This window comes from Cyclopterus lumpus, chromosome 20, assembly GCF_009769545.1.
Source record: "Cyclopterus lumpus isolate fCycLum1 chromosome 20, fCycLum1.pri, whole genome shotgun sequence".
NCBI classification, from domain to species: domain Eukaryota; kingdom Metazoa; phylum Chordata; class Actinopteri; order Perciformes; family Cyclopteridae; genus Cyclopterus; species Cyclopterus lumpus.
Genome location: NC_046985.1, coordinates 4,155,394 through 4,226,896, shown reverse-complemented (window position 1 = coordinate 4,226,896; position 71,503 = coordinate 4,155,394). Strand labels below are relative to the sequence as shown.

The window sequence follows — 71,503 nt, the reverse complement described above, 5'->3', positions numbered from 1 at the left end:
GGACCAGGTGGAGCTGCAGGACCAGCACTTCAGAGGCCGGACGTCGCTGTTCAAGGACCAGATCTCCAGGGGGAACGCCTCGCTCCGGCTGACGGGGGTGCAGATTCAGGACCAAGGCCGATACCGATGCTACACCAGCAACAAGCCCGGCACCAAGGAGTCCTTTTCCAACTTGAACGTATACGGTATGAGAAATACACAGAATAAGAAAAAACTAACTACATATATATATAATATGAAGAACTCATCACATTTAATTTTTTTATTTCACAACTTAATAGAATTTGCATAATTGCATTCTCATATATTTTCGTGCATTTTTAAGCATTTTTCATAAATGTTCATGCATTTTTGTGAATTTTTGTGCATTTTCGTGCATTTACATGCATTTACATGCAGCTCTCAGCTGTTGTGAAGCTTCAGTCAGTAGAGAAACTGTGTTATATTAATATATAACTAATTATATGACATAATGATATAAATATGCAACCGCTCTACACACCCCTTCACTTTGATAAGTGTGCTTTAAGTGTGCTTACTGACACAGGAGCAACATACGGCGTGTTTCACCTGTTTGAAAGAATAAATGCACGCCGTGTCGTCAAAAGATATAATAACTTTTCTGTGGATCGCTCAGCCTCGGAGGGGGGGGGGGGGGGGGTCTGGACTCCTTTCAAGGCTGTGAGAACAAGGTCACAACAAGGTCACAGGACATACATACCCCTAAATTCCTTCATGTGCAAATAAACGTAACTATACAGACTTTCTAGAATTTATATATTTCATCCTTCTTGGTAATCAGACCTTTCTGAACGTAAAAAAATAAATGTTGCATTTCTGCTTTGTTTGTTAGAACAGACGCGATGACCATGGCCATTAGCATGAGCATTTTTTTTCTTTCTTTTCTTCGCAGCTCCGGTGCGTAAAGTCGACATTCGGCAGCTGGAGAACAGGATCACCTGCAGCTCAGAGGGGATCTACCCTAAACCTACGCTCACCTGGACCACCAAGCCTCCGTTTAACGAGACCCTCCAGAACCAAACCACAGTCCAGCAGACTGAGCAGCAGCTCTACAGCATCAGCAGCTTTCTGGTGGCTTCGGCTCCCGGTCTGGACTACAGCTGCACCGTCAGCACTCGAGTGAGCCAGAGGAGAGCCACGTGGTCTCTACCCAGTAGGTGTTTCTGAGAAGAAGCAGGTTCTGATGAGAAAGACCAGATATCTGATCACCTCTCTTCATCTGTGTGTTTTCAGCCAACATCAGTGGCTCACGCACTGAAACAACGATCCGCTGCAGGTCCTCAGAAGGTCCTCCAACAGGCCTCATCTGGAGGTTCAACCACAGTCAGATCATCCTGAACCAGACCGGGACCGACTACACGACCTCAGAGGACTGGAAGAAGCATGTGAAGAGCAGTTCTGAGTCAGGGAACCTCACGCTGAAGGACTTATCTTCAAGTCAGGAGGGCATTTACAGCTGTGAGCTCAGTGACGCTGAGGAGACCTACAGCAGCTTCTTTCTGAGGCTGGAGGGAAGTCCAGGTCAGAAGACACCAGCTGATAGATAATAATTTAGTATCACGCAGCAACTTGATGCTCAGTAGTTGTTGTTGGTGCACTCGGGAAAGTTTGGTTTAATTAGTTAATTAAACTTATTAAACTGACTCTTCTTCTGTTTCAGACAGTCACAATAATGTTGCAGAAATTGAAGGCTTGATTGGAGTCTTTGTGGATTGTGGATTAATCGCAGCAGCAATCTTTATGTTTGTGAAATATAAAAAGAGAAAGAAGAATTCACAACCCAACGGTCAAACCTCTGAGTAAGTACGTCCTCTGTGTTGAATACAGGAACTCTTCAAGAATTATGATCTTTTAATTACTGCAGCTAGTTTATATTCCCCAAATCATTTAGTAGGACACGACATGCTGTTATTAATTTATTTAATCAGTAATATTTACACATGTACAACTGTATTAATGATGTATTGGGACAGGAGTTGATTACTATATATATATATATATATATATATATATATATATATATATATATATATATATATATTTCCATGCGTTTATTGGCATTAACATGTATTGAAGTGATGAGACAAAGACAAGTTTCATGTATTTATCAAATGAATCAGTTAAAATCTACTTTCACATGATCTCTGTTACGAAGACGAGCTGTGATGATGATATGAGAGATTATTCACAGAGTTTCAGTGTTGAATTTCATCTAATTTGTGTCTGCAGAGATGAGATGAATCCACTAAATGGACAAAAGACGGAGGAAGATAAATAATGTGACACCCGGCGGTATGAAGAGAATGTAAACAAGAGGTCTGGAGCCAAATGAAGAGACAAACATCTCCACTTGGGGATCGAAGCATGAAGTTACACTTGAAGCTCTGATTTACTGCACTGAGAGCATGAACTTGAAGGCAGCATTCAGACACCAGCGAGGCCTTCTGTTGGTGCTCTTTAAACGTCCTCATCACTAAGTGTTATGAAGGACACTTGAAGGACAAAGACCTGCTCACTGCTCCCTGAACTCAATGTGCAGCTCGTTGATGAGCAGCTGCTCACAAACAGAAATCAGTTTTACATGAAATGATTTTCTGTTGATTCGAACACGTTTTGGTGTTTTTATTATTCGAATTATTGAACGCTTCATAAATATATATTTTTCCATTTCATGTTTTCCGGGCCTTTGAAGGAAAACACCTGTGGAAGGAGGAGGGAGCGAGAGGGGGGGGGGGTCAAACATTTCATCAATAGCACGACTGTATAAAGACGATGTCGCACGATCTATCTCAGACCTTCTAACCATTTGTGGGACGGAGCTGCAAGTTTCTGTTTAATAAATGCGTAAAGACATTTTAAGTGTTTCGACGTCACACTTGTTTTTCTCTAAAAGGAGATTTGAAAAGGTTCCTTTCCGTCACACTCGACACCTTCTAGACCAGAGGACCCCGAAAGGCTGCGTCTTAAAGCTCGTGACTGAAAGAAGAGCTTCTCAAACTGGAGGGTTCGGCTTCCTGCTCTGAGGCACCGGCTGGATCTACAAAATAAAAGACTTCTTTTAAACCTCCACGGACCTTAAAGGATTCTCAGAGAGTTGAAGCGCCTTCAGCTTCCGGCCCGGATTATGAACACGAGTGTGACGACGTTTCACTTCATCAATATTTAATCTGCCGTTTCTCTTTCTCTCTGCACGGCCACCGGCTCTTGACCTCTTGACCTCTTGACCTCTTGACCTCTTGACCTCTTGACCTCTTTGCCAAATGTGTCATATTCCATGTAATGTTATTAAATAAGAGACTAATCCCTGAAAGGGTGTGTCTGGGTTTCTATCTGACATGTGACAACATCTCATGATCCAGGCAGACGGACCAGAACATAATTACATGTTAGTAACGGTGGACTGGTCTCTGCTGGACCTGGGTCTGTCCACGGTGGACTGGTCTCTGCTGGACCTGGGTCTGTCCACGGTGGACTGGTCTCTGCTGGACCTGGGTCTGTCCACGGTGGACTGGTCTCTGCTGGACCTCGGTCTGTCCACGGTGGACTGGTCTTTGCTGGACCTGGGTCTGTCCACGGTGGACTGGTCTCTGCTGGACCTGGGTCTGTCCACGGTGGACTGGTCTCTGCTGGACCTCGGTCTGTCCACGGTGGACTGGTCTCTGCTGGAGTCTGAGTTGAAGGAGGTTCTGGTGAACCTGCATGATGTCATCCGGTTTCACCAGAATCCGCCTCCGGTGGCTCCGATGAGGAGCTTTGAGAAGAACTCTATAGAACCAGACCCTCTTCTCTCTGGTGGTCTGTTTACTGATGGAGGTCTAGAGAGGACCAGGACTACACTGAGACTGGTTCACCAGTAAAAGCTCCTCACAGTAACTTTAAATATTTTATTTGTGTATTCTAATAATGCATGTAGCCATAAAAACAGCGTTCTCTTAATATTCTATTAATATTCTCTTAATACAAACTCGTGATGTTGCATCACCCTCTCGGTCCGACGGGTCCAAGTGGACCCAGAACAAGAGAACCGGGCTGGTTTCTGTAGCTCCGGCTGACTGCAGGAAGGTTAAAGGGATCAGGGCGAGTCACTAAATATAAAGTGAAAGGAAAACTAAACGTCTGCAAGAGGTTCAGAAGCCGAAGAGACATAATAACACTGAGGAGTGATTAGTGAGTAATTGACAGCTGACTATGAAGCAAGACTGGACCTCCCAGTTTGGATGAATTCTGGGTAATGAAGTTTTTACTAAATCCTCAGTCGTTCGGAAAACTTCAATTAGAAATGATTTTTCTATAAATATCCACTGACGTTCACTAGTTTAGAGAGAGAGAGAGAGAGAGAGGAGGCCTTAACATCAGTTAATGTTTAAATATATTTTGTAATCTTAAAACATTCTGACCTTTATCCTTCACACACTCTCACACACACACGCACGCACGCACACACACACACACTCACACACTTACACACACACACACACACACACACACCTTGAAAGGCGTGCCCTAAAATAGCCTCGGCTGTCATCAGATACACATGACTTGCCAACACTCAGCTGACGGATGGCTTTGTGGATCCGTGCCGTGTTTTTGGGGTTCTTGACCTTCGTGAGGACGGTCAACGGAGAAGGTGAGTCTAAACCTGAACCTGAACCTGAACCTGAACCTGAGTCTAAACCTGAACCTGAACCTAATCCTAAAGTTTTAAACGGTAAAGTTTTGAAGCTTTCCATTTGCTCGTGTCTCAGCCCTTTAATCCCGTGACGAGGACTGAAGAGCAAAGTCCAGGGACTTTGACTGATTATGACGAGTCAGCATGTTTGAGCCTTTAAATTGATTAAAAAGCTAAAGAAATATGAGAAAATGTAGAGAAGAGAAACACTCGAACATTAAATCCATTGTGAAGCAGAACGACGAGAAGTCTCCTCCAGAAATGTTGAAGAACCAGATTCCTGAACACACACCTGCTGCTTTCAGTATTAATAACATTCATAGGAACAATTCTCACATCCACATTAACCTCACCCGGTGCTTTGCTTATGCTGCCCTTTAAATGTTGTTGTTGTTTTCTTTTTTCTCCTTTTAAATTCTTCACGGATAACCAGCTGGAGCCTTCAGCAGCCGAAGGGTTAAATATTAAGAGGAAATTATACGATCGCTGGAATTGTTCCATGAATTACGTAAAACATATGTTTGTCAATCTAACAAATCATTGTGCAAATCAAGAAAGTATAATTTTGTCATAAAACTATTTTTACGTATGAAAACAAAACTAAAATATGGCAGGTGGGAGTTTATTTTGAAGTGTTATTTTGAAGTGATGTTTAAAACCAACCACCCCCCCATTTCTATCGTTATTATTATTACTATTGCTATTATTACCACTGTTGTCATTCATATTATTTTATTATTATCACTACTGTTACGATCATTATCATTATTATTATTTTCTTTTATTATTATTTTTTTTCTCCCACCAGTTCCCATTATTCATTCATTCATTCATGAACATGATGTATTGCTCTCTCTCTCATTACGCCGACGACACACAGTTATACATATCAACACAAATGAAACCTTAATCCTCGGGCTTTGTTCCCTGATGTGGTTCCAGATGCTGTGGACTGTGTTCTGGGGGGCAGCTGCATCTTACCGTGCAGCTTCCCCCCCGGAGGGGAAGTGGTCCTCTACTGGATTCAGGTGGCAACGGGAAACACGATCCACTACTTCTACAACAACCAGGACCAGGTGGAGCAGCAGGACCAGCACTTCAGAGGCCGGACGTCGCTGTTCAAGGACCAGATCTCCAGGGGGAACGCCTCGCTCCGGCTGACGGGGGTGCAGATTCAGGACCAAGGCCGATACCGATGCTACACCAGCAACAAGCCCGGCACCAAGGAGTCCTTTTCCAACTTGAACGTATACCGTATGTACAAATACACAGAATAAGAAAAAACTAACTACATATATATATATAATATGAAGAACTCATCACATTTAATTTTTTTATTTCACAACTTAATAGAATTTGCATAATTGCATTCTCATATATTTTCGTGCATTTTTAAGCATTTTTCATAAATGTTCATGCATTTTTGTGAATTTTTGTGCATTTTCGTGCATTTACATGCATTTACATGCATTTACATGCAGCTCTCAGCTGTTGTGAAGCTTCAGTCAGTAGAGAAACTGTGTTATATTAATATATAACTAATTATATGACATAATGATATAAATATGCAACCGCTCTACACACCCCTTCACTTTGATAAGTGTGCTTTAAGTGTGCTTACTGACACAGGAGCAACATACGGCGTGTTTCACCTGTTTGAAAGAATAAATGCACGCCGGGTCGTCAAAAGATATAATAACTTTTCTGTGGATCGCTCAGCCTCGGAGGGGGGGGGGGGGTGACGCTGAGGAGACCTACAGCAGCTTCTTTCTGAGGCTGGAGGGAAGTCCAGGTCAGAAGACACCAGCTGATAGATAATAATTTAGTATCACGCAGCAACTTGATGCTCAGTAGTTGTTGTTGGTGCACTCGGGAAAGTTTGGTTTAATTAGTTAATTAAACTAATTAAACTGACTCTTCTTCTGTTTCAGACAGTCACAATAATGGCGCAGCAATTGCAGGCTGGGTGATTGGCTCGATTGGATTGGTTTGTGGATTAATCGCAGCAGCAATCTTTATGTTGAAATATAAAAAGAGAAAGAAGAATTCACAACCCAACGGTCAAACCTCTGAGTAAGTACGTCCTCTGTGTTGAATACAGGAACTCTTCAAGAATTATGATCTTTTAATTACTGCAGCTAGTTTATATTCCCCAAATCATTTAGTAGGACACGACATGCTGTTATTAATTTATTTAATCAGTAATATTTACACATGTACAACTGTATTAATGATGTATTGGGACAGGAGTTGATTACTATATATATATATATTTCCATGCGTTTATTGGCATTAACATGTATTGAAGTGATGAGACAAAGACAAGTTTCATGTATTTATCAAATGAATCAGTTAAAATCTACTTTCACATGATCTCTGTTACGAAGACGAGCTGTGATGATGATATGAGAGATTATTCACAGAGTTTCAGTGTTGAATTTCATCTAATTTGTGTCTGCAGAGAACATGAGATGAATCCACTAAATGGACAAAAGACGGAGGAAGATAAATAATGTGACACCCGGCGGTATGAAGAGAATGTAAACAAGAGGTCTGGAGCCAAATGAAGAGACAAACATCTCCACTTGGGGATCGAAGCATGAAGTTACACTTGAAGCTCTGATTTACTGCACTGAGAGCATGAACTTGAAGGCAGCATTCAGACACCAGCGAGGCCTTCTGTTGGTGCTCTTTAAACGTCCTCATCACTAAGTGTTATGAAGGACACTTGAAGGACAAAGACCTGCTCACTGCTCCCTGAACTCAATGTGCAGCTCGTTGATGAGCAGCTGCTCACAAACAGAAATCAGTTTTACATGAAATGATTTTCTGTTGATTCGAACACGTTTTGGTGTTTTTATTATTCGAATTATTGAACGCTTCATTCCGGGCCTTTGAAGGATCAGTGACATCCAGGAACAAACACTTGTTTTTATTGTCTACGAATAAACTGAAATAGCAGCCGTTAAAAAAGCTGAAATTGAAGATGTTGGTAAATTGCTTAAAGATTAAACACTGATGTTTAAGAAAAATAAGTTGCGTGAGGTAAAAAGTATCAATGAGTTAGCGAACAGTTTGTGCCATTGTTTATTTATTTATTTGATTGTTTTACCGGGACAGAACTCAAAGCTAATCCTCTATAATGATGATTTGGAGACTCTTCTCCTGGTTTAGGGAACATATTATTTATATTTTATTCTTTAATTTGTTTTACTTTGCTGAACAATAACACATGTATTATTAAAGGGAATTAACAGATGTTGGTGTAACTATAGAACCAAGATGTATCATTCATTTTGTTCAATTTATATCAAATATCCTTAATTTCCTCTCTAAGATCCTTGGGAAAGTCTTAGCAAATGAGTTGTGTGACTTTCATAATACTTTATTTGAGGAATTCCAGGGATCTGCTGGGACCTGCGGTTCTTTCTGCAAGAAAGGGGAAGAGTTCCTGCAACAGGGCGGTCAGGGCGTGTGCCGGGGGGAGGAAGGTGGTGTAACCGTGAGGAAGTCATCCAAGAGGTGGACGACGTACGGGAGTTTACGGACGTTTGCTAAGATCCTGCAGAGTGCTTCGGATAGGCAGTCGAAGGTCTTTGAGCTGCTCCTGCACCCGACGGGTCAGGCGTACGGCCAAGTAGTGTGCGCCCTTCCAGGAAACACCGGAAAGGTGCCAGTAGTCGGGGTGGGTGGGCATCATTTTCTCTGTAACGCTGTCCATCTGAACACATGACATCTATTGCTTCTGTCCACCCGGGGAGAGGGATCCTCCTCCTGTTGCTCTCCTGAAGGTTACTTCCCCTTTTTTTCCCCGTGAAAGGTTTTTTTAGTTTTTTCCTGATCCGAAGTGAGGTCAAAGGTCAGGGATGTCGTATGTGTACAGATTGTAAAGTCCTCTAAGGGAAATTTGTAATTTTATCTAATGAGGACCAAATAAAAGTATTTATCAAAATTAACTATACAAATACAGATGAAATAAAAGCAAACTAAAGCAGAAGAGAAATTATAAAAAGTTGATAGACGAAGACAAATGGTATGTGAAGAAGAATTAAGAGCCGCATTGACCGGAACAAACTAACTAGTAACTGAATATCAATAAATGAATCACAAAATAAAACCATCATGACGTTATGATGAAACTTTTTAACTCATTTAATTCATGCCACATTGAAAATAGCTGGAATTATACCTTTTAAAATGTGAAAAAAATGAATCTACACTTCACTCTTCAATTCTGTGAATTATCTTCGATCTCCACTGAATCTATTGACAAATATTGAAAAATATTTAAGGTTTATGAATAAAGTTTATGATTATGAACCACCCTGAGCCACGTTTATTTAATATTACCAGGACCGGATGGCAGATGGACCACGTGTTGTTGTTGTTGTCGTTGTGATAAATAAACCTCCTCTGGATGTTTACAGGTGTGTTTATGTTTCATTAAAACCATATGAAGACAAAATACAGATTTGACTCTGATGAAGGCTGGTACCACTGACACAACCTGTATTATGAGAAGAAATAGAACAACAACAATATAAAGAACAACTAGACCAAGAAGAACAACAACAACAACAATGACACAAAGATCAAGAACAAGATCAAGAACAAAAGCAAGAATAGAAACAATAAGGCCTGTCACGTGTCACTTATCTGGGCGTTTGACTCTCAGCTGAATAAAGAGGCTCAGATCCGTTTGGACGACGTTGTTTTGATATCACCAGCTGATAAACATGTCAAAGTCTGTCATGCACAGAAAACACGACTGAGGTTTTGTTTTTGAGAGGTGAGAAACACATTTTAATCATAATTAATTAGATAATAAGGAATGCAAAAGGCTGGTGAATGAATTGTTGCCACACCCTTCCGGAAGCACAGCTGACACTTCACGAGAGGACTCATCAGACCAGCCGGGCGTGTCGTCACATCAGCTGTGCACCTGCAGAACGCAGAACGCAGAACGCAGAACGCAGAACGCAGAAAGCAGAAAGCAGAAGCCAGAACGCCATCGACGGAGCGAGTGCAACCCGAGGAGGATGCAGCGCGTCGTGCTCCTGGTGGTCCTCGCTCTCCTGCAGAGTCGTGCAAGAGCAGGTGAGTCAGCCTCTGGTTTCTGGAATAAGATCAGACATGTTTGGTCTCTAGCCCAGAGAGGAAGGAGGCAGACGAGGACACTTAATGAGCAGAGGGAAGGAAGCTTCAGTGTCCTAAAGGAGACGGTTGTCTTCATAAAAAACATTGTGAAAGGATCTTAAAACAAAAGAGGCGCGAGACCCTGAAATGTTTTAATCTAGATTAATACATCAAGCTCAGACTGGAATCTTTTTCATTGGGCTTCATTAAAAACAATATCTTTAATATCTGCAAAAGTGACATAAAAACCTTTCAGTTAGGTCAAATATCAAAGATACAAAAGAAGATGATGCGTCATTAACTTTGAGAATCAGATATAAAGAACTAGTTGTGGGTAACAAGATGCCTTTAGTCAAATAAATCAGCTGTAAATGAGAATGAGTGCACAGATTATCGTGTCATCGTTAACTGGAATGCTGCAGAACCCGTCTGGACTCATTCCTCCACACTGAGGTGAAACCAGAGTCACACATTTGTTTATCCACCAGAGTTCATCGGAAGTGAATCGATACCTGTATTACAACTGGCAGCTGGTTTGTAAATTCCTGATGACATAATTTCCTGGTTACTGAAAAATGCTGCTGACCGAAAAAGAACACACACCCTTTAAAGTTTAAACTATACCTTTAGAACCATAACTGACCAACAGACCCTTTAAACTATACTTTTAGAACTATAACTGACCAACAGACCCTTTAAACTATACTTTTAGAACTATAACTGACCAACAGACCCTTTAAACTATACTTTTAGAACCATAACTGACCAACAGACCCTTTTTTAAACTATACCTTTAGAAACATAACTGACCAACAGACCCTTTAAACTATACTTTTAGAACCATAACTGACCAACAGACCCTTTAAACTATACTTTTAGAACCATAACTGACCAACAGACCCTTTAAACTATACTAGACCCTTTAAACTATACTTTTAGAACCATAACTGACCAACAGACCCTTTTTTAAACTATACCTTTAGAACCATAACTGACCAACAGACCCTATAAACTATACTTTTAGAACCATAACTGACCAACAGACCCTTAAAACTATACCTTTAGAACCATAACTGACCAACAGACCCTTTAAACTATACTTTTAGAACCATAAATGACCAACAGACCCTTTTTTAAACTATACTTTTAGAACCATAACTGACCAACAGACCCTTTAAACTATACTTTTAGAACCATAACTGACCAACAGACCCTTTAAACTATACCTTTAGAACCATAACTGACCAACAGACCCCTTTAAACTATACTTTTAGAACCATAAATGACCAACAGACCCTTTTTTAAACTATACTTTTAGAACCATAACTGACCAACAGACCCTTTAAACTATACTTTTAGAACCATAACTGACCAACAGACCCTTTAAACTATACTTTTAGAACCATAACTGACCAACAGACCCTTTAAACTATACCTTTAGAACAGACCCTTTAAACTATACTTTTAGAACCATAACTGACCAACAGACCCTTTTTTAAACTATACTTTTAGAACCATAACTGACCAACAGACCCTTTAAACTATACTTTTAGAACCATAACTGACCAACAGACCCTTTTTTAAACTATACCTTTAGAACCATAACTGACCAACAGACCCTTTAAACTATACTTTTAGAACCATAACTGACCAACAGACCCTTTAAACTATACCTTTAGAACAGACCCTTTAAACTATACTTTTAGAACCATAACTGACCAACAGACCCTTTTTTAAACTATACTTTTAGAACCATAACTGACCAACAGACCCTTTAAACTATACCTTTAGAACAGACCCTTTAAACTATACTTTTAGAACCATAACTGACCAACAGACCCTTTTTTAAACTATACTTTTAGAACCATAACTGACCAACAGACCCTTTAAACTATACTTTTAGAACCATAAATGACCAACAGACCCTTTTTTAAACTATAATTTTAGAACCATAACTGACCAACATACCCTTTAAACTATACTTTTAGAACCATAACTGACCAACAGACCCTTTAAACTATACTTTTAGAACCATAAATGACCAACAGACCCTTTTTTAAACTATACTTTTAGAACCATAACTGACCAACATACCCTTTAAACTATACTTTTAGAACCATAACTGACCAACAGACCCTTTAAACTATACTTTTAGAACCATAAATGACCAACAGACCCTTTTTTAAACTATACTTTTAGAACCATAACTGACCAACAGACCCTTTAAACTATACTTTTAGAACCATAACTGACCAACAGACCCTTTAAACTATACTTTTAGAACCATAAATGACCAACAGACCCTTTTTTAAACTATACTTTTAGAACCATAACTGACCAACATACCCTTTAAACTATACTTTTAGAACCATAACTGACCAACAGACCCTTTAAACTATACTTTTAGAACCATAAATGACCAACAGACCCTTTTTTAAACTATACTTTTAGAACCATAAATGACCAACAGACCCTTTTTTAAACTATACTTTTAGAACCATAACTGACCAACAGTGGCACTCTGAGATTCTTGAACGAAGAGTGCCTTACAAATAGAATGCATTATTATTATTATTATTATTATTAACAGACCCTTTAAACTATACTTTTAGAACCATAACTGACCAACAGTCTCGTTACCTGATGTGTTGCAGATGACGAGGTGTCCTGCGTTTTCATGGGGAGCTGCATTTTACCGTGCAGATTCACGACTGATGAGGGTTTACTCTTACATTGGCATCTGGATACACAAAAAAAACTCGTCCACTCCTTCTACAACAACGAAGACAACCTCACCAAACAGAACAAGAGCTTCAGAAGCAGGACGTCTCTGTTCAATGATGAGATCTCCAGAGGAAACGCCTCTCTCCTGCTGAAGGGGGTGAAGGTTCAGGATGAGGGCAAATACGAGTGCTACATCAGCCAAGACAAGACTGGCGTCAAATCGTCATTCATCAACCTAAAAGTGGACGGTATGAGAATGAGACACTCAGCAGAGGTTCATTTCACCACAAAGTCCACTTTCAAAGCTATTTAAACTTTTTTGAATTTCTTTTCTTCGCAGCTCCGGTGCGTAAAGTCGACATTCGGCAGCTGGAGAACAGGATCACCTGCAGCTCAGAGGGGATCTACCCTGAACCTACGCTCACCTGGACCACCAAGCCTCCGTTTAACGAGACCCTCCAGAACCAAACCACAGTCCCTCAGACTGAGCAGCAGCTCTACAGCATCAGCAGCTTTCTGGTGGCTTCGGCTCCCGGTCTGGACTACAGCTGCACCGTCAGCACTCGAGTGAGCCAGAGGAGAGCCACGTGGTCTCTACCCAGTAGGTCTTTCTGAGAAGAAGCAGGTTCTGATGAGAAAGACCAGATATCTGATCACCTCTCTTCATCTGTGTGTTTTCAGCCAACATCAGTGGCTCAGGCACTGAAACAACGATCCGCTGCAGGTCCTCAGAAGGTCCTCCAACAGGCCTCATCTGGAGGTTCAACCACAGTCAGATCATCCTGAACCAGACCGGGACCGACTACACGACCTCAGAGGACTGGAAGAAGCATGTGAAGAGCAGTTCTGAGTCAGGGAACCTCACGCTAAAGGACTTATCTTCAAGTCAGGAGGGCATTTACAGCTGTGAGCTCAGTGACGCTGAGGAGACCTACAGCAGCTTCTTTCTGAGGCTGGAGGGAAGTCCAGGTCAGAAGACACCAGCTGATAGATAATAATTTAGTATCACGCAGCAACTTGATGCTCAGTAGTTGTTGTTGGTGCACTCGGGAAAGTTTGGTTTAATTAGTTAATTAAACTAATTAAACTGACTCTTCTTCTGTTTCAGACAGTCACAATAAAGGCTGGGTGATTGGAGGCTTTGTGGTTTGTGGATTAATCGCAGCAGCAATCTTTATGTTTGTGAAATATAAAAAGAGAAAGAAGAATTCACAACCCAACGGTCAAACCTCTGAGTAAGTACGTCCTCTGTGTTGAAAACAGGAACTCTTCATGAATTATGATCTTTTAATTACTGCAGCTAGTTTATATTCCCCAAATCATTTAGTAGGACACGACATGCTGTTATTAATTTATTTAATCAGTAATATTTACACATGTACGGCTGTATTATTGATGTATTGGGACAGGAGTTGATTACTATATATATATATATATATATATATATATATATATATATATATATATATCAATGCGTTTATTGGCATTAACATGTATTGAAGTGATGAGACAAAGACAAGTTTCATGTATTTATCAAATGAATCAGTTAAAATCTACTTTCACATGATCTCTGTTACGAAGACGAGCTGTGATGATGATATGAGAGATTATTCACAGAGTTTCAGTGTTGAATTTCATCTAATTTGTGTCTGCAGAGAACATGAGATGAATCCACTAAATGGACAAAAGACGGAGGAAGATAAATAATGTGACACCCGGCGGTATGAAGAGAATGTAAACAAGAGGTCTGGAGCCAAATGAAGAGACAAACATCTCCACTTGGGGATCGAAGCATGAAGTTACACTTGAAGCTCTGATTTACTGCACTGAGAGCATGAACTTGAAGGCAGCATTCAGACACCAGCGAGGCCTTCTGTTGGTGCTCTTTAAACGTCCTCATCACTAAGTGTTATGAAGGACACTTGAAGGACAAAGACCTGCTCACTGCTCCCTGAACTCAATGTGCAGCTCGTTGATGAGCAGCTGCTCACAAACAGAAATCAGTTTTACATGAAATGATTTTCTGTTGATTCGAACACGTTTTGGTGTTTTTATTATTCGAATTATTGAACGCTTCATAAATATATATTTTTCCATTTCATGTTTTCCGGGCCTTTGAAGGAAAACACCTGTGGAAGGAGGAGGGAGCGAGAGGGGGGGAGGTCAAACATTTCATCAATAGCACGACTGTATAAAGACGATGTCGCACGATCTATCTCAGACCTTCTAACCATTTGTGGGACGGAGCTGCAAGTTTCTGTTTAATAAATGCGTAAAGACATTTTAAGTGTTTCGACGTCACACTTGTTTTTCTCTAAAAGGAGATTTGAAAAGGTTCCTTTCCGTCACACTCGACACCTTCTAGACCAGAGGACCCCGAAAGGCTGCGTCTTAAAGCTCGTGACTGAAAGAAGAGCTTCTCAAACTGGAGGGTTCGGCTTCCTGCTCTGAGGCACCGGCTGGATCTACAAAATAAAAGACTTCTTTTAAACCTCCACGGACCTTAAAGGATTCTCAGAGAGTTGAAGCGCCTTCAGCTTCCGGCCCGGATTATGAACACGAGTGTGACGACGTTTCACTTCATCAATATTTAATCTGCCGTTTCTCTTTCTCTCTGCACGGCCACCGGCTCTTGACCTCTTGACCTCTTGACCTCTTGACCTCTTTGCCAAATGTGTCATATTCCATGTAATGTTATTAAATAAGAGACTACTCCCTGAAAGGGTGTGTCTGGGTTTCTATCTGACATGTGACAACATCTCATGATCCAGGCAGACGGACCAGAACATAATTACATGTTAGTAACGGTGGACTGGTCTCTGCTGGACCTGGGTCTGTCCACGGTGGACTGGTCTCTGCTGGACCTGGGTCTGTCCACGGTGGACTGGTCTCTGCTGGACCTGGGTCTGTCCACGGTGGACTGGTCTCTGCTGGACCTCGGTCTGTCCACGGTGGACTGGTCTTTGCTGGACCTGGGTCTGTCCACGGTGGACTGGTCTCTGCTGGACCTGGGTCTGTCCACGGTGGACTGGTCTCTGCTGGACCTCGGTCTGTCCACGGTGGACTGGTCTCTGCTGGAGTCTGAGTTGAAGGAGGTTCTGGTGAACCTGCATGATGTCATCCGGTTTCACCAGAATCCGCCTCCGGTGGCTCCGATGAGGAGCTTTGAGAAGAACTCTATAGAACCAGACCCTCTTCTCTCTGGTGGTCTGTTTACTGATGGAGGTCTAGAGAGGACCAGGACTACACTGAGACTGGTTCACCAGTAAAAGCTCCTCACAGTAACTTTAAATATTTTATTTGTGTATTCTAATAATGCATGTAGCCATAAAAACAGCGTTCTCTTAATATTCTATTAATATTCTCTTAATACAAACTCGTGATGTTGCATCACCCTCTCGGTCCGACGGGTCCAAGTGGACCAGAACAAGAGAACCGGGCTGGTTTCTGTAGCTCCGGCTGACTGCAGGAAGGTTAAAGGGATCAGGGCGAGTCACTAAATATAAAGTGAAAGGAAAACTAAACGTCTGCAAGAGGTTCAGAAGCCGAAGAGACATAATAACACTGAGGAGTGATTAGTGAGTAATTGACAGCTGACTATGAAGCAAGACTGGACCTCCCAGTTTGGATGAATTCTGGGTAATGAAGTTTTTACTAAATCCTCAGTCGTTCGGAAAACTTCAATTAGAAATGATTTTTCTATAAATATCCACTGACGTTCACTAGTTTAGAGAGAGAGAGAGAGAGAGAGGAGGCCTTAACATCAGTTAATGTTTAAATATATTTTGTAATCTTAAAACATTCTGACCTTTATCCTTCACACACTCTCACACACACACGCACGCACGCACACACACACACACTCACACACTTACACACACACACACACACACACACACCTTGAAAGGCGTGCCCTAAAATAGCCTCGGCTGTCATCAGATACACATGACTTGCCAACACTCAGCTGACGGATGGCTTTGTGGATCCGTGCCGTGTTTTTGGGGTTCTTGACCTTCGTGAGGACGGTCAACGGAGAAGGTGAGTCTAAACCTGAACCTGAACCTGAACCTGAGTCTAAACCTGAACCTGAACCTAATCCTAAAGTTTTAAACGGTAAAGTTTTGAAGCTTTCCATTTGCTCGTGTCTCAGCCCTTTAATCCCGTGACGAGGACTGAAGAGCAAAGTCCAGGGACTTTGACTGATTATGACGAGTCAGCATGTTTGAGCCTTTAAATTGATTAAAAAGCTAAAGAAATATGAGAAAATGTAGAGAAGAGAAACACTCGAACATTAAATCCATTGTGAAGCAGAACGACGAGAAGTCTCCTCCAGAAATGTTGAAGAACCAGATTCCTGAACACACACCTGCTGCTTTCAGTATTAATAACATTCATAGGAACAATTCTCACATCCACATTAACCTCACCCGGTGCTTTGCTTATGCTGCCCTTTAAATGTTGTTGTTGTTTTCTTTTTTCTCCTTTTAAATTCTTCACGGATAACCAGCTGGAGCCTTCAGCAGCCGAAGGGTTAAATATTAAGAGGAAATTATACGATCGCTGGAATTGTTCCATGAATTACGTAAAACATATGTTTGTCAATCTAACAAATCATTGTGCAAATCAAGAAAGTATAATTTTGTCATAAAACTGTTTTTACGTATGAAAACTAAAATATGGCAGGTGGGAGTTTATTTTGAAGTGTTATTTTGAAGTGATGTTTAAAACCAACCCCCCCCCCCCCATTTCTATCGTTATTATTATTACTATTGCTATTATTACCACTGTTGTCATTCATATTATTTTATTATTATCACTACTGTTACGATCATTATCATTATTATTATTTTCTTTTATTATTATTTTTTTTCTCCCACCAGTTCCCATTATTCATTCATTCATTCATGAACATGATGTATTGCTCTCTCTCTCTCATTACGCCGACGACACACAGTTATACATATCAACACAAATGAAACCTTAATCCTCGGGCTTTGTTCCCTGATGTGGTTCCAGATGCTGTGGACTGTGTTCTGGGGGGCAGCTGCATCTTACCGTGCAGCTTCCCCCCCGGAGGGGAAGTGGTCCTCTACTGGATTCAGGTGGCAACGGGAAACACGATCCACTACTTCTACAACAACCAGGACCAGGTGGAGCTGCAGGACCAGCACTTCAGAGGCCGGACGTCGCTGTTCAAGGACCAGATCTCCAGGGGGAACGCCTCGCTCCGGCTGACGGGGGTGCAGATTCAGGACCAAGGCCGATACCGATGCTACACCAGCAACAAGCCCGGCACCAAGGAGTCCTTTTCCAACTTGAACGTATACGGTATGAGAAATACACAGAATAAGAAAAAACTAACTACATATATATATAATATGAAGAACTCATCACATTTAATTTTTTTATTTCACAACTTAATAGAATTTGCATAATTGCATTCTCATATATTTTCGTGCATTTTTAAGCATTTTTCATAAATGTTCATGCATTTTTGTGAATTTTTGTGCATTTTCGTGCATTTACATGCATTTACATGCAGCTCTCAGCTGTTGTGAAGCTTCAGTCAGTAGAGAAACTGTGTTATATTAATATATAACTAATTATATGACATAATGATATAAATATGCAACCGCTCTACACACCCCTTCACTTTGATAAGTGTGCTTTAAGTGTGCTTACTGACACAGGAGCAACATACGGCGTGTTTCACCTGTTTGAAAGAATAAATGCACGCCGTGTCGTCAAAAGATATAATAACTTTTCTGTGGATCGCTCAGCCTCGGAGGGGGGGGGGGGGGGGGGGGGTCTGGACTCCTTTCAAGGCTGTGAGAACAAGGTCACAACAAGGTCACAGGACATACATACCCCCAAATTCCTTCATGTGCAAATAAACGTAACTATACAGACTTTCTAGAATTTATATATTTCATCCTTCTTGGTAATCAGACCTTTCTGAACGTAAAAAAATAAATGTTGCATTTCTGCTTTGTTTGTTAGAACAGACGCGATGACCATGGCCATTAGCATGAGCATTTTTTTTCTTTCTTTTCTTCGCAGCTCCGGTGCGTAAAGTCGACATTCGGCAGCTGGAGAACAGGATCACCTGCAGCTCAGAGGGGATCTACCCTGAACCTACGCTCACCTGGACCACCAAGCCTCCGTTTAACGAGACCCTCCAGAACCAAACCACAGTCCAGCAGACTGAGCAGCAGCTCTACAGCATCAGCAGCTTTCTGGTGGCTTCGGCTCCCGGTCTGGACTACAGCTGCACCGTCAGCACTCGAGTGAGCCAGAGGAGAGCCACGTGGTCTCTACCCAGTAGGTGTTTCTGAGAAGAAGCAGGTTCTGATGAGAAAGACCAGATATCTGATCACCTCTCTTCATCTGTGTGTTTTCAGCCAACATCAGTGGCTCACGCACTGAAACAACGATCCGCTGCAGGTCCTCAGAAGGTCCTCCAACAGGCCTCATCTGGAGGTTCAACCACAGTCAGATCATCCTGAACCAGACCGGGACCGACTACACGACCTCAGAGGACTGGAAGAAGCATGTGAAGAGCAGTTCTGAGTCAGGGATCCTCACGCTAAAGGACTTATCTTCAAGTCAGGAGGGCATTTACAGCTGTGAGCTCAGTGACGCTGAGGAGACCTACAGCAGCTTCTTTCTGAGGCTGGAGGGAAGTCCAGGTCAGAAGACACCAGCTGATAGATAATAATTTAGTATCACGCAGCAACTTGATGCTCAGTAGTTGTTGTTGGTGCACTCGGGAAAGTTTGGTTTAATTAGTTAATTAAACTTATTAAACTGACTCTTCTTCTGTTTCAGACAGTCACAATAATGTTGCAGAAATTGCAGGCTGGGTGATTGTAGTCTTTGTGGTTTGTGGATTAATCGCAGCAGCAATCTTTAAGTTGAAATATAAAAAGAGAAAGAAGAATTCACAACCCAACGGTCAAACCTCTGAGTAAGTACGTCCTCTGTGTTGAATACAGGAACTCTTCAAGAATTATGATCTTTTAATTACTGCAGCTAGTTTATATTCCCCAAATCATTTAGTAGGACACGACATGCTGTTATTAATTTATTTAATCAGTAATATTTACACATGTACGGCTGTATTAATGATGTATTGGGACAGGAGTTGATTACTATATATATATATATTTCCATGCGTTTATTGGCATTAACATGTATTGAAGTGATGAGACAAAGACAAGTTTCATGTATTTATCAAATGAATCAGTTAAAATCTACTTTCACATGATCTCTGTTACGAAGACGAGCTGTGATGATGATATGAGAGATTATTCACAGAGTTTCAGTGTTGAATTTCATCTAATTTGTGTCTGCAGAGATGAGATGAATCCACTAAATGGACAAAAGACGGAGGAAGATAAATAATGTGACACCCGGCGGTATGAAGAGAATGTAAACAAGAGGTCTGGAGCCAAATGAAGAGACAAACATCTCCACTTGGGGATCGAAGCATGAAGTTACACTTGAAGCTCTGATTTACTGCACTGAGAGCATGAACTTGAAGGCAGCATTCAGACACCAGCGAGGCCTTCTGTTGGTGCTCTTTAAACGTCCTCATCACTAAGTGTTATGAAGGACACTTGAAGGACAAAGACCTGCTCACTGCTCCCTGAACTCAATGTGCAGCTCGTTGATGAGCAGCTGCTCACAAACAGAAATCAGTTTTACATTAAATGATTTTCTGTTGATTCGAACACGTTTTGGTGTTTTTATTATTCGAATTATTGAACGCTTCATTCCGGGCCTTTGAAGGATCAGTGACATCCAGGAACAAACACTTGTTTTTATTGTCTACGAATAAACTGAAATAGCAGCCGTTAAAAAAGCTGAAATTGAAGATGTTGGTAAATTGCTTAAAGATTAAACACTGATGTTTAAGAAAAATAAGTTGCGTGAGGTAAAAAGTATCAATGAGTTAGCGAACAGTTTGTGCCATTGTTTATTTATTTATTTGATTGTTTTACCGGGACAGAACTCAAAGCTAATCCTCTATAATGATGATTTGGAGACTCTTCTCCTGGTTTAGGGAACATATTATTTATATTTTATTCTTTAATTTGTTTTACTTTGCTGAACAATAACACATGTATTATTAAAGGGAATTAACAGATGTTGGTGTAACTATAGAACCAAGATGTATCATTCATTTTGTTCAATTTATATCAAATATCCTTAATTTCCTCTCTAAGATCCTTGGGAAAGTCTTAGCAAATGAGTTGTGTGACTTTCATAATACTTTATTTGAGGAATTCCAGGGATCTGCTGGGACCTGCGGTTCTTTCTGCAAGAAAGGGGAAGAGTTCCTGCAACAGGGCGGTCAGGGCGTGTGCCGGGGGGAGGAAGGTGGTGTAACCGTGAGGAAGTCATCCAAGAGGTGGACGACGTACGGGAGTTTACGGACGTTTGCTAAGATCCTGCAGAGTGCTTCGGATAGGCAGTCGAAGGTCTTTGAGCTGCTCCTGCACCCGACGGGTCAGGCGTACGGCCAAGTAGTGTGCGCCCTTCCAGGAAACACCGGAAAGGTGCCAGTAGTCGGGGTGGGTGGGCATCATTTTCTCTGTAACGCTGTCCATCTGAACACATGACATCTATTGCTTCTGTCCACCCGGGGAGAGGGATCCTCCTCCTGTTGCTCTCCTGAAGGTTACTTCCCCTTTTTTTCCCCGTGAAAGGTTTTTTTAGTTTTTTCCTGATCCGAAGTGAGGTCAAAGGTCAGGGATGTCGTATGTGTACAGATTGTAAAGTCCTCTAAGGGAAATTTGTAATTTTATCTAATGAGGACCAAATAAAAGTATTTATCAAAATTAACTATACAAATACAGATGAAATAAAAGCAAACTAAAGCAGAAGAGAAATTATAAAAAGTTGATAGACGAAGACAAATGGTATGTGAAGAAGAATTAAGAGCCGCATTGACCGGAACAAACTAACTAGTAACTGAATATCAATAAATGAATCACAAAATAAAACCATCATGACGTTATGATGAAACTTTTTAACTCATTTAATTCATGCCACATTGAAAATAGCTGGAATTATACCTTTTAAAATGTGAAAAAAATGAATCTACACTTCACTCTTCAATTCTGTGAATTATCTTCGATCTCCACTGAATCTATTGACAAATATTGAAAAATATTTAAGGTTTATGAATAAAGTTTATGATTATGAACCACCCTGAGCCACGTTTATTTAATATTACCAGGACCGGATGGCAGATGGACCACGTGTTGTTGTTGTTGTCGTTGTGATAAATAAACCTCCTCTGGATGTTTACAGGTGTGTTTATGTTTCATTAAAACCATATGAAGACAAAATACAGATTTGACTCTGATGAAGGCTGGTACCACTGACACAACCTGTATTATGAGAAGAAATAGAACAACAACAATATAAAGAACAACTAGACCAAGAAGAACAACAACAACAACAATGACACAAAGATCAAGAACAAGATCAAGAACAAAAGCAAGAATAGAAACAATAAGGCCTGTCACGTGTCACTTATCTGGGCGTTTGACTCTCAGCTGAATAAAGAGGCTCAGATCCGTTTGGACGACGTTGTTTTGATATCACCAGCTGATAAACATGTCAAAGTCTGTCATGCACAGAAAACACGACTGAGGTTTTGTTTTTGAGAGGTGAGAAACACATTTTAATCATAATTAATTAGATAATAAGGAATGCAAAAGGCTGGTGAATGAATTGTTGCCACACCCTTCCGGAAGCACAGCTGACACTTCACGAGAGGACTCATCAGACCAGCCGGGCGTGTCGTCACATCAGCTGTGCACCTGCAGAACGCAGAACGCAGAACGCAGAACGCAGAACGCAGAACGCAGAAAGCAGAAAGCAGAAGCCAGAACGCCATCGACGGAGCGAGTGCAACCCGAGGAGGATGCAGCGCGTCGTGCTCCTGGTGGTCCTCGCTCTCCTGCAGAGTCGTGCAAGAGCAGGTGAGTCAGCCTCTGGTTTCTGGAATAAGATCAGACATGTTTGGTCTCTAGCCCAGAGAGGAAGGAGGCAGACGAGGACACTTAATGAGCAGAGGGAAGGAAGCTTCAGTGTCCTAAAGGAGACGGTTGTCTTCATGAAAAACATTGTGAAAGGATCTTAAAACAAAAGAGGCGCGAGACCCTGAAATGTTTTAATCTAGATTAATACATCAAGCTCAGACTGGAATCTTTTTCATTGGGCTTCATTAAAAACAATATCTTTAATATCTGCAAAAGTGACATAAAAACCTTTCAGTTAGGTCAAATATCAAAGATACAAAAGAAGATGATGCGTCATTAACTTTGAGAATCAGATATAAAGAACTAGTTGTGGGTAACAAGATGCCTTTAGTCAAATAAATCAGCTGTAAATGAGAATGAGTGCACAGATTATCGTGTCATCGTTAACTGGAATGCTGCAGAACCCGTCTGGACTCATTCCTCCACACTGAGGTGAAACCAGAGTCACACATTTGTTTATCCACCAGAGTTCATCGGAAGTGAATCGATACCTGTATTACAACTGGCAGCTGGTTTGTAAATTCCTGATGACATAATTTCCTGGTTACTGAAAAATGCTGCTGACCGAAAAAGAACACACACCCTTTAAAGTTTAAACTATACCTTTAGAACCATAACTGACCAACAGACCCTTTAAACTATACTTTTAGAACTATAACTGACCAACAGACCCTTTAAACTATACTTTTAGAACTATAACTGACCAACAGACCCTTTAAACTATACTTTTAGAACCATAACTGACCAACAGACCCTTTTTTAAACTATACCTTTAGAACCATAACTGACCAACAGACCCTTTAAACTATACTTTTAGAACCATAACTGACCAACAGACCCTTTAAACTATACTTTTAGAACCATAACTGACCAACAGACCCTTTAAACTATACTAGACCCTTTAAACTATACTTTTAGAACCATAACTGACCAACAGACCCTTTTTTAAACTATACCTTTAGAACCATAACTGACCAACAGACCCTTTAAACTATACTTTTAGAACCATAACTGACCAACAGACCCTTTTTTAAACTATACCTTTAGAACCATAACTGACCAACAGACCCTTTAAACTATACTTTTAGAACCATAACTGACCAACAGACCCTTTAAACTATACCTTTAGAACCATAACTGACCAACAGACCCTTTAAACTATACTTTTAGAACCATAAATGACCAACAGACCCTTTTTTAAACTATACTTTTAGAACCATAACTGACCAACAGACCCTTTAAACTATACTTTTAGAACCATAACTGACCAACAGACCCTTTAAACTATACCTTTAGAACCATAACTGACCAACAGACCCCTTTAAACTATACTTTTAGAACCATAAATGACCAACAGACCCTTTTTTAAACTATACTTTTAGAACCATAACTGACCAACAGACCCTTTAAACTATACTTTTAGAACCATAACTGACCAACAGACCCTTTAAACTATACTTTTAGAACCATAACTGACCAACAGACCCTTTAAACTATACCTTTAGAACAGACCCTTTAAACTATACTTTTAGAACCATAACTGACCAACAGACCCTTTTTTAAACTATACTTTTAGAACCATAACTGACCAACAGACCCTTTAAACTATACTTTTAGAACCATAACTGACCAACAGACCCTTTTTTAAACTATACCTTTAGAACCATAACTGACCAACAGACCCTTTAAACTATACTTTTAGAACCATAACTGACCAACAGACCCTTTAAACTATACCTTTAGAACAGACCCTTTAAACTATACTTTTAGAACCATAACTGACCAACAGACCCTTTTTTAAACTATACTTTTAGAACCATAACTGACCAACAGACCCTTTAAACTATACCTTTAGAACAGACCCTTTAAACTATACTTTTAGAACCATAACTGACCAACAGACCCTTTTTTAAACTATACTTTTAGAACCATAACTGACCAACAGACCCTTTAAACTATACTTTTAGAACCATAAATGACCAACAGACCCTTTTTTAAACTATACTTTTAGAACCATAACTGACCAACATACCCTTTAAACTATACTTTTAGAACCATAACTGACCAACAGACCCTTTAAACTATACTTTTAGAACCATAAATGACCAACAGACCCTTTTTTAAACTATACTTTTAGAACCATAACTGACCAACATACCCTTTAAACTATACTTTTAGAACCATAAATGACCAACAGACCCTTTAAACTATACTTTTAGAACCATAAATGACCAACAGACCCTTTTTTAAACTATACTTTTAGAACCATAACTGACCAACATACCCTTTAAACTATACTTTTAGAACCATAACTGACCAACAGACCCTTTAAACTATACTTTTAGAACCATAAATGACCAACAGACCCTTTTTTAAACTATACTTTTAGAACCATAACTGACCAACAGACCCTTTAAACTATACCTTTAGAACCATAACTGACCAACAGACCCCTTTAAACTATACTTTTAGAACCATAAATGACCAACAGACCCTTTTTTAAACTATACTTTTAGAACCATAACTGACCAACAGACCCTTTAAACTATACTTTTAGAACCATAACTGACCAACAGACCCTTTAAACTATACTTTTAGAACCATAACTGACCAACAGACCCTTTAAACTATACCTTTAGAACAGACCCTTTAAACTATACTTTTAGAACCATAACTGACCAACAGACCCTTTTTTAAACTATACTTTTAGAACCATAACTGACCAACAGACCCTTTAAACTATACTTTTAGAACCATAACTGACCAACAGACCCTTTTTTAAACTATACCTTTAGAACCATAACTGACCAACAGACCCTTTAAACTATACTTTTAGAACCATAACTGACCAACAGACCCTTTAAACTATACCTTTAGAACAGACCCTTTAAACTATACTTTTAGAACCATAACTGACCAACAGACCCTTTTTTAAACTATACTTTTAGAACCATAACTGACCAACAGACCCTTTAAACTATACCTTTAGAACAGACCCTTTAAACTATACTTTTAGAACCATAACTGACCAACAGACCCTTTTTTAAACTATACTTTTAGAACCATAACTGACCAACAGACCCTTTAAACTATACTTTTAGAACCATAAATGACCAACAGACCCTTTTTTAAACTATACTTTTAGAACCATAACTGACCAACATACCCTTTAAACTATACTTTTAGAACCATAACTGACCAACAGACCCTTTAAACTATACTTTTAGAACCATAAATGACCAACAGACCCTTTAAACTATACTTTTAGAACCATAACTGACCAACAGACCCTTTAAACTATACTTTTAGAACCATAACTGACCAACAGACCCTTTAAACTATACTTTTAGAACCATAAATGACCAACAGACCCTTTTTTAAACTATACTTTTAGAACCATAACTGACCAACATACCCTTTAAACTATACTTTTAGAACCATAACTGACCAACAGACCCTTTAAACTATACTTTTAGAACCATAAATGACCAACAGACCCTTTTTTAAACTATACTTTTAGAACCATAACTGACCAACAGTGGCACTCTGAGATTCTTGAACGAAGAGTGCCTTACAAATAGAATGCATTATTATTATTATTATTATTATTATTATTAACAGACCCTTTAAACTATACTTTTAGAACCATAACTGACCAACAGTCTCGTTACCTGATGTGTTGCAGATGACGAGGTGTCCTGCGTTTTCATGGGGAGCTGCATTTTACCGTGCAGATTCACGACTGATGAGGGTTTACTCTTACATTGGCATCTGGATACACAAAAAAAACTCGTCCACTCCTTCTACAACAACGAAGACAACCTCACCAAACAGAACAAGAGCTTCAGAAGCAGGACGTCTCTGTTCAATGATGAGATCTCCAGAGGAAACGCCTCTCTCCTGCTGAAGGGGGTGAAGGTTCAGGATGAGGGCAAATACGAGTGCTACATCAGCCAAGACAAGACTGGCGTCAAATCGTCATTCATCAACCTAAAAGTGGACGGTATGAGAATGAGACACTCAGCAGAGGTTCATTTCACCACAAAGTCCACTTTCAAAGCTATTTAAACTTTTTTGAATTTCTTTTCTTCGCAGCTCCGGTGCGTAAAGTCGACATTCGGCAGCTGGAGAACAGGATCACCTGCAGCTCAGAGGGGATCTACCCTGAACCTGCGCTCACCTGGACCACCAAGCCTCCGTTTAACGAGACCCTCCAGAACCAAACCACAGTCCCTCAGACTGAGCAGCAGCTCTACAGCATCAGCAGCTTTCTGGTGGCTTCGGCTCCCGGTCTGGACTACAGCTGCACCGTCAGCACTCGAGTGAGCCAGAGGAGAGCCACGTGGTCTCTACCCAGTAGGTCTTTCTGAGAAGAAGCAGGTTCTGATGAGAAAGACCAGATATCTGATCACCTCTCTTCATCTGTGTGTTTTCAGCCAACATCAGTGGCTCACGCACTGAAACAACGATCCGCTGCAGGTCCTCAGAAGGTCCTCCAACAGGCCTCATCTGGAGGTTCAACCACAGTCAGATCATCCTGAACCAGACCGGGACCGACTACACGACCTCAGAGGACTGGAAGAAGCATGTGAAGAGCAGTTCTGAGTCAGGGATCCTCACGCTAAAGGACTTATCTTCAAGTCAGGAGGGCATTTACAGCTGTGAGCTCAGTGACGCTGAGGAGACCTACAGCAGCTTCTTTCTGAGGCTGGAGGGAAGTCCAGGTCAGAAGACACCAGGTGATAGATAATAATTTAGTATCACGCAGCAACTTGATGCTCAGTAGTTGTTGTTGGTGCACTCGGGAAAGTTTGGTTTAATTAGTTAATTAAACTAATTAAACTGACTCTTCTTCTGTTTCAGACAGTCACAATATTGGCGCAGCAATTGCAATTGCGGGAGTCATTGTGGTTTGTGGATTAATCGCAGCAGCAATCTTTATGTTTGTGAAATATAAAAAGAGAAAGAAGAATTCACAACCCAACGGTCAAACCTCTGAGTAAGTACGTCCTCTGTGTTGAATACAGGAACTCTTCATGAATTATGATCTTTTAATTACTGCAGCTAGTTTATATTCCCCAAATCATTTAGTAGGACACGACATGCTGTTATTAATTTATTTAATCAGTAATATTTACACATGTACGGCTGTATTATTGATGTATTGGGACAGGAGTTGATTACTATATATATATATATATATATATATATATATATATATATATATATATATATATATATATATATATATATATATCCATGCGTTTATTGCCATTAACATGTATTGAAGTGATGAGACAAAGACAAGTTTCATGTATTTATCAAATGAATCAGTTAAAATCTACTTTCACATGATCTCTGTTACGAAGACGAGCTGTGATGATGATATGAGAGATTATTCACAGAGTTTCAGTGTTGAATTTCATCTAATTTGTGTCTGCAGAGAACATGAGATGAATCCACTAAATGGACAAAAGACGGAGGAAGATAAATAATGTGACACCCGGCGGTATGAAGAGAATGTAAACAAGAGGTCTGGAGCCAAATGAAGAGACAAACATCTCCACTTGGGGATCGAAGCATGAAGTTACACTTGAAGCTCTGATTTACTGCACTGAGAGCATGAACTTGAAGGCAGCATTCAGACACCAGCGAGGCCTTCTGTTGGTGCTCTTTAAACGTCCTCATCACTAAGTGTTATGAAGGACACTTGAAGGACAAAGACCTGCTCACTGCTCCCTGAACGCTTCATAAATATATATTTTTTTCCATTTCATGATTTCAGGGCCTTTGAAGGATCAGTGACTTCCATACTTCTGTATAACTTTGCAGCTAAACGACGCATTTCCTCATTTCTGCTGTTGGAGATACGGTTTTTACACGAAAACACACTTTTCTCTTTTTATTATTGTATTTGTGTTTTTATTATTGTTTGTTTTTGGTTTTTTTGTGTCTGTTTTTGTTTGTGTCATCAATTGTGATTCTTCCACACTTTGTTACTTATTTAGTCTTCATAAATTATAATGAGCCTACAAGAAAACCTGAAGCAGTATTTTCTCGTATTCTCACCAGCTAAAAAAATAAAATAAAATCGTATTAATTTGTCTTTAAATTCATCAAGATTCTCCTCCTCCTTTTCATCATCGAATCGTTATTCCGTCTATTTTAAAACTGTATTTCAAACTGATTGTAACAAAAATAAAACTGGATTGTTTTAACAGACAATGGAAACAAAACAAATCAAAGATGTCTGCTGAGTGTAAATGTTTAATCAAACCACACAAATAAAAATACAAATAGTGATACACTGATGTAGTTATTCCCTACAAAGTTAAGATGAAAACACACAGCTATGTAACTGGAAACCAACGTGTGTGTGTGTGTGTGTGTGTGTGTGTATCACAGCAGCCGGGGGTTCTCCTCTCTGTAGTCGTGCGAGTCTCCTTGGAAGGGCAGGTGTGGAGGATGGTTACAGATCCCCATCAGGAAGATGATGATGGTGCCCACGGTCATCACCGGGGTCACCACGAAGAGGCAGAGGCGGTCCACCGTGCGGGCGATGCCGCTCCAGTTGTCTTTTTCCTGTGAAGAGAACAAGCGTATTTTTACATTTTCCACATCTAACTCGGTGAATTAAGAGTTTATTTTGACCAAACCGGAGTTGTTGGACAAGGAAAGACAAATAATGAAAGAAGTGTGTAAAGTTACTGTTTCTGGTGATGGAGTCTGGTGGCGTTGAGGAGAACATATTCATTGTATGGTTTAATTTATTATATATTTAAATAGGGGTGAAGATTAGAGGTTTTTTTTAGTCCAGGGATACGTTATACGAGACTTAAACCATTTATAAACGATTAACTACAGTTTGTGAAATGGAAATGATCTTATTCTCTCTCCTTCTTTTTGCACATTAATAACGTACAAGCACTTTTTACATATAAACTTAGAAAATAAAAAATAGCAGACAAAAACTTTTAAAAAAACAATACGGAAATCATAAAAAGTACGATACAATCAAATACAGTAAAAAAAAAACTAAATAAAAAGTTGTTTTAAGGTGACCCACCTCGTTGTAGGCGTTCTTGTTGCGCATGTGCTTGATGATGTAATTCGCTCCGTCCACAGCCGGCTTCATCTCCGCATACAGCTGATCTGTGACTCCGCCTTCATCCTTCGGCTTCACGACTACACACAAACACACACACACGGAGAGACAAAAAACGTTATTTGGTACGTAGTTAGAAACTTTATTGTCCAGGAAATTATGAGAATAAACAGCATCAAGTTAAAAATAAACATTCTGAGTAATAGGTTTATTAAAGATGAATTTGTATTTATTGCATTTGGAAGGAAGGAAACTTTTCTGTCTTTAAAGTCAGTTTCAGCTCGTTGTTTATCAGCTGTTCTGGTTGACTCTCACGGCTCTCATGTAAAAAGCCTCCGTTACAGAGCAGCTGGTTAACATTCAGCAGATAAAGAGACAGGTATTCACATCAGGAGGTGGAGACCAAAAACGGAGATAAAAGAGAGAGAATAACGGACACAAAGACTCTGAAGGAATCACCCTGTTGCTCTCCAACTACTGGATGTGGAAATAAAGTGGAATATATCCAGTTAAAAAGGTGAAAATATGTAAAGCTTGTTTCTGCTGCTAACAAGTAGCCCAAGTTGTTTGCAGTAATGTCATTTTCTGCCACCAGGGGTCTCTCAATCGAAAAAGGCGTAGTTTGGCGAAGCAGCGCGGGATCATGGGAGTTGTTGTCCTCGTTGAACGCTAACGTTAGCTCAGCCAGTTCATCATCTGGTTCATTCATCAGGTTAAAATAGAGTTAAAAACCACCAAAACCTAAAAGTGTATCGTACTAATGTGACTTAAACTTAAAGAGTCAGTTTACGATCGCCAGGCGACCGAATGAAACGCACCCTTATCTTGATTTTTGGGGAAAAAGTACACAACTAAACAACATAAACAACAGAGTTGTCTAGTTGCTTGAAGACGCTGTGGCGTCGTGGACCTACTGGCAGCGTGCGTGGCCCGCGCCGCCAGGCCGTGGCGCTCCGACTGCTTCTCGAACATCAGCTCGCTGCGACTCTTCACGCTGTAGTATTCCTCCGCCGAGGCGATGTAGCCCACCGAGCTGGAGCGCCGCGGCAACGCTCCGTCCCAGCGAGGCTCCTCCTCCGAGGGGCGGGACATGCGCAGGATGCGGGGCAGCCGCTCGAGGAAGAACTGGACGGGCAAATAAACAAATAAGCAAACAAACGGCCGCACGATCAAAGTCAAGTTCTTTTTTTCTTTTCTTTTTTTTTACACGACAGTCCACATACACACATGTATGTGTGCGAGTGTGTGTGTGTGTGTGTGTGTGTGTGTGTGTGTGTTACCTTCATGGTCCAGTCAGACATGACGTGTGTGCTCGGTGTCCTGAAGTGCAGGTTGAGGACGACCACACAGTTCAACACCACCACCGTCACCAACACCATGATGAACATCAGATATCTGAGAGACACACAAACACACACACCTCTAATAAAGTTGAGAATTACTGTGTGTATTGTGTGTGAGAGTGTGTGTGCGTTTCTTACTTGACAATAAGTGGAACAGACATGGAAGTCTCCGGCAGCCTTTGAGAGATCAGCAGCAGGAAGACGGACTGAGCCAGCAGCACCGAGATGGACAAGGTCATCTTCTCCCCACCTGCACACACACACACACACACACACACAAACACACACCAGTTTACGAACCCAGCGTTTAAGTGCGTGCAGGTGAGTAAATGGAGCGCTTCCCGGCGGGGCACTGACTGTCGGCGGGGAGGTAGTAGACGAGCGAGGCCAGGAAGGAGATGAGCACGCAGGGGATGATGATGTTGACGATGTAGAAGAGCGGCTTGCGCTTGATGACCAGGTAGAAGGTGATGTCCTGGTGCTTGTTGCTCTCCATGGGGATGTGCTTGTAGGTGTTTCTCTTGGCCGGCCGGTGGTTGATCTCCCACTCGCCGTTCTCTGGGCGGAGGAAATGAAACACCGAAGTCACACAAGCTAACTAACCGACCGATGGTGGGAATCTCTGTTTTTATGAATGGAGTCTGAGGGGAGATAACGGCTCCAGTTCCACTAGGAACTAAAATGCTGCAGGAATGAAAACTAGAAACAACTTTATTGATTGATTCTTTGCACTAGTGAGGCAAAATATTTTTGAGAAAAGGGCCACAATGTTTTTTAAATCAAAGGGGTTCATACTTTGTAAAGTGAACATTTTAGGACATTCCCAGAGCTTTTTATTATATAAATGTGTAATTTTTACCATCATTATTTACAGTAAACAAAACCGTTATAAAACGATCCAATTCATTGCTTTTCTTGTTCCTATATTATACTGATATCAGAAAATGAGTTCTAGCATTTTAATTGTGAAAGAAACCTCCAAAATAAATTTGTTTAGATCAACACATGCTGCAAACAGTAGCAGCAATAATAATAATAATAATAATAATAAAGTAAAATATGAAAAGACAATGCTAGAACGTTTTGTTTATATTACGCTGGAACCTGATATTTATTAATATATACAAGCGGTTGGGAGGACGCTCGTATATATTAATAAATATAAATATGTATTAATATATATCTTAATAAATATCAATATGTATTCATATATATAAATATGAATATGTATTAACGCGTACCGGTGAAGCTCGCCGGGTCGATGATGATCCACTCCACCGTCCATGTGTTGACTCCGTCCCCGTCCTGCTTCAGCAGCATCTGGATCTCTCTGGCGTTGTAGGTTAGAGAGCTGCAAAGCAACATGGGAAATGTAGTTTTTTAATCAAATTTCAGAATTGATAACCAGAAGAAAACTTCTACTACATATATTCTCTAGAAAGTGTTTTTTTTTGCTGCTCAAAAGTCTGCAGCTGGTCTGAACTGTCGTGTGATCTTTTGTGATTTATTGGTTAAATAGTATTTGTTTAAATCTCCTTTTGAGTCCTTGATTTGTTGTTTTGTAAGCTCAGTTTTCTGATGTTTTTTGTGGATTTCTGCACCTTTATGATAAAACAATCAACATTTAAATCATGATACATTTGTTTGCAGTTTGTATGTTCATTATTCTGATCTGTAAAATATGAAAAATCTGGTCAAAATGAGAGAAAGAACATTTCTCCCAATTAAACCCAATTAAAGTTGCGTATGTAAAGCACATTTCTCCAGATTGTTGACCTTCTGCCACAAAGTAAACATGTAAACACACTGGACAAGTGTCCTATTTCCGACAACTTCTCCTGTGCCTTAAATGCACCACGTGACACCGTCTGGTTCAAGCGCCTCACGTGAATTTGAGCGTGCAGTTCTGCCAGTCGAAGGGGAAGTAGTTGACGTTGATGGAGCAGGAGGAGCGGAAGATGGCGGGAGGTAACCAGTAGCAGAGACCAGTATTATCTACCAGTACGTTGCTGTAGTAGGCCACCTGGAACTGGGCGTCGTTACTGGCAGAGAGAGAAGGCAGGAAGGATTACAGCACACACACGTATACACATAAATGCACCTAGACAAGTGATTTTACCCAACTTTAAAATCTTTTGAATACGTGTTGATGTCTTTGCTGTCTTTGACATTCAAGTGCATCCAAAATGTGGCGGTAAAGACAATCAGCGCTTCTTCAAGACAAGACGTGTGAACATGGCATAACAGCACATAATGACGGTCTCTCGTTTAAAATGAACACTTTTGAGATGTGTAGTTGAACTTCATCTGTGTATTATCTTATTACACGAGGCAAACACACGAGGATCGAACCCTGAGGAACACCACGAAGCAGTTTCAGATGAAGAAGCACGTGTTCGCCCCAATTTATACATTTATATTTAAATTAATTAACAAATGTATTTATTCTGATCTTTTCTGTCAGCCAAAATCACTCAATTATTCTACATATAGAATATATTCTGTATAAAGAGTTACTTCTCAATGAAGCTTAGGGCTGCCAGTGTTATAGAATAATAAAAGTGAGAGCTGTTGAATGTATTGGAGGCTTGGAAGATGTTTCTGTGTCCACACATGTAAATAAACCAGAAGGAAAGTGGATCTCACTTGTTTTCCAGCACGATCTCCGGCAGCCACACCATGTTGGTGGGCAGGCGGAGCATGTCGATGCCATCGAACTCCGTCACGTTCCATGACAGACGGTAGTCCGTCCACGTCTGTGAAGGAACGAACACACGCAGTAAACGTGGAGCACTCGGTTACTTCCACGTAACGTAAACGTGGAGCACTCGGTTACTTCCACGTAACGTAAACGTGGAGCACTCGGTTACTTCCACGTAACGTAAACGTGGAGCACTCGGTTACTTCCACGTAACGTAAACGTGGAGCACTCGGTTACTTTAATATAATGTAAACGTGGAGCACTCGGTTACTTTAATATAATGTGAACGTGGAGCACTCGGTTACTTTAATATAATGTGAACGTGGAGCACTCGGTTACTTCCACGTAACGTAAACGTGGAGCACTCGGTTACTTTAATATAATGTGAACGTGGAGCACTCGGTTACTTCCACGTAACGTAAACGTGGAGCACTCGGTTACTTCAATATAATGTAAACGTGGCGCACTCGGTTACTTCAATATAATGTAAACGTGGAGCACTCGGTTACTTCCACGTAACGTAAACGTGGAGCACTCGGTTACTTCAATATAATGTAAACGTGGAGCACTCGGTTACTTCCACGTAACGTAAACGTGGAGCACTCGGTTACTTCAACGTAGCGTAAACGTGGAGCACTCGGTTACTTTAATATAATGTAAACGTGGAGCACTCGGTTACTTTAATATAATGTAAACGTGGAGCACTCGGTTACTTCCACGTAACGTAAACGTGGAGCACTCGGTTACTTCAATATAATGTAAACGTGGAGCACTCGGTTACTTTAATATAATGTAAACGTGGAGCACTCGGTTACTTCCACGTAACGTAAACGTGGAGTACTCGGTTACTTCAACGTAACGTAAACGTGGAGCACTCGGTTACTTCAATATAATGTAAACGTGGCGCACTCGGTTACTTCAATATAATGTAAACGTGGAGCACTCGGTTACTTCCACGTAACGTAAACGTGGAGCACTCGGTTACTTCAATATAATGTAAACGTGGAGCACTCGGTTACTTCCACGTAACGTAAACGTGGAGCACTCGGTTACTTCAACGTAGCGTAAACGTGGAGCACTCGGTTACTTTAATATAATGTAAACGTGGAGCACTCGGTTACTTTAATATAATGTAAACGTGGAGCACTCGGTTACTTCCACGTAACGTAAACGTGGAGCACTCGGTTACTTCAATATAATGTAAACGTGGAGCACTCGGTTACTTTAATATAATGTAAACGTGGAGCACTCGGTTACTTCCACGTAACGTAAACGTGGAGTACTCGGTTACTTCAACGTAACGTAAACGCGGAGCACTCGGTTACTTCAACGTAGCGTAAACGCGGAGCACTCGGTTACTTCAACGTAGCGCGACAGCGTGGCGTTCACTCACGTGATCGATCCAGACATTTGTGAGCAGAGTCTCGTCCACTTCTTTCTGCAGAGGAAAACAAAATAACAAATCAGAAGATCACTTACACGTTTTACTTTTAAAACCCTCTTTTTTAAACTTTTTAAAATTAAAGACCCACTGGAGTATCAAAACTATTTTTACTTAATTATTAAGTATACATTTATTGTATTTCTTTAACTGTATTTTATTTCTGCAGCGGTAACGTGAGCAACATTCGGTTTGGAAACTTAAAATCTAATATCTGAATTAAAATGTAAACATAATCACATATGTTGTAATAACACTGTATTCAGCAACTAACAATTATATATTCTTTATTCAGGATGGAGGATATTTCAGTGATTTTTTTTTTTTAAACTTAAAGCATCTTTTTTTGTTTGTTTGTGCTGCAACAATTATTTTCCAAATAAATCAATTAATCGTTTGGTCAACGAAAAAATATCAGAACGGTGAAAATCTTTATGTTCAAAATCCAAAGATATTCAGTTCAATATGAAATGTCATTTTCTGCCATTTCTGCATGAAAAATTACTCTAACTTCAGATTAATTGGCGATATTTTTCCCGTCAATCGACAATTTGTTGCAGCTTCTAGTTCCAAACGCTTCCGTTGGATCAGACTCAGTAACCCTTTAATAACCCTTTAATACCCCTTTGACTCCAGAGTCTTCCTCACCAGAGAGATGAGGTTGGACAGTGTGAGCGCGAGGTAGACGTCCACGGCGTCCTGCTGCTGCTCCACGGGACGAAGCTCCTTGATGTAGCCTCGCTCCTTAATCAGGTAGTTGATGAGCCGCTCCTCCTCGTTCCTGCTCCAGCAGCCTGAAACCAGAGACCCATGAATATATACATGTACCTCTGAGATGTAGTACAGTATCAAGTACATGTACCACTGAGATGTAGTACAGTAACAAGTAGCATATGTACCTCTGAGATGAAGTACAATAACAAGTACTATATGTATCTCTGAGATGTAGTACAGTAACAAGTACATGCACTTCTGAGATGTAGTTCAGTAACAAGTAGCATATGTACCTCTGAGATGAAGTACAATAACAAGTACTATATGTATCTCTGAGATGTAGTTCAGTAACAAGTAGCATATGTACCTCTGAGATGAAGTACAATAACAAGTACTATATGTATCTCTGAGATGTAGTACAGTAACAAGTAGCATATGTACCTCTGAGATGAAGTACAATAACAAGTACTATATGTATCTCTGAGATGTAGTTCAGTAACAAGTACCATATGTACCTCTGAGATGAAGTACAATAACAAGTACTATATGTATCTCTGAGATGTAGTACAGTATCAAGTACATGTACCACTGAGATGTAGTACAGTAACAAGTACATGCAGCTCTGAGATGTAGTACAGTAACAAGTACCATATGTACCTCTGAGATGAAGTACAATAACAAGTACCATATGTACCTCTGAGATGAAGTACAATAACAAGTACTATATGTACCACTGAGATGTAGTACAGTAACAAGTACAATATGTATCTCTGAGATGTAGTACAGTAACAAGTACCATATGTATCTCTGAGATGAAGTACAGTAACAAGTACCATATGTACCTCTGAGATGAAGTACAATAACAAGTACTATATGTATCTCTGAGATGAAGTACAGTAACAAGTACCATATGTACCTCTGAGATGAAGTACAATAACAAGTACTATATGTATCTCTGAGATGTAGTTCAGTAACAAGTACCATATGTACCACAGATGTAGTGCAGAAGTAGAAAGAGAAAATGGAAATACTCAAGAAAGAAAACTAATTGTACATTCCACCACTAACAGATATCAAACACAAGTAAAATACAACACACACACACACACACACACACACACACACACAGGTCATATTTCAGGGTCACACAGCAGCTGTGAGACCAGCTGCCCTGTACACACTACCCTGTAAACACGGCCATCTTTGTTTGTACTGTCATGTATTGACTTATAACTTCCTCACAGCTAAAATACAACTTATTGTTTACAATTCGTCTTGCAATTCTTTAATTCTTTTTACTTATTTCTGACATTTAATTCTTAATTCAAAAGGACTAAAGTAGCGCTGCAACCTCCAACTATGTGAACTATCGATGACTCTGACAATCAATTAGTCTATAGGATGTCATATTGCAGTAAAAAGTCCCCAAGCTTCACGACAACAAAAGGTAAACAACTAATTGTGTGAGATTGAAAGGAACTCACCGGGTGAGAGCAGCAAGAGCAGGAAGGCGGCGCTCAGAGCTGCAGGCCGGAGCTTCATGGCGGACTGGAGGCGAGAAGAAGAGCCGGCTGGCTTCTAGAGTCGGAGTGAGTGACGGGCAGCAGCTGCAGGAGTATGGAGCCAAATCCAGGCCAATAGTTTTGCTCGTTTGAAAAAAAGATTTGGACCTGAAAATTCAAGTTTTGGTCTTGAGCATTGAAAAATTCAACAATGTATTCGAAATAAAAATAACTGTATGAAAATTGTTGTTGGTTTAAATATAATTTAGATTCAGTTGTGTTTTTTTTCCTTGGAATAAAATATATTTTTTCATTTTTCAAACTTTCAATCTTATTTTTTCGGGTTCAGACTTTTGGCAGGGATCTGGCGTGGGGGGCCCAGTGCATGATGGGAAACGCCTGGCTGTCGCCACATCAGAGAGCTGATTGGCTCTTAGATCTGACAGCAAACACCACGTGTTGTAGTAAATCCAGGGCAAATTGTAAGTCTCTCTGTGTGCATTTGCAATTATTGAGACTGATCTGATCCTATATGTTACAGTATGTTGTTCTATTGAGTGTGTTATTGTTTTAAACATGCAGATGTAGTATTCTCTATAGTATACATGTTTACTCTGTTACACAATTGTTATTATAAAATGAATAATATGTTAAACAAAGGTAACATAATAATATATATAATAATATACATATATGTATGCATACATACATATCTACAAGTTGTTCCGGAGGTGGGAGTTGAAGACCTCCCGGACAGGATCCTCCGCCAGACGTTCCCAGTTCATTCTCACTACACGTTTCTAGCCGGCTCCGCCGTCATCTGATCCGACTCACCACCAGGTGGTGATCCGTTGACAGCTCACCTTCACCTGAGTGTCCAAGACATACAGCTGCAGATCAGATGTCATGGACAACCCGTGGCGAGCACAGAAGTCCAATAGCGAGACACCATGTATGAATATATGATTGATATATATATATATATATATATATATATATATATATATATATATATATATATATACACAGCATGTATGGATGGGGGCCAGGAGGGTGGAGGGATACATATATAGATATATATGTACATATATAGATATATATGTATAGATATACGTGTATGATGTATGTATACATAAATATATATTATTATATATATTATTATTATATATATTAGTGCTGGGCGTTTGTCCATATATACACACACTTATACATATACACTTATATATACAATATATATACACTTATATATATATATATATAGTTATAAGTATATTTAGATATGTATATAGTTAACTACACATATATACAGTATATACACACATATATATACACTATACACACATATATATATATATATATATACGTAAATATACATATATATATATATATATATATATATAAAAATTCCTGTTGCACAGAGCAATACCTCTCTTAACCTCCAGGCATGTGTAACCTCTGTGGGCAGGCTTGTGCTAACAGTTTATTCCACATCTCCATTCATGACAAAGGACAACATAGTACGGTCATCGTGTGGGCAACAGCGCATACACTAGTACAGTGGTACAATGAAACAGTGATTGTATAGTGGATTTAAATACATGTGAATAAAATAAATGAAATAGAACAGAAACTGTCTCCCTCTTAAATGTATGAGGAGAAATACTAAATAAATATATAATCCAAAATATATTTTTTACAGAGTTCTCACACTGGACTGTTACCTTTGTTTAACATATTGTTCATTTTATAATAACAATTGTGTAACAGAGTAAACATGTATACTATAGAGAATACTCCATCTATATATGTGTCTGTGTTAGTGTTGTGTGTCTGTCTGTCTGTGTGTGTAGTTGCAGCAGCTCAGCCCGACACAGAGCAGTGTAATAATAATAATAATAATAATAAACACCAGTAACCTTGTTGCTCATCAATACTCTTTAATTATTCACCGTTTAATTATAACTTTCAGTCGCCATCCGACTTCTTAATTTAATGTAAAAAACAGGAAAGTCTCTCTGGAGCCGCAGTTTGGTTTGTCCCTTCTGGGCTTCGGTAGAAACACCTGAGCTAATCATAAAACATAAAGATTCTCAGTTTCAGCTGATTTAAAAAACACATTTCTACCAATCGATGCTCCTAAATGTGACTCACTGTTCCTTTAATATTAACTCACTCACTCTCTCTCTCTCTCTCTCTCTCACTCACACACACACACACACACATTTATTCTTAAAACTTAAAAAAATAATAATACAGTTTAGTTTAAGAGTAAAAAAAAGTTTTAAAGTTTTTCTTTTGCTTTCTAAAAATAGCGTCGCCGTCCCCCTCTCCCCCCGTCAGAGCGACAGGCCCCCTCTCCCCCCCCCCCCGTCAGAGCGACAGGTCGCCGCCCCCTATACCCCCGTCAGAGCGACAGGTTGACGTCCCCTATCCCCCTGTCAGAGCGACAGGTTGACGTCCCCTATCCCCCCGTCAGAGCGACAGGTTGACGTCCCCTATCCCCCCGTCAGAGCGACAGGTTGACGTCCCCTATCCCCCTGTCAGAGCGACAGGTCGCCGTCCCCTATCCCCCCATCAGAGCGACAGGTTGACGTCCCCTATCCCCCCATCAGAGCGACAGGTTGACGTCCCCTATCCCCCCGTCAGAGCGACAGGTCGCCGTCCCCCTCTCCCCCCGTCAGAGCGACAGGTTGACGTCGTTCTTCGCGCGGCCGCTGCTGAGGCTGTGGATCATGGCGATCATGGACGAGTGTTTGCTCAGCTCGTCCTCCTTCTGCTTCAGCTTCGCTTCCAGCTGGCTCTTCTGCAGCTCCAGAGACGACGCCTGGGCAACAGGAAACGCATCATCATCGTCATCATCATCATCATCATCAGAGGGTTAACAGAGGAACCTTTTATTGCTCATTTATAAAACGTGTTTCTTTTGCATCATTTCCTCTCCTGCTGTAAATCCTTTAAATGTCCACATTTTCTAATAAAGGCTTATCTTATTTTCTCTCATCTTCAGGGCTGCGAATCTCTAAAGCGTTGTTTCATATAATAAACACAACTTTGGGTCCTTTAAGTCCCAAAAACTGAGGTTTTGACAAAACCGTGCACATCTTTTCTTTATTAAAATGCACGTGCCACTTTTATTTTATAATATTTTGTTTCAAATGTGGAGATTTCATGCTTTTGCAGTTTTATTAATAATCGGCAACTATTTTGAAAACATTTTAAAAGTCTTCTATAAACGCCACTTAAAAAAAGAAAGTCTCCTCCTCCTCCTCCTCCTCCTCACCTTGATGCTGGCGTCCTTCCTGGCCTGCTCCGTCTTGTTCAGCTCCTTCCTCAAAACGTCCACCGTCTCCTCCAGATCTCTCCTCTCTCGATCCTTCTCCTGCAGCTTCTCCTCCTCGGCTCTCAGGTCAGCGTGCAGACCTGCCGGGGGACGAGGCAGAGGCACTACCACTTTAGTCCACAGGGGGCGCCAGAACCAACACTACATGAAAGTTCCTCACAGTAACTCGCTGATGTCAGACTAACCCGCGATGTCGCTGTCCTTCTGCAGCAGCTCTGAACTAAGGGATCTGACCTCCTCCTCTCTCTCCTCCAACCCCGACGCCGTCCTGAGAAAGACACAGAATTTTTAAAAAAGGGAAACCGTTTGCTTCCTGCAGTATTTATGTAAAGAAAACAGAAACGTGCGTGTGCACTACTTCTCGTGCTGCAGCTGCAGCGCCTCGTGGTTCTTCCTCAGAGCGTCGCTCTGTTTGGTGAGTGAGATGTGAGACGCCTGCAGCTCCTTCAGCAGCCGCTCGCTCCCGTTGAACCTGCCGAGGAAATCCACCCGTTAAGACACTTTATACACACACACACACACACACACACACACACACACACACACACACACACACACACACACACACACACACACACACACACACACACACACACACACACACACACACACACACACACACACACACACACACACACACACACACACACACACACACACACACACACTTTCGCCTGAACCTTGCATTAATATATTATAAATGTGTATATTATTGTATTTTTTTTAATTCCGATTCAAATAATGTGAAAACATTCATGAATTAAAGTTTTCCTCATGTTCATATTTTACTGTCAAGATGTCGGCCAGTTTATCTGAACAGATAATTGTTTTTGTTGTCGTTTACATTCATTCATTTTGATGCAAATGGAAACAAAATGCACTTCAGGACTGTTTTAGTTTTGTTCTGAATCCTCCTTGCCGGCGTCCTGCCTCTGACCTGTTGAGCAGCGCGTTGTACACTCCTTTGAGGCTCTGGTGCTTCTCCGAGTCCTGCTGCAGCCGGGCGTTGTGCTGCAGCAGGGCCTCGATGTCGGCCTTGGCGAGCTCCGCCTCCAGCACCTGGCTGCTCAGCTGGCCCTGCAGATCCTCGCGGCGCCGCTCCGCCTCCTTCAGCAGGCTGCCCAGCTGACAGGCCTGAAAGAATAATGAGGACTCATTATTAATAAACATTCTATATTAAAATGTGAGAATGTGTGTGTGTGTGTGTGTGTGTGTGTGTGTGTGTGTGTGTGTGTGTGACCTCAGCTTCAGCTTGAGCTCGTTCAAAGAGGTACTGAGCGATGAGCCGGTCGGCCTGAGACAGAGCCAGAGCTTTCGCCTCCAACAAGTCCTGCAGTCGACTCTCCTTCGACTGGCGAGACACAAACAACCCAAAGTAAATACAACTGAATGTCACTCAGATCAATAAAGAGAACTGTCAATCACAGGAAGCCTTTGGATAGTCTGATCAATACGTAATGTGACTCATGACTCCCGTGATGCATGAGATTTATTTACTTTTATTTGAAGTTTTTTATTTTTGTATTAAACCAATTGGGCAAAGACAAAGAAAAAGAAACACAGAACAATAAAATAAAACAATAAATCTACGACTGCAAAACAATAAACTGATGATCAGCTTCAGAAAGACAAAGAGAGTTATTTCTCCTTCAATCAGTCGGAACTCACAAAATAAAACACACACACTTTGTTTCAGTGAATTGTTTAGTTGAACAAACTCACCGCAAATGCCGAGAGCTTCTGTTCGTAAACGTCGATGATCTGCGACATGTGTGTGTCCTTCACGTGTTCCTGCAGCTGCAAACCAACGAGTGACAAACAGTCAACGCACAAACGTCGACGCACAAACACAGATGTACAGACACACACACAGATGTACACACACACACAGACAGAGACAGACAGACGGACAGAACCTCAAAGCCGTTCTGCATCTTATCCACCAGCCCGTGGACGCTCCTGCTGGAACCACTGGAGCAGTCCAGGATGCTGGAAGGCGGGACTTCCTGCACGGCAATGCGTTTGACGGACAGCTCGGCCTCCCTCTGGCGATAGGCGTTGTTGGCGGCCAAACTTTCTCCCAGACTTGAGAAGACATTGATCGATCGATTAATGATTGACAGGAGAGACTAACGGTTTCACATTTCACAAGGTCCGTTCATCCAGACATTAGTTTTATTTATTTAACTTCTAAAATCAGTCAGTCGAATGTCGAAAACAGAATTTTTTTTGTTTACTTTGCTCGGACAGCATTGTGCGGCCATGTTTGTTTAAACCGTGTGATCGAACTTATTGGGAGGCGACAGACAGCGACTGTGGACACTAGTATTGAAGTATCAAAATATTGACTCAAATGCAGATTTTTAAGGTCTCCTTAAGTTTCTAAAGCATCTGTATGACCCTTAAAGCGACCGTGAACTAGGATTCACTCACACCAGGGAGGGGAAGTCTGGGAGGGGCGTGGCCTCCATCAACAGAGACAGACCGGTCTGCACGCGCTCTCTGTGGTGGGATGTCAGCGCCAAAGAGAGGGGGGTCACTATCCTCTGGTCCTGGGACGGGAAGACAGAGAGACCATCAGAGAAAACCAGAGGGGGAGGGGGAGGGGGAGAGAGAGAGAGAGAGAGAGAGAGAGAGAGAGAGAGAGAGATTAACTGTAGCACCCTGTAGAAGCTGGTCTCCATGTCCTTCACCTGTTGTCTCAGTTTACTCATCAGCTCCAGAGTCTTCAGCAGAGCGTCCGCACACAGCTGACTGAAACACACAACGTCCGTGTTAGTTTATTAGTTTTCTGTCGATAGATTAATTGATTAATAATTTCAGCCATATTATCACCAGTTTACCTCCTACAATAAATAACCCTGATTAATTTACTGGCAGTAAATGCCACATTTTAAGCTTTTTTCTCGGCTTTCAAGATATTTATTTAAAAATAAGACTAAACATATTTTGATCCGGGAATATTTGAGATTAATAATTCTATAAATAAATAATAAGAAAGTTGACTTTACAATGGCAATCTACAGTCTCATGTGTATATACCATCAATACAATAGTATATAAAACACATAACTTCCTCCGGTTAGCGCTCACTCACCCGAGGTCGTTGTCCGAGCCAGACGGGTGGCAACAGGAGAGGAGGGCCTCGACCTGCGAGAGGCCGAGCTGAGCGCTCACCTGACGGGACACCAGGGTCCTGGTGGAGTCCTCAGTGCACAGGAGTGCAGGAGTTAAGGCAAACACACATAAACAACAACAACAACGCATAAAACACATGGGTCAGCTGACGGTCCGGCGGAGGATATCGAGCAGCAGGCTGGTGACGTGTGCGACGCGGTGGCAGTGTTTCCTCAGGTGAGCGTCTCCCTGTGCAGGATCGAGGCCACTCAGCAGCCCCAGCAGGACGGGGAGCGACATCTCCACGAAGCTCAGCACGCACTCGGACACGGCCTCGCCTCCCAGCGCCTCCTGGACCGAGACAGAGGGGACAGGACAGAAGTCAGGAGCCTCAAAACACGGACGAAGGAGGCCGACAGCCGCGGGTGCACACGCGAGAGCTCAGAGGGTGCCGTCGCATCGAGTTGGATGCGTTATGGTTTTTATGATTTCTCTCATGTTCACGTCGTACCTCCAGCAGCTCGTTCAGCAGCTGCAGCGCCTGGAGCGAGCAGGACTCAGCGCCCTCCACGGGCGAGCTCAGCCACTGCACCAGGGCGAGCCCGGACTCGGCCTTGCGTCCGTCGTCCGCTCCGCCCCCCCGCCTGCTGCGGCCCGCCCCTCCGAGTTTGTGTCCCGCCGCCGGTCTGAAGACGACCTCGCAGAGCAGCGGACGCAGACCAGAGACGCTGCACATGGCCAGCAGGAGCTCCAACACCTGCAGACGACAACATCAATCAATCAATCAATCAATCAATCAATCAAATATGTGTTGGCTGCAGTTATTTTTAAAACCTCTTAATAAATAAATGACGATAAATTCTTTGGGGTTCTATGGAAACACGTCTGTCTTTTACATGCGTATATTTTTTTTACATCATCATGTTTTCATAAGAGCAACATCAGGAATGTCTCATGGTCATTATTATCATCTACTTCCAGTTTTAGGTTAATTACACCTTTTAATTTAGAGGAAATATGGTAGTTTTTTTTTTTTTACTGTAAATTGTATTTTATTTTCCTTTATTTAAATTTGTTTTGTACTTAATTGATTCTTACTTACATATTAATATTATTATTGTTATCTCTTTTTCATGTGTATTGTCTTTATTTATCTATTTCTATTGTCGTTTACACCTATTTTTATTGTTGTTTATATATATATATATATATATATATATATATATTGTAATGTCATTTTAATGTATCTATTTAAATTGTCTTAATTTATCCGTTTTATTTATCCATTTGTATTTATTCGTATTGTCGTTTTTTTTATTTCTATATTTTCGTTGTAATTTGGTGTTTTTACTCTCCTCTAATTTCACTGCTCTACTGTCCTAATAAAGCCTAAAACATACTTTATACAAGTGTCTTTTACCACAAAAAGGATGGTGTTTACTGCAGAGCGTAACATGATTTGATGCACCTCAAAACATTTCAACCACGAACACAACTGACACAACTGACACACCTGTAATGCGTTCGCTGTCTATTTTTGCGGTGGGAAAGGTGCATAAAGATACACGGCACAGAACAATGTGTGAGCACCTTCGCTGCAGAGTCGGGGTCCTTTGATTGAAGGAGTCCTAAAACTTTAGACACACACGCCGAGAAGTGCTGATACCTGGAAATGGAAAAGTGGTTTTAACTCAGGACCACAGAGCCCTGAAGTGAACACGCTCTATGTAAGTGTGTGTGTGTGTGTGTGTGTGTGTGTACCTGGTGAGGTATTCCGCTATCTTTGGGTTCTTCAACAAGTCAACCAAAAGGTCAACAGAGTATTTCCGCGTCAGCGTGCCGTCGCCGTTCACAATGATGTTGAACACGAGCTGGAAAGTTTGGTGGATGTTCTTTGCATCAAAAAGCTGCAGGAAACACACACACACATACATACACACATATATATATATATATATATATATATATTGTAATGATAAAGATCTGATACGGATAAAATAAAGATGCACAGTATATTTGTGGGTGTCTCCCGCCTACCTTCTCTCCAACCTTCTCGTTCAGAGTGAGGCTGGCCAGGATGGACAGCGTGAAGACCACCACAGTCAGACTGTTGTGAGCCAGGAAGTTGATCAGAGTTCGGTAGAAAGGCTTCACGTGGTCCTGCAGGAGAACACAGGCTCAAATATTGAACATGAAAAACATTGCGATTGCTCGCGGCCGTGTCAAAGCTTCTTATTGTGGAGCTTTTCTGAACCATCTATCCAGTTTGGTGTTTCTTTTCAAAATCATAAACACACTTTTCATTTCGCCTAAAGTAAATAAAAGGCTGCAATATTGGTAGAGATTGGACTGCCATATTAAATTGTATTTATTTGATTGGGGCGATGCACTTTAACATCGCTCCATTACAAAGCATGAAACTGAGTGTAGATAAGAAGTGGAGGAAGGAATCGAGAAAACTTGAGTTTCTGCTCAAAAGATGAACTTTTTTTAATTGTCCGATTAGGCTGAACAAAATGTGACAACCATAAAAGCCAGTTTGTTTTTCGTTACGGCGGTTCTGCGCTAGCTTTCATGTCACCGACTCCAAGGCGTGCAGCTACCTTTACAGATCGGTTGACCAAGTAATCTGTAAACGTGCTGACAAACATCCTGTGTACGTTTTCTGTTTCCAGTCAGACTCACCAGAGACTTGATGTGGCGCTGCACGGAGCGGTTGTCCCGACACAGGTTGACCATGAGGCCGAGGCACGGCACGATGATGTCGTCATTGTGAGACTGGCTGTGACGCAAGACCCAGAGAAACGTGGTTAGGTGAGCGACCAAAAGACGTCCGGCAGTTTCACTCGCTCAAACTGGGAGGTGTGGTTCTTACATGGTGGTCATGAGAAAAGCGACGAGCTCGTGGATGTAGTTCGTAGACTGGAAGACGCGAGTGTTGTAAGTCAGTCTCTGCAGCAGCTGCAAACACTGAGTGAAACACACGAGATCCATGTCTGAATTTGATGGCGGAATGAAGAGAAACCCTCCAGGATGAAGCTAAATGCCTTTTTAGTTTCAAAGTTTTAATAAAACAATGGTGCTACAAATCGGCTCTTTAGCCACGGTGATGATTAAAGCAACAATAGAGGGAGGCTGTTGAATAGAAAAAAAGGTCTGAAATCCATTTCCACTGTTGCATCAAGTTTAAAAATCCAACATGTCTCTCTGAAGTCATTTATTACGGGGATCACCACTTCTGGACTGCTCCACAAACTCAATACCCCCCCCAACACACACACACACACACACACACACACACACACACACACACTTTTAAGAGGCTGTTGTACCGTACGGTGATCTACGTATTTGGTTCTTGTGGCACATTTGTGATCTTAATTGTGAACAAATGCGTTTCATTTAAAACATGTTGTAGGTAACATCTGCACGCTCAGCCTTATTTTTTTTTAACAAAAAATAAACAATGAAGAAGCCTGGTGAAGCAACACACATTACAAGACAACACCATCCGTTACTCAAACGATGCAGAAAACCATAACAGTGTGCACAGGACAGCACGCAGTCTCATTAGGTCGATGACGGTCGAGGGTTGGACTTACCTGCAGGACCAGGGGCTCCTCCGGTGTGGCGCTGTGGCAGTGGACGACAGACGCCAGGGTGCTGGTGAGGTTGTATCTGCTGTTCAGAATCTCCAGACCGTCATCATCACAGGCTGGAGGCAGTTACAGAGAACACAGGGGGGGGGTCCAAAACACAAAGAGCTGGCAGTTCAGTTTTGTGCCTCAAGAATCACACTAACGGATCTGCTGCTTTTCTACTTCTTTCTAAAAGGTCACGATACGAAGAGAATAAGTCACTTATAAACATAAAACTTACATACCTCAAGGTAATGGGTAGGTACCAAATAGATGGAAAGAATCAATGACACTATGTGTATGTATTTAATCTAGTCTTCCCTAGTATTCTTCTAGTCCTCGCTGAACTGCCAACGTTATAAAAATCACACATATACACTAAAAACAAAGTGGAGATGCAACGCTTTTTAGGAACCTGCCGATATGATGATGCATTATAAAAAGTGACCTTGAACCCAGCAGCAGAGAGATGTGCGAGACCCTATATGAGTGACTTAAATGTGTTTGAGACAGGAGGATTTTCTCAAAAGCCAGCGGGGCGTCAAGCCATCAAAGTTGCCACTGGTGTTGCCACCAAACGGCCATTAATGCGTTTGTGTGCTTGTGCAGTGTGAAAGGGGATTTATGTATGTAGAGTGTACCGAGTTGCGACAGCAGGGAGACGATGGAGCTCGTCAGGGTGGGGCTGGTGTTGGGGTTTCCAGCCAGCTCCACCAGCCCCCTCACACACTCGCGGGGCATAACCTGACCCGAGGACAGCAGCTGGTCACATTTGAGGGCCGACACCTCCTGCAAACACACACAAACAACACGTAGGGACATGGTTTAAAGCGTGTTGTCCTTTAAAGCTTAAAAGGACCTACCAATTTATAATTTGGGTTATAATCACGCGGCTAACGCAGATTTTCCTGTTTCCTCAGTCAAACTGTGCTGTGCTTAGAGAGCATGACACCTACATAATTATGGCTTCCTTAGCTTTGTTTGTAGGGTCAAAGGTCACAGGGTCAGAGTACTGAACGTCTCACCTCCACCAGCTTCTGGAGCTGCGCCGCGTTGTGCGTCGTCCGGCCGTCTCTGTACTGCTGGACAGCCAGCAGCAGGGACTTCAGACACGTGGTCATGTCCATCACCTGTGAGGTCGTACAGGTGAGACAACACGGGGAGAACAGTAACGGACGTTTTTACGACGTCCATATTGACGCTAACAAGTTCACCGTTTCACAACAGCGAGTTAAACAACATGTAAACGCGGGTGAAACATTCTTGCCCGGTGCTAATATACTTCAAGCGATTGCGGTGAATATTCATAGTGCTGTTTTGTTTGTGAAAGTCTACCTGTGGTGCTTCTTTTTCCCCGTGAAACAACAACAACAACAACAACAACCGGCTTTTTTCGGCAGCTACTTCTTCTTCCCGCTTCCAGCTTCAAACAGGAAGGAACGTACCATGTGCGATAAAAGGTGGGGGTGGGTGGGTGTAACGCTACAGCTATAAAGCTTATATTCATACGTGTACAATATAAATTAATTAATTGTACGACGGAAATAACTTTATGTTTAGATTGAACCGCATTCTTACGTTAAATGTGAGATGTCTGTGATAAATTAGGCGAACTAAAAAGTACTTTACCCCTTTTCCTGTCTTGGGCGAGGCCATGAGAGGCACGTGACGTGGGAGGGGTGGAGCATAACCGGCCGTCGTAGACAGTAAATAAAATAATATAAAATATAATACAATACAAATAATGAGATATAACAAAATATGTTTGTGTAACCTAGTGGGAGGGAGTTGTCACCACTGGAGCCACTAGAGGGCACTGTACTTTGGATGGGGCCAGTGGCAGGGAGCGAAGAAGGAAGTGGGCTCCGCTGTATCGGGTGACGAGCTGGTGACGGGTTGGTTGTTTTCCGTAAGAACTACCTCTACAGTTATTTTTGCACTGTATTTTTACACTGAATGTATGCACTTGAATTATACACCGATTATTTGCACTTTGAGTTAGTTAGGTTTTCAAGTGAGATTCTATGTGCACCGTGTAAATGTACTGGACCATCTTTGTTAAATCTATTCTAAATTGAACATTCGAAATTAAATTAATACTACTCTAAATCCCTTAAGAGTAGTCGAGAAATAAAGATCCCTGAAGATAGTGTTGTGTCTGGTGTCTCAGTTCAAGTTACACCTGCCTACACATTTTGGTACCAGGAGTGGGGTCTCTAATTTGGAGTGTTTGACTAGGTTTGTAAAGTGCAAAAATAACTGTAGAGGTAGTTCTTACGGAAAACAACCAACCCGTCACCAGCTCGTCACCCGATACAGCGGAGCCCACTTCCTTCTTCGCTCCCTGCCACTGGCCCCATCCAAAGTACAGTGCCCTCTAGTGGCTCCAGTGGTGACAACTCCCTCCCACTAGGTTACATTTGTACAGCCACTTATGATAAAGAAAAAACAACAGAATGAAATAGAATATATTAAAAATGAAGTCTAATAAAATAAAATATCAAATATAATGTTAATTTTTAACATTTTAATGTTAATGTTTAATGTTTTTTTTTTTTTTTTAAATGTAACCCTATTTAAACAAACTTGAAGCAAACAGATTATAAGATCCAGTCCAGGTCATTAACTTTATATATATATATTCAAAAAATAAATGTACTGTTGTGTTTGATTGTATCAGACTTTATAGGTGTAACTAATACATTTTTAAAATGTTTACAGCTAAACCCGAACAATACCAGATTTCAAGACAAATGTGGATACATTTTGACAAATTGTCTGCCTTTTTTTTAAAAGCATAAACAACTGATAAGAAAACCTTTTTTTATTCGGTTCACATAAATGTGCTCACAAAAAAATTGTGGCCTGGATATGTACTTTGTTTTTAAAGTTTGAAAAATAAACTTTTTCTCTGGAAGACAAAATATGCAATAGAAACATAATACCCTTAAACACACACACACACATATATATATATATATATATATATATATATATATATATATATATAGTTTCTGTGCTGCCTTTTCTTGTTCCTTTTCATTATGTTTTTTGCATTTTGCCTTCATTATAAAGGTTGCATCAGAGATTCACACTGGAAACCGAGCAGAGTATGACCTTCACAAAAGGTCCTGCATTAACCTATTTCTTCTAATTTGTCATGTTGATAATCTGTGGCAATTCTGGCCTGAGGACAGTCCTCTCATTTCAACAGATTAAGACTTTCATGACACGTTCCACAATTTGCTTTCTGTATTATTAAGTGTGCTGAGCGTAGACGTGTATCGCTGCTTCTGTATCCGTGTGTGGAAACTGTGGTTTGACCGTGCAGTCAGACTCTGAAAACCCACCAATGAACGCTTTTTGTTGTTGTCTTGCTTATCAAGGGTCCATCTCGTTTTGTCTGCACTTGTTTGGTCAGAAACTACACACACACACACACACACACACACACACACACACACACACACACACACACACACACACACACACACATTAAACAGACAGAAGCATGTGCAAATATAATGAGAGCACTCAAAGTCTTTGACAAGAAACCGCAAACCCATCACCACGCCCACATTCTGAACAAACATACGTTTTTATGTTTTAACAACCTTATCAGCCTTAAAGAAGCCAGCATAATTTACAAAGCCCTACATGTTCTGGCACCTCCTCCGCTGAGCGAGTCCATCGAACAGAGACCGGTCTGCGGCCCTGCGACTAGAGTCACCAGAGCCTCCGACAGAGGCGACTGTGTCGTCCCACAGAGGCGACTGTGTCGTCCCACAGAGGCGACTGTCTCGTCCCACAGAGGCGCACCACCCTCTGGAACACATTACCAAGTGCCCAACCTTCAGCACTTTTAAAAAGCACATGAAGGGATGGCTGCTGTCCACCCAAACTGGTGCACATGGATAGTTTAACCTGGGTTAGCAGTATTAGTACTGTCGTGGATATGTGATGTATTAATGTTATATGAATGAATGAAACCTTAAATGTGCAAATTAATGAACTCCCTTATGTGCAATTTATCTGCGTGCAATATAATGAATGTGAAATGTCTTCCTTACACTGTGATTTTTTTCTTTTTTATATATATATATATATATATATATATGAGATTATTTTTTATCCATTGTTAACGTTTTATTGCCGAACTGTTGTGTATTGGCAGTTATAGACTATAATTGATTGTAGTTTATTACTATGCACTTTGGCATGACCTTCTCCTCTAGGACACTCAGCCTGTACATTCTGACAATGGAAATCAGCCTTGTGGCTGTAATTGGGTGCATTTACATTTGAATTTAAAGTGTTCATCAATGTATATTGTCCCTCTCGAACAAATAAACTTGATTGATTGAATGTGCAATAAATCGCCCCCCAAAAAACCCAAAATGTTGCTCTTCTTCATCTGAAATGAAAGTAAATTAAGTAAATAAATACGAAGCGTCTCGTGTCTACGTCTGGGTGAGAAAGCTGACACAGGATGTGTGACGATGTTGTGGTTGTCCCTAAACACACAGAGGTGGTTTGCTTTAGTCCAGCCTTTTAGGTCCACTATTAACATCATTCTGCAAAGCGAAGAAATATATATATATATATATATATATATATATATGTAGATAGAAAAACACTTGTGCTTTTGTTCTGTTTCACTCTGCTTCTTTTGCTTTCATAAATAAATAAAAAACAAGGAGAGAAACCTGAGAAACAGCTTGAGAGCTTTTTCATCGCTAAAAAACGTACATTAAAAGTTTCTGTGAGTTTCCACATTTGTCTCGACTGATGACCATTAAATAACTTGTGGTTAGTTTCTCAATTCAAAGATAAAAAAACGGAAGTTGTGCTCATGTGAACAATAGCAAACAACAATTTAAGCGGTCGTTCTGTTGGATGACTGGATGACTGATCTTTTGATATCTGAGTGGGTTCCTTCAACAGGTTTCCACTTCCTGTTCCCTCTTCTCAAAGTCAGAGTATTTTTGTTTAGATGTCTAAAAATAAGGTCTGTTGTTTAACACGATCGAGACACATTTTAACCTTTTACCCAGAGTGCTTTGTGTCGTGCCTTTTTCATTACTAAGAAACCACGTTTGAGTTTTTGGTCTCAATCTCTAGTTTCAAGTCTTCTTCAATACAGCGTGATGTTCATTTAGTACATTTATGGTCAAACAGACCATAAAGCTGGTTGTGCTTTAGGGCGGGGCTACGAGGTGATTAACAGGTTTAATATGGATTAATCCACACATGTAATCAAATTGTGAACCAGTGATGCTGACTTCCTGTTGGACGACAACCACACGTCCTCCATGCAGAACTCTTTAAAAACAGCCGGTGTGAACGATATCGTGCGATTTGGTTCCTCAGCTGAACAGAAACGAATCCCACAAACTAATTTAGCTTTATTTCAATTCAACTTTATTTAGTTAATTCCGATTATTAATAGTTAATTCTTATTAATAGTTAATTAATAGTTAATTCCGATTATTAATACAAAATATAAATCAACAAATAAATTATGATTAAACTAGCCAGCGGAATACAAAGTAGTTCAAATGAGCCTCTAACATTCCTGCAGCATTAAAGTGATGAACATATTAAGGCATTAATAATAATAATTTTGTATGTAATATACATTATTCTGAAATGGCTCAAGGAGTACTTTCAGTACTGTTGCTGATACTTTTTTACTTGTATTTCATACAACTTTACTTTTAAAAAAGCATCTGAGTACTTCTTCCATCATTAATGCTAACATTAGCATGTTTACATAATGATTCTAAGGAATGCCGCTCACAATCTTAGCTTAGCATCGTAGCATGCTAACATTAGCAGGTTCACATAATGATTCTAACGTATATCGTTCACAATCTTAGCATAGCATTTTAGCATGTTAACGTTAGCATGTTTAGAATCTGATTCTAAGGAATGCCTTTCACCATCTTAGCTTAGCGTTTTAGCATGCTAACATTTGCTAAATGGCAATAAATGCAAAGTCCTGAGTTTTGCAAACAACAACAGAGTATTGGACCAGATAACAGAAGTCAAAGAAAAGCGAAAGCATCAACGAAGTGATTACGGTTCATCCTCGGGGGATCATGAATGTTCAGTCTGGACCACAGTGGTGGACCCGACAGACCCACATGTCCACTTATATTTATGGACCCTCAAGCAGCCGGAGAGTCCTCTTCCTCAGCATTTAAAGTGCCCGAATTTGATCCAGTCTGTGAACATTTAGACACTTCTTCACTCTACTCGTGTGTTTGAAGCGAAGTGTCAGAGATGTTCAGGGAGGCAGGACTTCGACGTATTCAGAGTCGCCGGGAACATCTGGAGGAACATGAAGAAAAGGTCAAATGGTCCACAAGATGCTGTGAGAAGGAAGACATGGAGGTTAAAGGGTGCGACGTACTCTCATAATCGGGCTCGTCCTCAGATGTCCTCTGTGGCTCAGGAGGCTCAGGAGTCTCAGGAGTCTCAGGAGGCGTCTTGAGCTTGATCAACATGGCCGACTTCCTTTTGACGGAGTGGCGCAGGTGCATGCTCAGGCCCTGGTTCTTCTTCTTATAGTGGCGGATCAGATCGTCCAGAGTCTTAAAAAATGTCTCCTCCATACCTCCTGCTGTCTGAAGGGACAACGGCAGCATGTGAGTGAGGACAAACGTCTCAAATGAGGAGAGAAGAAAGTCTTGTTGTCTAAAACCCAAAGATATTCAGTTTACAATCATGTAAAATAGAAGAAAAAAACTAATCCTCACATTGGAGAAGCTGCAACAAACATTTGAAATTAGTATTCTGACTACCAACCACTCACTAGAGCGCCAAGTGTGGATTCATCCGCCGCTGAAAATAGTGCCCAACAGATGCACTTTTCGTTTGTTTATTAATAAAAACGACAGCGACCAGCTGTTTTAAAAATACAACTATATATCAGGGAGCTGTTTTTTTTTTCTTTTTTTCTTGGGCTCGGAGCTGAGAGCCAATGAAATGTCTTTAACTATCCCAAAGATAATCCGTTTAAAAATCATATAAAAGAGACAACAAAAATCTTCGCACTGGAAAAAAAATAAAACAATTATACAAAAACAGTTGACACAAAATGTATCTGTCCATTGATTATTATTTTCCGTTCTAAATCTAACAACAACACGTGCGAAGGAAAAGAGAAATACAAATATTTAGATGGAATTGGAAACACAACAATATATATTGGGAGTGTAAGATGAAAACATGTTGGAATAAAAAAAGAAGAGAATAAAAAAGACAAATGATGTGAAAAGATGCCTCAAATCTTAAACTGTAAAGGCACAATAACCCGTTTTAATTTCCATTTCGTTTGAAAACAGATGTGTGCAGCCATCCACGCGTCTGAAAACTACAAATATATTTTCAATCAGCGTCTGTGCAGATCTGATTGATACTTTGAGTGGAAAATAACGTGCAGCGCCCTGAAAACATGCCGATGTGGTGAGTTTGTGTCTCATCACGCGTCAGACCAGTTTCCTGTGATGAGCTAATAACGGCTGGGTTTCCATACTGGGGGTGAAATGTTCCTTTAACCCAGGCTGGTCTGAGGGGGAGGAGGAGGAGGAGGAGGAGGAGGGCAAACATGTGTTGGTCTGTTTTTGTTATAATGTATATTTACCTACGTATATATGCTTATAGCTCAGTACTTTTAGCAGTTTAATTAATGAAGGACTAGGGATGGATATCAAGGGTTAGCCGTGACACTAACATTCCTTAAATTAGGATATATATATATACACATTTTTATATATATATAAAACATTTTAAATTGGATATCTTTGGGTTTTAGACTGTTGGTCTGACAAAACAAGACATTTAAAGAGGTCTTCGTTTCCTGAATACATGTTAAATGAAAAGTGTTGCCTTAGTGACATTGTATCTAAAGTTAGAAATATCTGATTAAAGAGTAAGTAAAGAAAGTCAAAGAAAAACAAAAACTTTCTGTAATACTAATAATACTATTGCTCACAATTTACTAAAAAGATCAAATCTGATCAATGAAAAATATTGATCCATGCAAAGGAGTGACGTGGAGCTAAATGGCCCTTAATGGCCCTTAATGTTTTTATAAAGTTTATAATAAAGTGTGTGTGTGTGTTTGTGTGTTTACCATGAGAGTATATTGTCCAGTGTGTGACTGCAGCAATCTGTACGTATACACCACGCGTTGTTTACTGTAAAGATAAACAAGATGCATACATTACATTTGCGGAATTTCAAATTATCAGTCATCTATATTATTGGGAGGAATTTCAGCAGCGGTTTTAGTCGTGGATGATACAACATGCCCCCAAAAAACTAAACACGATACTGATGAAGTCACATGACTCACTCCAAGGTTATTAATTATCTTTCTCTCATCATAACGGCTTTTCAGAGCATTTTTCTATCACAGATATTTTCATTTATTGATACATAAGGATGACTTTGTGTCGGGAACAGTGCGGCAGTAGAGTAGTACACACTGTATATTTTACATGATTAGAATGTCTTGTTGCTAAATGACAGCATGCATGCAAAACGATATTTAAATAATAAATAATAATTATAATAATTACATAATTAATAAAACACAAAACAGAAAGAAATTATATTTGTGTTCATGCTTTCCACAACTAACCATGAGAGACACTTTAATACCAATCAATATATATATATATATATATATATATATATATACTAAAAAATTGACTTCCAATGATAAATTATAAAGCAGATGTAAAAGGAACCAAACAAACAGTTAAGATAAGGAGAAGTATGCCGCTTCAAACATAACTAACAAACTAAATAGTCCTTACTCACAGTAAACACACTAAACAGTACCCTCTAAACACACTAAACAGTACCCTCTAAACACACTAAACAGTACCCTCTAAACACACTAAACAGTACCCTCTAAACTCACTAAACAGTACCCTCTAAACACACTAAACTGTACCCTCTAAACACACTAAACAGTACCCTCTATACCCACTGAACTGTACCCTCTAAACACACTAAACAGTACCCTCTAAACTCACTAAACAGTACCCTCTAAACTCACTAAACAGTACCCTCTAAACACACTAAACAGTACCCTCTAAACACACTAAACAGTACCCTCTAAACACACTAAACAGTACCCTCTAAACACACTAAACAGTACCCTCTAAACACACTAAACAGTACCCTCTAAACTCACTAAACAGTACCCTCTAAACACACTAAACTGTACCCTCTAAACACACTAAACAGTACCCTCTATACCCACTGAACTGTACCCTCTAAACACACTAAACAGTACCCTCTAAACTCACTAAACAGTACCCTCTAAACACACTAAACTGTACCCTCTAAACACACTAAACAGTACCCTCTAAACACACTAAACAGTACCCTCTAAACACACTAAACAGTACCCTCTAAACACACTAAACTGTACCCTCTAAACACACTAAACAGTACCCTCTATACCCACTGAACTGTACCCTCTAAACACACTAAACAGTACCCTCTAAACTCACTAAACAGTACCCTCTAAACTCACTAAACAGTACCCTCTATACCCACTGAACTGTACCCTCTAAACACACTAAACAGTACCCTCTAAACTCACTAAACAGTACCCTTTATACCCACTGAACTGTGCCCTCTATACCCACTGAACTGTACCCACTAAACACACTAAACAGTACCCTCTAAACACACTGAACTGTACCCTCTAAACACACTAAACAGTACCCTCTAAACTCACTAAACAGTACCCTCTATACCCACTGAACTGTGCCCTCTATACCCACTGAACTGTACCCACTAAACACACTAAACAGTACCCTCTAAACACACTAAATAGTACCCTCTAAACACACTAAACAGTACCCTCTAAACACACTAAACAGTACCCTCTATACTCACTGAACTGTACCCACTAAACACACTAAACAGTATCCTCTAAACACACTGAACTGTATCCTCTATACCCACTGAACAGTACCCTCTAAACACACTGAACTGTACCCTCTAAACACACTAAACAGTATCCTCTAAACTCACTAAACAGTACCCTTTATACCCACTGAACTGTGCCCTCTATACCCACTGAACTGTACCCACTAAACACACTAAACAGTACCCTCTAAACACACTGAACTGTACCCTCTAAACACACTAAACAGTACCCTCTAAACTCACTAAACAGTACCCTCTATACCCACTGAACTGTGCCCTCTATACCCACTGAACTGTACCCACTAAACACACTAAACAGTACCCTCTAAACACACTAAATAGTACCCTCTAAACACACTAAACAGTACCCTCTAAACACACTAAACAGTACCCTCTATACTCACTGAACAGTACCCTCTAAACACACTGAACTGTACCCTCTAAACACACTAAACAGTACCCTCTAAACACACTGAACTGTACCCTCTAAACACACTAAACAGTACCCTCTATACTCACTGAACTGTACCCACTAAACACACTAAACAGTATCCTCTAAACACACTGAACTGTATCCTCTATACCCACTGAACAGTACCCTCTAAACACACTGAACTGTACCCTCTAAACACACTAAACAGTACCCTCTAAACACACTGAACTGTACCCTCTAAACACACTAAACAGTATCCTCTAAACACACTGAACTGTACCCTCTAAACACACTAAACAGTATCCTCTAAACACACTAAACAGTACCCTCTAAACACACTGAACTGTACCCTCTAAACACACTAAACAGTATCCTCTAAACACACTGAACTGTACCCTCTAAACACACTAAACAGTATCCTCTAAACACACTGAACTGTACCCTCTAAACACACTGAACAGTACTCACTAAACACACAGACACATGGCTCCCTGGATGGTCTCGCTGTCTCGGATCAGATAGGCTCCGTCCTTGTTTTTCTTCATCATTAGAGCCTCACACTCCGTCCTGGAGATGGAGCCGTGGTAACACACCGGCAGAGCTGCTGCCATGGCGAGGAGAGACGTCTACGAACACCACACACACTCACACACACACACACACACACACACACACACACAGTCTCAAAGCAGCTTAATTTCTAAGAACTGCAGCTGTACACTCTCATAGGGGCCATAGAAGTCCAGATCTGGTGCTGATGGTTGATGTTTTGCAGCCGCTCAGATGGTTAAAGGAAGAGAAAGGTCTACTCAGAGTGTGAGGACACAAAAAAAGAAGAAAACCACTAAGGTTAGTCACAGGAAGTGGATGTGTGTGTGTGTGAGTGAAAGAGAGACAGAGAGAGAGAGAGAGAGAGAGAGAGAGATTACTTGTGTGAATATCAGCAATAGCAACATCATTATTTGTGTTAGTATTATCTGTATGGGTTGAACTCGGCATAATCATAATAATCATAACTTTATTCATGTATCACCTTTAAAAACAGTTTACAGTGCTTTTTATTTTTTGGAGGTTTCTTCTTCTCTTTTGATATTAGGATTGTTTTTACCTATAAGCTGATGATAACGCAATATAAGTACGTTTTTAATTCATTATAGACATAAACATCATAAAAAATCATTATTCTTTCATAATTAATATTATTGAAGTGTGTTTTTCTGAATTCTATCTTTTCATAATTATTTATTTTATATTTGAATACATAATTATTAGCATTATCTGCGATGGTTGTGTGAATGTGAATGCGTTGCTAGGCAACGTGAAGCCAAATCCCAGAGACGTAACGGACGGACAACCCACCCAACTAAAGCTAAAAGTAATGGATGTAAAATAAGTTAAATCCTCTTAATTACGGCTTAATTTACACGTATGAATGGATTAATAACTGAGAGCCATGTTCCTTTTCTGACCAAATGTAGAAGAAGGACCAGGAATGTCCACCTGGACTCCTTTTGTAGAACTTTAGGCTCCTTTCCAGCCTGAACTCCCTGTAATGAGGAGCAGAACCCGCATACAGGAGGAGCCTCACTTGAACTGAAGTACTGAAGAACCTGCTGGGGTGTTTCTAACTAAACTCTCCATGAAGCGGAACAGGAAGTTCTCTGTTCAGCTCACTGAAATACTTTTGACAATCAAAGATTCTTGTAGAACCCCTTAAAAAGTTACCACTTTAAATCCCTCCAGTTGATCCAGAATGCTGCAGCTCGTGTACTCACAACAACTAAGAAAAGAGATCACATTACTCCTGTATTAGCTGCTCTGCACTGGCTCCCTGTAAAATCAAGATTCACATTTAAAATTCTTCTCCTCACCTACAAAGCCTTGATTGGTGATGCACCATCATATCTTAAGGAGCTTGTAGTACCATATTTCCCCACTAGAGAGCTGCGCTCACTAAATGCGGGGCTACTTGTGGTTCCTAGAGTCCTAAAAAGTAGGATGGGAGCCAGAGCCTTCAGTTATCAAGCTCCTCTTTTATGGAACCAGCTTCCACTTTCAGTCCGGGAGGCAGACACAGTCACCTCATTCAAGAATAGACTTAAGACTTTCCTCTTTAATAGTGCCTATAGTTAGGGCTGAATCAGGTTTGCCCTGGTCGAGCCCCTTGATATGTTATGAATGTGTTGTAACTCTGTAACACTGTTCATGCTGTACACATGACACCTATCGCGTCTGTCCATCCTGAAGGTTTCTTCCCTGTGAAAGGGTTTTCTCTGTTATTTTTGGGGAGTTTTTCCTGATCCGATGTGAGGTCCTGGGACAGGGGATGTCGTATGTGTACGGATTGTAAAGCCCTCTGAGGAGAATTTGTAATTTGTGATTTTGGGCTATACAAAATAAACTGAATTTAATTCAATTCAAAACACAAGCCTTTCATTTTAGCGATCCAAAGCTACAGCAGGGACTCAAAACAATCCCTCTGACACACTGATTGTTGACATGTTTTGTTATTTAAGGGAGAACCTGTTCTAATAAACAAGCAGCGCTCTTGTTCAGGAGGTGCTGAACGCTGCCTCCAGACTATGGGGCGTTCGGGTGGAGCGGGTGGAGCTGAAAGACCTGAACCTCCCTGTCGACCTGCAGCGCTGCATGGCTTCAGGGGCCAAGGCCGCCAGGAAGGCCAGGGCCAAGGTACACACGCACACACACACACACACACACACACACACGCACGCTCCCTGTCGGCTTCGGTTCTTCAGCTTTGTGTTTCGCTCCGGCTGAGCTCCGGCCATCTGTTTCATTTAATTAGTCGACAGAATGCTGATTACGCGCTCTGGACATTCACTCCGCAAGCCAGCCAAATTATTATTTATTAAGGAGGAAATAAATAATTAGTAATAAAGTTGAAGAAGTTTTCTTCAAAGAAGATCAAGCAAATATTTGTATATCATCATAAACCAAACAAAAACAAAGACGTCTGCTCTCCACTTGCCTCTCTGTGTGTGTCTGTGAGATGATGTTTTTATTTTCACGTCCCGTGTTTCACATTTTTATTTTTGTAGCTCCGTGTTTGCTTTTTGCAGTCAAACAGTATAACAGCTGCATCGTCTTTTTAACTATTGTTGATGCGGTTTTGCAGCATTCATCCTCTGGGGAACATGAACGTTCTCACCAATCCATAAAATAGTTGAGGCATTCCACTTAAAAACCACAAATAGGAACCTCATGGTGGCGCTAAAGGAAAGTCAGAGGATCAACACAGTCTCAAGGATTCATCCTCTGGGGACCATGAATGCCTGCACCAAAGATCTCACCAATTACTTCAACAGTTGTTCAAACATTTCACTTAAAACCACAAATATGAACCCCATGGCGGCTCTAGAAGAAAAGTCAGAGGATAAACAAAGTCTTGAGGGTTCATCCTCTGGGGAACATGAACGTCTGCACCAAATATTTCACCAAATCATCTACTAATTGTTAAGATATTTCACTTAAAACCACACATGTTAACCTCATGGTGGCACTAGAGGAAAAGTCATAGGATCACCAAAGTCTTTAGGGTGTATCTTCTGGGGACAATGAACGTCTACGCCAAAGATCTCACCAATCCATCTACGAGTTGTTGAGATATGCCCGATGCCATGTAACTGGTGGACAGTGATGATGCAGCTCCGGTTGGTTTAGCTGTGATTACGTCAGCAGCTTTAACTCAAGACTCCGATAATAGAAACTTCAGACCCTCCTGAAGCTCTGCGGCCTTTTCTTGAAAACAATCCCATGAAAACGTTGATATAATTCACTAAACTCCAATGAGATGTTGCGTTGAACGTCCAGGAAGCCAACGAGGATAAACGTGCTTTGTTGTATTCACGTAAAGAATTTGTTGCTGAATGTTTTCATAGTAATCAAATAAAAAAAAACTAATAAATCATAATTAAAAATGTAATCTCTTTATTATATAGCAAATAGACGTGATTCTTTTTCTGATAATGTGATTCTAATTGTGTTGGTCACCATTTTTTATGCACATCAAACCAAAACTAAAAAACTTTAAATGTTTTATTTTGGCCAATCACAGCCCTTTATTGTAAAGAAAACATACTTGGATAATTTAACATCACCTTAATTCATTTTCAAACACCTTTTCTCACATTCGGATTGATCTGTCATGTGCTCTCTAAAAGAATCGGAGCATCCTGACCACGCGTTGCTGGTTTTATAATCTCTTCCTCGGGCCTCGCTGTTATTTGCCAAGTCATGTGACTTGAGGAGAGGCCTAAGCTCTTTAACGGGCCTTAAGTTAACTTGTGACCTTACCGTGACCTTTTTACCTGGCGGCTCACCTGCCAATCACTGTTCACTCCTGGTCTGTAGAGACGCACACTAAATAAAACACAAACGTGAAATAGAAAAACTCTGCAACCGCCTGCAGTATTTAAGCATTTCTCTCATTGTTGCATAAAATCACTATTTTTGGATGCATTTTGTCAATCAGTGCAAACAGATCATCTGTGGACGTATTTTGCACCTCAAAGAATCAATATCGGTTTAAGTGAACGCTGTATTTATAATATCTTCACATCTTTATTATCTTACTGACAGACCTTTATGACGTGGAACCGAAGCCGTTATTTTGCACCAGACTCCATTCATAAAAACAGTGATTTTACCTCTCGACACCCAGGAGCTGCTGATCCATCTGTTGGTTTGTTTGTGTTATTGTGTGACTTTGGTGTTTTTAAAAGGTGTAGTTCAGATCCACCAAAGTCAATACAACAACTAACCGCCATCTTCTCCAGTAAAACACTGACTCTACAAGCACACTTCACAACGTACAAACTACCCTTTCAAGCTGCATGTAAGGTTGTTTTATTATCCGTCAAGCTCCGAGCGGCACACGAGCTAGCGTAGCTTAGCATTAAGTCCGCCCACATGAATCTTAAAAGAGAACCTTTTGAAGAGTTTGTGGATGTTAAATTACACGATGGGCTCAGTGAGTACAGGGCAGCGAGGGATGGGCGCCGTGTGGTCGGAGCTATTAATAACCATAACTGGTGGAGGCTCGTACAGTAACTCCACCAATCACAGATCTGGGATCTGGGCCACCTGCCAGGTTTTTCATTGTATCCTCTTCAGTCGACGTTTCTATAAAATAATTCAGTCTTTTCTTGAATTGTACAATTTATTTTTTGTGGCTTTAATGAGCAGAACGGTAATTTAAATATATTGTATGACCATAATGCATACTTAATCCATAAATCTTTTAAAAGTTTGCGCTAAACGGTGTTGAACTTTAATATTCATGTAGGAAATTCTTTCTATTCTCCTTTTCATCACTATCTTGAAACTCCTTTTCTTCACTTCCTTTGTTGTTGATGTCCACTCCCTCCTTCCCTCCTTCCCTCCTTCCCTCCAGAAACTGATCCTCCCTAATGAGTGAAGGCTCCACCTCTCCTCCCTCCCTCCCTCCCTCCCTCCTTCAGTCGCTCCCTCCTTCATTCAGAGCTCCTTCTCTCGCTCCCTCCGTCCTCACCTCCATCTCCTCTTGGTCTCTGGTCTTGGAGGAAGGATGCTGCCCCGCAGTCTGCTGGGTCTGCTGGGTCTGCTGGGTCTCCTCGCGCTCTGCAAAGGTAAGCTGCTCAGGTCTCATCGTTGAGGAGGGATTGATCGACTGATTGATTGGTTGAGAGCAGACAAACATTAAATATATGTGTGACTGCAGACAGACACAGTTTAGGAAGGAAACATCTGCTCCACTGGGATGTTTAAGTTAAAGTCTGCTGGTATGAAAGTAAATGTACACCAGGTCTCACACACACACACACACACACACACACACACACACACACACACACTTCATAGTGTACTAATGTTTGGGTCTGTTTCCTCCCTCTGGTGTTCAGGGGGGGGCTGGGGGCTGAGGGGATGAGGTGTTTTTTTATAGCAGCATGATCCTATTGAGGGCAGTGTGTGTGTGTGTGTGTGTGTGTGTGTGTGTGCTAATTGTGTTAGAGTGGGAATTGAACACCGGTTAGCCTTGATGCTACGTGCTAACCACCCCGTAATCTACGCCAAGAGACCTTCTAGATATTTTGTGAAATACCTGCTTTGTTTGCAGAGAGTTAAGATGGAGGCCACGTGAAGCTTGAGACGGGAGGTGATTAGCTTAGCTTAGCATAGAGAGTGGAAGCAGGAAACGGCTAGCTTGGCTGAACTGAAAAGGTAAAACTGTCGGCCCACCAGCAACTTTAAAACTCACTAATTAACACGTTATATCTCGTTGGTATAAACCGCACAGAAAGACGCTCATTTGTAGTTTTAAAAGCAATAAAACGTCCACGACGGATCTGCTGAAACTCTCACAGTGAACTTATTAAAAGATTAAGATTAATTAACTGTATAGAAAATGTCTGTTTTCTTGTTGTTTTTTTAATAAAAAGGTGAAGATACTTGAAGCCAGCGAACATAAAAAAAAATTACGATGTAAGGCTAGAACTACGACTCCCAGGGTGCATTGCAGCGACAAGCATCCAACGTATTTCAGTCTCAATTTGCAGCCAATTTGTGCGAACTTTATGTTTAATGTTGGAAAATTTAATTTATGAAGAGCGCATCAAAACGACTTTAGTGAGGTTTGATTACTGTTTTAAATCAGTTATAAGACATATTTATGCTGCAAACTTTTAGTTTTCTAGTGATTTGCAAGATAATTTCACATCTTCAGACCCTTTAAAAATAAGATAAAACATCACTGAATCTTCTTAGACGCATCAGTTATTTCCCTTTATTTAATTTAAAGGGAAAGTTGTTAGAAGATACTTCCAGTCTTTTAATTAGCTGGTGAGGAAACAAGCAGCAACCCGTCTTCATGGCTCTGCAGACGGGTTTAATCCTCACTCCTGGCGTCGCTCACCAGTCACTGAACGGAGCTTTGCCTCAACGTTGGGTCAACGGGTCAGAGACGGAAAAACCAGTCAGCGAACAGCGAGAGTCCGATGTCGTGATGTCAGATTAAAGTCGGTAATAGATTCACAGACGTCCAGAGAACATTTAGCCAGGTGCTAAATAATTATAGAAACTTTAAAGAAATACAGGAACATTTCACAATGTGTATATATTTCGACCTCAATGAAATCTGCTGCATTGCGCAACACATCTGGATGCAGCGCAGTTAGATAAAAAAAGACTGAGTTGGTGTAATATTCAGATACGTCAAAAAACACAAATAACAAAATTAATTGGATATTTTCTGAGGTCAAAGTGGTAAATTTCCAAGAAAATAAAACTTTAATATTCTTTGTGATTAAATGGGGAGAATTTATGAGAAAAAAACCCACAAATTTACAAGAAATAAAAATTAGTATTCTCTGATGAATCTTATAAAATGCATTCCTGGTCTCTGGTTTCTGCTTCAGTGACCTCTGACCTTGTATTTGTCCTCCTCCTCCACTTCACTCGTAAATGTATCCTCGCCCTCCGCTCCGGTTTCTGACCCAAAGAGTCTCTCCCTCGTCCAGGTGAGGAGGAGAGCGGCGAGGGCGAGTCCTGCGACAACTTCACGGACCTCAACCTGTCGCACTGCTTCATGGGAACCAGCCTGTACGTGCGGCTGCTGCTCTACACGCGCTCCAACCTGGACTGCGGCCGCGAGCTCCACCACCACCGCCCGGCCTCGCAGCCGCTCTTCAACCTGACCCGCCCCACCGCCTTCGTCATCCACGGCTACCGGCCCACCGGGGCGCCCCCCATCTGGGTGGACCACCTGGTGCACCTGCTGGCCGAGCAGCGGGACATGAACGTGGTGGTGGTGGACTGGAACAAGGGGGCGGCCAACCTCAACTACTTCACCGCCGTCAGCTACACCAGGGAGGCGGCCTACAACCTGACCGGCTTCCTCGTGACCATGCAGGTATGCGTCGGTATACGAGGGCCGCCCTCACCAACCCTCGCCATCTTTTGGCCTCTTTCTGCCTCTTTCAGCCTTTTCTACCTCTTTCAGCCTCTTTCTGCCTCTTTCAGCCTTTTCTACCTCTTTCAGCCTCTTTCTGCCTCTTTCAGACTTTTCTACCTCTTTCAGCCTCTTTCTGCCTCTTTCAGACTTTCTGCCTCCTTCGGCCTCTCTCATCCTCTTTCAGTTTATCTCATCCTCTTTCTGCCTCTTTCAGCCTCTTTCTGCCTCTTTTAGTCTCATGCAGCCTCTTTCTGCCTCTTTCAGCCTTTTCTACCTCTTTCAGACTTTCTGCCTCCTTCGGCCTCTTTCAGTCTATTTTACCTCTTTCAGCCTCTTTCAGTCTATTTTAGCCTCTTTCAGCCTCTTTCATCCTCTTTCTGCCTCTTTCAGCCTCCTTTGGCCCTTTTCATCCTATTTCAGTCTATTTTAGCCTCTTTCTGTCTCTTTTAGTCTCATTCTACCTCTTTCAGACTTTCTGCCTCCTTCGGCCTCTCTCATCCTCTTTCAGTCCATCTCATCCTCTTTCTGCCTCTTTCTGCCTCTTTTAGTCTCATTCTACCCCTTTCAGACTTTCTGCCTCCTTCGGCCTCTCTCATCCTCTTTCAGCCTCTTTATGCCTCTTTTAGTCTCATTCTACCCTTTTCAGCCTCTTTCAGCCTTTTCTACCTCTTTCCTCTTTCAGACTTTCTGCCTCCTTCGGCCTCTTTCAGTCTATTTTAGCCTCTTTCAGCCTCTTTCAGTCTCTTTCTACCTTGTTCAGCCTTTTCTACCTCTTTCCTCTTTCAGACTTTCTGCCTCTTTTAGCCTCTTTCAGTCTATTTGAGCCTCTTTCCGCCTCTTTCATCCTCTTTCTGCCTCTTTCAGCCTCCTTTGGCCCTTTTCATCCTATTTCAGTCTATTTTAGCCTCTTTCTGCCTCTTTCATCCTCTTTCTGCCTCTTTCAGCCTCCTTTGGCCCTTTTCATCCTATTTCAGTCTATTTTAGCCTCTTTCTGTCTCTTTTAGCCTTTAAACTCTGGCGAAAAATTCTCAACGCCTCTTTCAGCCTCCTTCGGCCTCTTAGTCACTATAATAAAAGATTTTTTTTTTATATTTCCACCCAGTTTATAGATTTCTTCTCTGTTTTCCAAAAGCATCCGGTACAGTTTTGTCTCTGCTATATTTTGTGACCTTATTTACCAATAATAATGTCTTCATGCTGTATTCAAAGCCTGCAAGTTGAAATATTATCACATTTTTATTTTCCGTCTCACGCTTTAAAACCGTCCAGATTTTATTTTCCATGCACGATAAAGAGAAATAAAACCGAATGTTTTCCTTGAATGTGACTCCTTTGACGCGCCTGCAGGAGGGAGGAGCCTCTCTGAGCTCCGTCCACCTCATCGGCGTCAGTCTGGGGGCTCACCTGGCCGGGTTTGTGGGGGCCAACCTGAAGGGGAAGATCGGACGCATCACAGGTCAATTAAAAGACATCATTTAAAAATAGAAGATATGACATTTTACAATGAATTATGATGAAGGTTTAAAACAAGTACGTAATTAAAGTGTGTGAAGAAGCGTAGATTATTTAAATACACTGATACAATGTTTTTAAAACATTTCTTAAAGGCAGAAAAACAACCATTGAAAATTTAAATGGTATAATATAATAAAGTTATTGTAGATTCTGTCACAGAAACCCAGATTAAGGTCTAAAGCCTGAGTCGACCCTCCCTCCCCCCCTGCAGGTCTGGACCCGGCGGGGCCGATGTTCACCAGCGCCACAGCCGAGGAGAGGCTGGACCCTTCGGACGCCATGTTTGTGGACGTGCTGCACACCGACATGAACTGTGAGTTCAACACACGTGTGAAGGAAGTAAATTACATTTAAATATTTTATGTGCATATTTGATTTGATGTGACAACATCTCTTTTATTAAACATCAACAAATAAAATGGCTACTATTCATTTGGTAAAGTAACAATATTTTAAATAACCTCAGAAGCAAAAACATGGTAAAATTTACTTTTTAATATTTATATTAACTTTTACTGTTGTGATATATTATGTTATAATATATTGTAACTCTTATATATTATACATATATATATGTATATATTATACATATATATGTATATATTAGATATATATAAATTATATATATGTATATATATGTGTATATATGCAATATATACATATATATATATATATGATTTTAATTAATAATATATATATATATATAATTGTATATATGTCTGTTAACACAATGATTTTATATTAAATTAATATCACATTTCTGTTGTAGTTTTGAGAGCTCTTTAAATGTAAACTTAAAACTTACTAAATAAACATAATTTCAACTTTTATTTTTTACATTATTTTGTGTATTTATTTAATTTAAGTTGCTTAAATCATGTTTTCTGTGTCTTTTAATGAGCAGCATTCGGGCTGCAAGGAGCTCACGGACACATCGACTTCTACGCCAACGGGGGAGCCGACCAGCCGGGGTGCCCCAAAACCATCTTTGCAGGTCAACACACACACACTCACACACACGTATACACACATACACTCTCTCTCTCTCTCACACGCACACACACACACACACACACACACACACACACACACACACTCACACACACTCAGTTACTCATGCCGTAGTCGTTTGTCTCCAACAGGTAAGTCGTACTTCGTGTGTGACCACCAGCGCTCGGTGTTCCTGTACCTGTGCGCTCTGAACCGGACCTGCAGCCTCACGGGGTACCCCTGCTCGTCCTACAGCGACTTCCTGGAGGGGCGCTGCCTGCAGTGCGAGACCTTCAAACCGGCGTCCTGCCCCGTGCTCGGTAGGCGGAGACACGTGGGAGACTGTGGGGGGGGGGGGGGGGGGGGGGGGGGGGGATGTGGACAGGGTGTCCACAGACATGTTTTTATTATTATTTATTATTTATTAAACCTATTTATATATGTAAACCTGTACCACCGGTGGAAAGCTTGGCGTCTGCTCACCTGTGTGCGTGTGTGTGTGTGTGCGTGCGTGCGCGTGCGTGTGCGTGTGTGTGTGCGTGTGTCTCCTGCAGGTTACGACTTGAGCCAGTGGAGGGAGACTCTGCTGCGACTGCGCCAGACCAGAGTCTTCTTCAGCACCACAGCAGCGCTGCCCTACAGGAGTGAGTCACATGATACACATAGTACAAGAGTACTAGTATACAGTACTAGTATACAGTACTAGTATATAGTACTAGTATACAGTACTAGTATACAGTACTAGTATACAGTACTAGTGTTTGTATTCTTCGCTGCAGAGCTGAACTACAGAGTGGACCTGGTGACCTGGAACCAGTACCTCCGCTGGGGGGTCGTGTACATCCGGCTGCACAGTGGCAGAAACTTCACGGAGGTCCGCATCGACCAGTGAGTCTTAAATCAGCCCCCCCCCCCCTCCCCCATAAATAAATGAAGACCCCCCTCGGACCCCCCCACCCCCTCCTCCTCTGTGCTTCCCAGTAAGCGGCTGCGGTTCGAGCAGTACACTTCCACGCGGCTGCTGGCCCAGTTCGACGAGGACCTGCAGCCGGTCCACAAGATCTCGATGCGCATCAACACCGGCAACGTGATCGGCCCCCGTTACAAGATCCGACTGCTGCGGATCCGCTTCACGCCGCTGGAGCGCCCCGAGAGGTCGGTGCAGGGACCCCCAGTCCTGCTGGGCCCTGAACCAGCAGGAGTGGGGGTCCAGCAGTTATTTTTCCACCACTGGCCAATGGTCCACAACTCGAAGATAATAATAATAATATTATTATATATATATTATTATTATTATAATACTGTATATATTATCTATATTATTGTTATTATATATATATTATATATAATATAATAATTATATTATAGATATATTATAGATATTATTATTATATATAATATATATAATATTAATAAATATGTTTTTTATTACTTTAAAAGACACTTTAAAGAGAATATTTTCAGACTGCTGTCACGTAAAATAAAAGCTGCTTAGTAAATGTTTACTGTATGAATAATAATAATAATAATAATAATAATAATAACCTTCCTCCCATCAGGCCTTTAATGTGCCGCTACGACATCATCCTGGAGGAGAACATGGAGGTGGCGTTCCGACCTTTACCCTGCAGCTCCCACCTCTGACTCCCCGACCGGGCTCCCCTCCTCTTCCTCCTCCTCCTCCTCTTCCTCCGCCCGTGGAGACACATCTGAACTCACCCGGAGCCCCAGACGTCCTACAGGGTGCTACAGGGTCTCCTGCAGGGGCCCGGCCACGGGAGGAGCTGCAGCCTCCTCACCTGATGATGAAGATGAAGGTGATGAAGATGATAATGAAGGTGCTGTGAGAGTCAACATATTTACTCTCTGCTGATTGTTGATGAGCCAACGAGATGAAAACGTCCCGGAGAGATCGGAGAGAGCCGATAGGTTCAAATATGCAAAGAGTTACAGAGAAGAAGGGCAATAAAAAACATCTTTATGAGATAAAAGTTGTACATTTACAAGAAATAAAAAGTCAAATATTAGATTAACGTAGTAAATGTGCCCCAAAAAACCCTCACAGATTTATGAGAAAAAAACCAGTATATATTCTGAGATTAAAAAAGGTACATTTATGGTCAAATAAAAAATATAATATACAAGAAAAATTCTTAATCATTCTCTGAGATCAAAAAATCTTTATTTGCTTATTTTCTCCAAAAAGAATGAACCTCGTCACGCCGACCAGATGTTCCCGTGACTTTATATTATATATATTATATTATTACTTTATATTTCCTCAGTCCGTGGGTTTAAAAACATTCACTGCTATAAACCGTCTTTTTCACAGGATTATGGGGATAAAAGTAATTTCAGAACATTAATGAATTTCCCCCCAAAAAAACCAATTTCTTTTAATTCTTTTTTTTTTTTTTTAAATGACGTCAGATTTAAATGTTTCCTTTAAATAACAGATTCAGGATTTTATACTAGAACATATTATACTTTATACATTACATTCATAAAAAACAACAACAAAGAGCTTTCACTTAAAAATGTTATTTGCGATGGACGATTAATTTAGTTTTATTAAAAAAAGAAAAATGTTGCGCAGGCGCCCCTTTATTTAAAAATAATAAAGTATTAACGTTTCCACCTTGTGAGGTTGTTTTAAACTATTAACGTACTTTTAATTTACCTTTTCTCAAACAACAACACAGCTTGTTTACTTTAAAACCCCACGATGTTAAAATGCCAATCATCCTATTGATCCATCTTATTGATCCGTCCTATTGATCCGCTTCTTTCCTCCGAGTGCCTTCCACCTGCAGCTTGTATGTGTTAACTGTGAGCTTTTATTCTGAAACCACTCAGGAAGTGTTTTTCTTTTCTTTTTTTTTACTTCAATCGATTCTTTTTGAAAAAGTGTTTTCGGGACTTTGGAGTCAGTAAATGTTGTAAATGTTGTAAATGTTTGAAAACAACGACAAACGTGTACAACTCGTGAAAAAATGTGTAAACTGTCGTCTTTGTTTTTTTTATTGTGTATTTTCACCCGAGGTTTGAAATAAACGGTCATTTGAGAAAAAAATAAAATATATATATATTTTCTGAGGTACTGATCCTTAAAAGTGATACTACGTATTATAATTAGTAAAATATATAAATG

General features: G+C 40.8%; 6 protein-coding genes and 1 long non-coding RNA gene across 7 annotated transcripts in view; 4 read left to right on the top strand and 3 right to left on the bottom strand.

The window, feature by feature from the left end:
• LOC117749892 (V-set domain-containing T-cell activation inhibitor 1-like) overlaps nucleotides 1–867 on the top strand; it is a 2,065-nt gene extending 1,198 nt beyond the window's left edge. The window contains exons 2-3 of the mRNA XM_034560711.1: nucleotides 1–185; nucleotides 854–867. The exon at nucleotides 1–185 is cut by the window's left edge and continues 127 nt beyond it. Of these exons, the coding sequence (XP_034416602.1) occupies nucleotides 1–185; nucleotides 854–867 (199 nt within the window). The remainder of the gene's footprint in view (nucleotides 186–853) is intronic.
• A 27-nt stretch (nucleotides 868–894) lies between these two features.
• LOC117749800 lies at nucleotides 895–1,702 on the top strand. Its single transcript, XR_004611737.1, has 3 exons — nucleotides 895–1,174; nucleotides 1,255–1,542; nucleotides 1,682–1,702. It is a non-coding gene; the product is annotated as an uncharacterized LOC117749800 (long non-coding RNA).
• A 14,796-nt stretch (nucleotides 1,703–16,498) lies between these two features.
• Nucleotides 16,499–28,721, top strand: LOC117749960 (V-set domain-containing T-cell activation inhibitor 1-like). Its single transcript, XM_034560793.1, has 6 exons — nucleotides 16,499–16,588; nucleotides 17,567–17,878; nucleotides 18,611–18,871; nucleotides 18,952–19,239; nucleotides 19,379–19,517; nucleotides 28,049–28,721. Exons 1-6 carry the CDS (start codon nucleotides 16,522–16,524, stop codon nucleotides 28,098–28,100), a joined length of 1,119 nt encoding a protein of 372 aa, XP_034416684.1. The 5' UTR covers nucleotides 16,499–16,521; the 3' UTR covers nucleotides 28,101–28,721.
• A 283-nt stretch (nucleotides 28,722–29,004) lies between these two features.
• Nucleotides 29,005–37,451, bottom strand: chrnd (cholinergic receptor, nicotinic, delta (muscle)). Its single transcript, XM_034560339.1, has 12 exons — nucleotides 37,394–37,451; nucleotides 35,844–35,989; nucleotides 35,148–35,192; nucleotides 33,700–33,809; nucleotides 32,940–33,095; nucleotides 32,295–32,404; nucleotides 31,411–31,611; nucleotides 31,192–31,303; nucleotides 30,991–31,105; nucleotides 30,625–30,835; nucleotides 29,672–29,790; nucleotides 29,005–29,187 (listed from the first exon to the last, which is right to left on the bottom strand). Exons 1-12 carry the CDS (start codon nucleotides 37,449–37,451, stop codon nucleotides 29,005–29,007), a joined length of 1,566 nt encoding a protein of 521 aa, XP_034416230.1.
• Nucleotides 37,452–39,323: 1,872 nt separating this feature from the next.
• On the bottom strand, nucleotides 39,324–48,962 carry cip2a (cellular inhibitor of PP2A). The gene is made up of 22 exons (XM_034560585.1): nucleotides 48,842–48,962; nucleotides 48,532–48,636; nucleotides 48,148–48,295; nucleotides 47,471–47,583; nucleotides 46,744–46,838; nucleotides 46,554–46,650; nucleotides 45,906–46,028; nucleotides 45,630–45,775; nucleotides 45,459–45,534; nucleotides 44,380–44,625; nucleotides 44,057–44,219; nucleotides 43,849–43,972; nucleotides 43,406–43,505; nucleotides 43,185–43,303; nucleotides 42,668–42,836; nucleotides 42,474–42,548; nucleotides 41,992–42,102; nucleotides 41,689–41,885; nucleotides 41,110–41,223; nucleotides 40,937–41,019; nucleotides 40,692–40,831; nucleotides 39,324–40,235 (listed from the first exon to the last, which is right to left on the bottom strand). Exons 2-22 carry the CDS (start codon nucleotides 48,631–48,633, stop codon nucleotides 40,089–40,091), a joined length of 2,688 nt encoding a protein of 895 aa, XP_034416476.1. The 5' UTR covers nucleotides 48,634–48,636; nucleotides 48,842–48,962; the 3' UTR covers nucleotides 39,324–40,088.
• Nucleotides 48,963–52,904: 3,942 nt separating this feature from the next.
• Nucleotides 52,905–58,732, bottom strand: si:ch73-264p11.1 (uncharacterized protein LOC100000923 homolog). The gene is made up of 4 exons (XM_034560065.1): nucleotides 58,365–58,732; nucleotides 55,647–55,710; nucleotides 53,922–54,135; nucleotides 52,905–53,839 (listed from the first exon to the last, which is right to left on the bottom strand). Exons 1-4 carry the CDS (start codon nucleotides 58,505–58,507, stop codon nucleotides 53,796–53,798), a joined length of 465 nt encoding a protein of 154 aa, XP_034415956.1. The 5' UTR covers nucleotides 58,508–58,732; the 3' UTR covers nucleotides 52,905–53,795.
• Nucleotides 58,733–63,465: 4,733 nt separating this feature from the next.
• On the top strand, nucleotides 63,466–70,761 carry lipib (lipase, member Ib). Its single transcript, XM_034560361.1, has 10 exons — nucleotides 63,466–63,526; nucleotides 65,414–65,805; nucleotides 67,195–67,303; nucleotides 67,574–67,675; nucleotides 68,267–68,356; nucleotides 68,505–68,672; nucleotides 68,907–68,996; nucleotides 69,132–69,240; nucleotides 69,334–69,507; nucleotides 69,912–70,761. Exons 1-10 carry the CDS (start codon nucleotides 63,466–63,468, stop codon nucleotides 69,994–69,996), a joined length of 1,380 nt encoding a protein of 459 aa, XP_034416252.1. The 3' UTR covers nucleotides 69,997–70,761.
• Nucleotides 70,762–71,503: the final 742 nt, after the last annotated feature.

Coding starts and splice junctions, on each gene's coding strand:
- LOC117749960 (XM_034560793.1), top strand. CDS start 16,522: ATGGCTTTGTGGATCCGTGCCGTGTTTTTGGGGTTCTTGACCTTCGTG. Junction 17,879..18,610: donor TTCCAACTTGAACGTATACG/GTATGAGAAATA, acceptor TTTTCTTCGCAG/CTCCGGTGCGTAAAGTCGAC. Junction 19,518..28,048: donor CCCAACGGTCAAACCTCTGA/GTAAGTACGTCC, acceptor TTGTGTCTGCAG/AGAACATGAGATGAATCCAC.
- chrnd (XM_034560339.1), bottom strand. CDS start 37,451: ATGAAGCTCCGGCCTGCAGCTCTGAGCGCCGCCTTCCTGCTCTTGCTG. Junction 31,612..32,294: donor CGACCCGGCGAGCTTCACCG/GTACGCGTTAAT, acceptor TCCTCCGCCCAG/AGAACGGCGAGTGGGAGATC. Junction 31,304..31,410: donor CTACTACCTCCCCGCCGACA/GTCAGTGCCCCG, acceptor GTGTGTGTGCAG/GTGGGGAGAAGATGACCTTG.
- cip2a (XM_034560585.1), bottom strand. CDS start 48,633: ATGGACATGACCACGTGTCTGAAGTCCCTGCTGCTGGCTGTCCAGCAG. Junction 48,296..48,531: donor AGCTCCAGAAGCTGGTGGAG/GTGAGACGTTCA, acceptor GTGTGTTTGCAG/GAGGTGTCGGCCCTCAAATG. Junction 45,535..45,629: donor ATAGCGGAATACCTCACCAG/GTACACACACAC, acceptor TTCCATTTCCAG/GTATCAGCACTTCTCGGCGT.
- si:ch73-264p11.1 (XM_034560065.1), bottom strand. CDS start 58,507: ATGGCAGCAGCTCTGCCGGTGTGTTACCACGGCTCCATCTCCAGGACG. Junction 55,711..58,364: donor GCCATGTGTCTGTGTGTTTA/GTGAGTACTGTT, acceptor TTATCTTTACAG/TAAACAACGCGTGGTGTATA. Junction 54,136..55,646: donor CTGGACAATATACTCTCATG/GTAAACACACAA, acceptor TTGTCCCTTCAG/ACAGCAGGAGGTATGGAGGA.
- lipib (XM_034560361.1), top strand. CDS start 63,466: ATGCTGCCCCGCAGTCTGCTGGGTCTGCTGGGTCTGCTGGGTCTCCTC. Junction 63,527..65,413: donor TCTCCTCGCGCTCTGCAAAG/GTAAGCTGCTCA, acceptor TCCCTCGTCCAG/GTGAGGAGGAGAGCGGCGAG. Junction 69,508..69,911: donor CCGCTGGAGCGCCCCGAGAG/GTCGGTGCAGGG, acceptor TCCTCCCATCAG/GCCTTTAATGTGCCGCTACG.